Here is a 71,196-nt window from a genome sequence, read left to right on the forward strand (position 1 = left end):
GAGGAGAAGGGGACAACAGAGGATGAGATGAATGGATGGCATCACCGACTTGATGGACATGGGTTTGGGTGGACTCTGAGAGTTGGTGATGGACACGGAGGCGTGGCATGCTGCAGTTCATGGGGTCGCAAAGAGTCAAACAAGACTGAGTGACTGAACTGAACACATATGTGGAATCTGAAAAAATTGGTATAGATGATCTTATTTATGAAGCAGTAATAGAGACACAGATGTAGAGAACAAATCCATGGATACCAAGGAGGAAAGGGGAGATGGATGAACTGGGAAATTGGGATTGACAAATATACACTACTGATACTATGTATAAAACAGATAACTAGTGAGAACTTTCTGTACTGCACAGGGAGTTTTACTGAACATTCTATAGTGACCTACATGTGCAAGAAATAAAAACAAGAGGAGATACATGTATATGCATAACAGATTCATTTGCTGCACAATAGAGATCTACATAGCAGTGTAAAGCATCTCTACTCCAATAAAAATTTTAAAATAAAATTAAAAGTTGTATATGCATACAATGTAATATTATTTTGCCATTAAAAAGAAGGAAATTCTGCAATACATTACAACATGGATAAACCTTAAAGATATTAATTATGCTAAGTGAAATATCCAAGAAAGAAAATTTACTGCATGATTTCACCTATATGAGGTATCTAAAATAGTTAAATTTATAGAAATAAAGAATGGACTAAATAGTGGTGACTAAGGGCTGGAGGGAGGGAGAAATAGGGAGTTAATAATCAATAGACATAAGATTCATTTAAGCAAGATGAATGAGTTCTAGAGATCTGTACCTCGATTGCACACTTAAAATTCGTGTTTTTATATTGCTGCGACTGCATACTTTAAAACTTAAAAAAAAAAACTTACAAGGTAGGTCTCATGTTAAGTGTTCCTACCACAGTAAAATAAAAAATTTCAGCTCTGAGTGGAAGGAAGAAATGATGAGGCCAGTGACAGAAATAGTTGTTTTTGAGGTGAAGCAGTGAGAGGGAGGCTCTGGCAGGACAGCAAACTAAAAGTACCTTTATATCAGTTGAGCAAAACTGATTGGAGATGAAGATATAAATAAAACTTAGACAAAGAGAAATGTGAAGCCAAGGGCAATTCACCAAAGTAAAAAGTTTAAAGAATGATCAGCTCAGGGACCAAGAATCAAGTGTTTAGAAATACTTAAAGAGTGACAGGATAAAAGGAAGTAGTGAAATAAGGTGATCATCAGAGAAGAAGGAGGCTGAACAAGAAAGAACGGTGTCACTAAGTCACATGAGAAGCAAATTGCAAGATATGGTTCACTATGCCAAAGCCAACGGGAATTGAGAAAAGACCATTGGGAAGGAAACTGAGACATTCCAAAAAGATGAGAAGCCTAGCCTGACCCTTCCCTACCTGGGTAACAAACATTGTGAACCATGTTGATGGTCTCTCCTCGAGGTTAAGGTCAAGAGACCCGAGCAGGGCTGATTTTTCCATCTTCCTGTTGCTTTCTCTTCTATTCCTGGGAAAAGCATAGAAAACGGAGCTTATTTTGTTTGCCATGAAGCTCATGTCCGCTTAACTCCTACCTAAAGGGCAGGCAGGTCAGAAGTTACAGACTAAAAAATTAAAAATATTTGCAAAACTGTAGTTTAATCATTATTCATGAGCAACAGCAAAAACAAATGGAGGAGGACTGGCAGTGTACTTCAATCAGCTTCCAACTCAAATGATGTGAGCGGTGTAGTGTGACTGAAGATTGTGCAAGTGAGAATGAGGAACCGTCTGTTGTTTTCTGTCTTTACTGCAGTAGCAAGTTATTAAATATTAATAACTAACATTTAACGACATGGGATTTCCTGAGTCGGTCTTTTAATCTGTCCTTGAATTTGACTGGTTTGAGGTCTTTTGGGGTGGGTATGTCTATCTATCCATTTGGAAGAATAGGAAATGGACTTGAAGCATGAGGGATGAAGCTTGAGCTTTTATTAGTGGAAATAATATATGGAATCTATGGAATAATTTTTTTAATCTTAACTCCATAAAACTTTTATTAAAGATGAGACATGTATGTGGGGACAGATTTAGGAAGGTTAGATCATGTCGGACAAACCGCTTTCTTTAGAATGTTTTCTATTCCAGAATTATTTAAAAATAAAATTCCAAACCATTGAAGGAGTTTGAAACTAAGTGTATTAAAAAAAAAAAAAAATAGCGCATAAACTACACTTCCAGGAAGCCATACGGGCGAGTCGCTGCGCTCTGCAAGTAGCCTTCGCCGCAAGGTACGCTGGGAAGTGTAGTGCGCCAAGCGACGTTGCACGTGACACGCGGAGGCAGGCGAGGGGACCGCGCCACCTGAGGCGGTCCGGGGTCCGGAGGAGGCTAGGCGTACGCCTCTCTTTCCCCCCGAATTTGGTCTGTGCAGTTAGGGGGTGGCCTCCATCTCCTCCCCACCGTGAGGTGAAATAAGCTGGCTGTGTTCCGTCGCCCGCTGGAGCAGCTCCGGGGAAGTCTGGGCGGGTAAGGCATCGTGGTGCCTCGCCCCTTTTCTCGGCGGCCGGGCGGGCAGGGGAAGAAGGTAACAGCCGGGGGCTCAGAGCCTGCGCCCTGCGCTCCGCCCAGGCTGCGGCCGCGCGGGGAGGAAGCGCGTCTAGTTGAGCGCAAAGTTTCCTTTTTTTTTTTTTTTTTTGCTTTCTCTTCAGAGTCGCCCTAACGGGCTGTGGGGCGGGTATGCCACCCTTCAGTTTGAGCGGGGGTCCCGAGACCAAGAGGTGAAAATAAGCAAACCCCCCACTCCCCGCCTCCGTAAAGCGTCCATCCCGCTAGCCATGAGCAGCCGCGACCACCTGTTCAAAGTGCTGGTGGTGGGGGACGCCGCGGTCGGCAAGACGTCCCTGGTGCAGCGATATTCCCAGGACAGCTTCAGCAAACACTACAAGTCCACGGTGGGAGGTGAGACGCTGCGAGGGGCGGGCGGGGCAGCGGCCGGGGTCCTGCGACCAGCCGCGGACTGGAGTCGGCTGGGGGCCGGGGTTTTGCAGTCTTAAGGTCCTTCCCCGGGCCAGGAAGGAGCTGTCTGGGACCCTGGTGTTTGATGTGCATGCCTCTCCGGGGGGTTTCCAGTGAAGTTTACCCAGTCAGAGCTGACTGTGTCGAGAGAGAAAGGCAAAGGTGTGACGGTAGGAAATGGGGAAGGGTGGGTGAGAAAATGAGCAGTTGCTGCGTTTCGCTGGGGAGCTGTGAACTCAAGCCTCCAGCCTTCCTAGCGGTCACTGGCAAATCTCTGCGACAAGCGGACGCCGCTGAGACCTTCTGGAGAACCTGGTTAGGTACCAGCTGGAGCTGCTGTTCTACCTTTCACGAGAGTTACAGACAGTTGTTGAAGGAACAGAAGGGTGTTTAACCTGGCCTCAAGGAGCCTGGCTTTGTTATGGAGATGCCTGCCTGGGAGAGCCCCTTGGACACTCAGTCAGATGCTGATGAGCTGTGTGGTTTTTGTCCATTGATTGTTTAAAGACAACCTATTCCTAGTGTAAAATATACCACTTTTCTATTTTCCCACCCCTTTTTCTCTCAAACTGGGGAGGCAAAGGACAAAGGGGACACCAGGGGTTCACTTCTTTTCCAGGTGTGGCCTTTGGACTCAACTTTCCAGAAGTAGAAGAATGCCTTTTAATTAAAAGTTTAGCTGGGGAGAGCTGGTGAAGAGGGAAAGTAACAAACATTTATTTATCTCCATTAAAAGAACTTTTGTAATACAAATTTTGAAAATGTACACTAGTGTTCATTATGGAATTTTTAAAAATTAACATGCAATTACATTGCAATTAAGACATCTTCCTTAAGAACACCCATCAAAATGAAGGGTTTTAAGGTTCAAACAAACAAAAAAAAAATAAGTAACATGAGGGCCCCTAATTCACGGATTTGGTTTAAAAGTATCCCACTAATTTTTAGCAATTGCTCTAGTTTTCCTATAGTAAAGAATATAATTGACTGGCTATTTTTTTCAGTGTTTATTCTAAATTTCCCCTAGCTTTCATTTCTGTCATAGATGTGAAGAAATATATTTCCAAACACCAGAAATTATCCTGTTTCTGTCTTCATCAAAAGCTCTTCCCCCTTGTCCTTAACTCATGGAGTCTCAGCAACTACAGATGAGGCAGGAGCTTCCAGCACAGCTCTTAAGCATCACCCGTGGGGTGAATCCTCTGGGACCTTTTCACTTTATCTCATTCCTGCCCAGGATAATTCCTACAGCCTTATGAAGGATGTAGAATTCCCCCAAGGGTGTGATTTTCTCATAATACAATTGGATTAGAAACCAACAGTGAAATTGAATGTGGAAGATGCAAAGGCCAACACACTTACCTCATTTCCATCTTCTACCTTATCATTGCTTCCCTAAGAAAGCCCCCTAAATCTTCCAAAAACTGTTTAACCTGAGATAAGTTGTTTTTGTAATTACTCTCACCTAATATTCTCCAATTGAGTTTTCTCAGCCTGAGCCAACTGTCTGAAAAGAGATAAGGCAATATTAGTAGGATCAAATAATTGGTTTGACAAGAGAGTAAAAGCCAGAGATGCCTTCAGAAGATGCATGTGAATTATATGTCCCATATTCAGTACATGGGTGTGGTCCATTGAGGGCTTAAAATAACCAAATAAACAAACAATGAATGAATGAATTCGATTGGAGTTGTGTGTCCCTAGGGTTGTATCTGCGTATTTGATATGACTTTGTGGACTTTTTAAAGGTAAACTTTATTCAAGTATATTATACATATATTTTCAGTGGATTTTGCTCTGAAGGTTCTCCAGTGGTCTGACTCAGAGATGGTGCGCCTCCAGCTGTGGGATATTGCAGGTAGGATGGGAAGACGGGACAAGAATAAGGGGAGAGATTTTGGTTTAACCAACAAGCTTTCAGAGAAAAAGTGGAACCAAACTTTTTTTTCTGAAGCTGGAATGATCAGACTGCTCTGAGGATATATAAGCTGAATAGATGTAGAGCTTTTGTAGATCTGTAAATGTTTTACCCTGAATAAATGTAGAGCAGTCTCTGTGTGGGTGGAAGGGCTGGTGAGGTAGTGAACTATGAAGACCATAGGTGGATGCTCCCACAGCAGGCAGAGGGTGCTCTTTCTAAGGTTTCCAGCTGACCTTGGTGAGAAACAAGAGAAGACAATAATAATAGCTAGACAAAGTATTAAAAAGCAGAGACATCACTTTGCTGACAAAGATCTGTCTAGTCAAAGCTATGGTTTTTCCAGTAGTCATGTATGGATGTGAGAGTTGGACCATAAAGAAGGCTGAGCGCTGAAGAATTTATGCTTTCAAATTGTGGTGCTGGAGAAGACTCTTGAGAGTCCCTTAGACTGCAAGGAGATCAAACCAGTCAATTGTAAAGGAAATCAACCCTAAATATTCATTGGAAGGACTGATGCTGAAGCTGAAGCTCCAATACTTTTGGCCATCTGATGCAAAGAGTGGACTGATTGGAAAAGACCCTGATGCTGGGAAAGATTGAAATCAGAAGTAGAAGGGAACGACAGAGGATGAGATGGTTGAATGGCATCATAGAATCAATGGACATGAGTTTGAGCAAACTTCGGGAGATAGTTAAAGACAGGGAATCCTGGCATGCTGCAGTCCATGGAATCACAAAGTTGAACGCGACTGAGCGGCTGAACAACAACCCTTATTTATTATTTGCTAATCACTTTTCTAAGCATTTTAGATTCACTGACTCATTAATCTTTACAACTAGCCTGTAATAAAAAAAAAAAAAAACTACTGCTTTCCCCCACTTTACAGATGAGCAATCTGAAGCACTGAAATGTTGACTTATCCAAAGTCACATAGATGGTAAATGACAGAGCAGGAATTTGGAAGTGGATGATCTGGGTACAAAATCTGGACTCACCCGCTCCTCATACTGCCCTCTTTCCTTTAATGAAGATGGAAAGGGCAGGGTGTCAGAGAGGGTCCCCAAGCTGGTTCTGAGGATCACCTTCTCAAGAACTGTCTTACTTCCCAGGGCAGGAGCGCTTCACCTCTATGACCCGACTTTACTATCGGGATGCCTCTGCCTGTGTTATTATGTTTGATGTTACCAATGCCACTACCTTCAGCAACAGCCAGAAATGGAAACAAGACCTGGACAGCAAGCTCACACTGCCCAATGGAGAGCCGGTGCCCTGCCTGCTCTTAGCCAACAAGGTAAGTGGTCAGCTTGGAAAACGGCCCCTGGCTTCAGTCTGGTCAGAGAGTAAGTGAATCTAAAATGCACTCTGATTCTAGGTTTCCACTTGCCCTTCTCAAGCTGGCAAAATCTTCTCTACCTCTCTTCAAGAGATGTTGAAACTTTCTTTGAGAAGAACGTTGACCGTAGATTTCTGATGCTTCTGTTCTAGCCATTAGGGGAACTATTTTAAATCCACGTGTATCTGAGCAATGTTCCTATTCTCAGGAAGTTTATGGTGTTGCCTTTGATTTATTTTCTTTGCCAGTGTGATCTATCCCCTTGGGCAGTGAGCCGAGACCAGGTTGACCGGTTCAGTAAAGAGAATGGTTTCACAGGTTGGACAGAAACCTCGGTCAAGGAGAACAAAAATATTAATGAGGCCATGAGGTGAGTAGCTTATGCTGTTCTAGAGAAAAGCATACAGATGTACCCATCTTTCACGGCAGTATCTTGAACCTTCTTGTTTCTGAGCAAACAAGAACAGATTGAGCCAATAGAATGCTGACTTCTGAAGGCCAGGGATGCGGTCTTCTCTCCTGAGATAATTGGGGATAATGAGGCATTTAAACCTTGTGGCTTTACTGATTGCCATCTGGTGACAAAACACAATATCTGCTGTTTCTCCATTCAGTTTCTCAGGCTTATTTTTTATTTGATTTTTAGAGTCCTCATTGAAAAGATGATGAGCAATTCCAGAGAAGATATGTCTTTGTCCACCCAGGGGAACTACATCAACCTGCAAACCAAGCCGTCCTCCAGCTGGGCCTGCTGCTAGTAGCATTTGGCTTGTTTTCCCTCCCAGCTCCAGGAGGTCTTTCTCTTCCCTTTGGTTGCCCATCCAACAGTTTTACTAAGTACATTTGACCTGTCTGCTGGTAACTGTCTGGTAAGGAGAGCCATCATCACTAAGAAAAGACACATGGGACCCATGGGCATTTCTGCCTCTTGCTTGCTGCTGGCTTACAGAGACCAGTCAGTGTCTTCTGTCCAAACAAGATCATCTCATCCCTCAGTTTATGGTCTGGGATTGATTTTGTGGCAAGGATTAGAAATTAGCATCTGTGTTTCAAGAAGCATAATTCTCACCTGCTTTTGAGTGTATTTTTCCATTCAATGTATATTGATATCCCAGTCTGATAGGACTTCAGTTACAAGGAAAGTGAGATCAAAGCTCATTTCCCAAATTCCTTGTTGGCCATTGCTTTCATATTCTTTCTGTTTTGCCTTTGAATTAAACATCTGATTCTGAGATGCAGGAGGAGTGGGGCCAGATAATGTGGGTTTAGGGCTACTGGAGGCCCTAAACCAAAAGTCACTGTATTTTTTAAAGATTCTAAAGTTGTATTAGCTTTCTCCTGTCTTGGCTTTAAGAACAGCCAAGCTTTTAAATGAACTCTTTGGTGAGAGCATTTCTTTCTCCAAAGAAATTAATTCTCACGTTATTGTTTTCTAGTATCTTTTTCCCAGTGGGCTGGGGACCGGGTTTGCAGGTTTCTGGGTTGATGTCTTGCTGTATAATGCTGCAAGTGACATCAATTGGCCATGGTGCCCTAAAATAGGTCTGTTCCTCAAAGCTCTGGTAGTCTGAGTGGAAGAAGAGGGAGAGGTTAACAGAACAAAATCCTGTGGGACAACTTGCTTATGAGCACTTTTGTGGCTAGCACTTAACAGTCATAGGAAATAAATATTATATATAGACCTTTGCCTGGGGGTGGAAAGTAGATACACAGAAAATCATTAGGTAATTTAAGTGCTAAATTGGGTAGAGTTTTTAGTATCCAGTCACTTCTAGACAGTTTAATTTATTAAATTCTCACAGGATGGTGATTTATAACCTACCTAGAGTTATGAATATTCTTAGTGAGCTCAGACTTAAGAGCTCTGTGAGAGACACTTAGCTAAATAAGTGTTCTAAGTCTGTAGTTCCCACATACGATCAAAACCACCTAGAAAGTTTGTTTAAAGATTTTAAAATAAAATGTTTTAAGATTTGTGTTTCCCAGTCTAACCTACTAAATCAAAATGTCCAGGAGTGAAACCTGCGGATTCATTGTTGTTTTCAAAACTTCCCAGGCAATTCTAATCAGGCCAGTTTGGAAACCACAGCTGGAGAATGTGGTAAAAATGCAGACATCCAGGCCTTCCCAGTGAAATGTTCCTGGGCTTCTGTAGGCTCCGTTAGTTCTCTAGGTGATTTTGACACACACCAGACTGGGGCTTCCCAGGTGACACTAAGAGGTAAAGAACCCGCCTGCCAGTGCTCTAGACATAAGAGATGAGGGTTGGATCCCTGGGTCAGGAAGAACCCCTAGAGGAGAAAATGGCAACCCACTCCAGTATTCTTGCCTAGAGAATCTCATGGACAGAGGAGCCTGATGGGCTACAGTCCATAGGGTTGCACAGAGTCTGACATGACTGAAGTGACTTAGCACACACGCGTGCAGACTGAAAACCACCCTCCTAAGAGATCAGAAGCCAGATATCAGAGCCTTTGGTGGTTTGTTTTTAATGCCAGTTGTTATAAATTTTGCACAGTCTTTTTAGACCTTCAGGTTCTCTTTTGTATTACCCATTCCAGGTAGAGTTTTTATTACAATGATTCTGAAAATAATAGTGGAAGAACAAGTTCTCTGTGAAAAGAAAATTGATTTTTATTCACTGATTTGAACCCCGGCAAAATCACAAATAAATGGGAAATAAGTGTTGTATTCATGGTAGTTACTGACCTTCAATTTGTTTGTTAAAGTGTTATTTTATACTGATAAGAGTATTATGGAAATGGAGACTTTTTAAAATACCTTCTTTAAAATGAAGGTAAATGTTACTCTGTTTATCTGTTAATTTACTAGTACCAGTTGCCTTGTTCCAATTCAGTACTTGATGTAACTTCTCAAATACTGCTTGGAAATGTGACCATTTTTTAAAAAATTGAATATGCTTTCTTTTCCCACTGGCTGACTCAGGATATTTCTGCCTTTTCAAGCATTGCTAGAGGCTGGCCTGCCAGCCCTTCTGGATTTTCTCTCCCAACTGGTGAACATTATGGCCCTGAAACCAATTAAAGAAAGTGAAATATAATTCCTCTCCATATCCCTATCTGTAAAGAAAAGAGAAAGTAATTAAGATAAGGAAGAATAAAAAAATATTTACATGATTAGAAATGTGATTATATTAAAAATAATTAGATCTTATCATTTGGATGCTACTTCTTGGGTAAAACTGTTTGGAACATGGATATCGTTGTAGCCCTTCCCTAGAGAAATTTCCATATTTGAGACAAGATGCCCCTTCACTCATCCAGCTAGTCTGTGGCCAAGAAGAAAACATAGGCATTCCCTGCAGAGTGTTCTAAGAGATGCAAGGAAGGGCTGAGAACAGAGCTGTGGAATTGTGACTGCCTTGGCTTGCTACTTTGAACAGAATAGCTGAGTGATCAAACAAGCTGGGAAGGGAACCACAGGTCACGGAAGGCCCCTCAACAGTAAGTGATGGTTTGCTCTTCTGTGCTATAATGAGCCAGAATTGCTCTAAGATGATTTCTCTAACTCATTTAACAATAGCTGAGGATTATTTGGGTTCCTCATTTCCCCCCTTATCTCCAGATTTAACTCTTTTCCTTAGCTGGTTTGTATTCTGTCCCCAGAACACTGTCCCATCTAAAAGAAGGCTCTTCCTGCCTTTTATCCTTTTGTAGGCAGTGGCCAAGCTTAGCAGATGTAAAAATTTCCATGATAGATATTCTGTACAATCCAGTGATTAGATTGCTCAAGGAAATAAACTTCAGTGCCCTTTTCTCCTTCACCCCCTTGTTTCACTATGTATAGGAAGAGGCCCCAGCTGTGTACATGGCTCATTTATTAAAGGCAGATACCCCCCATGCTGCAAAGTGCAATAGGTAGAAAGCCACTCGAAAATGTGCACTGGAAAGAACTCTACATGTATTTTTGACTTGAGAATATATCTACGCATAATCTTTGTTGTTGTTAGAAAAACCCTGCCTTCTCTTTGGCCTTCAAGCATAATCTGAATTCTGTTCAGTTTTATCTGCAGAGTTTTAGTATAATAATGGTATTGCTCTGCTTTAGGTTTCTCCAGGGAAATAGAACTAATAAGATACAGATATGTATGCATATATGTATATGAATATGTGTGTTTATATATGTAAAGGGATATATTATAAGAATTTGTCTCGTGTGATTATGGAGGCTGGCAAGCTTGAAACCTGTGGAGCTGATGACACAGTTCAAGTCCCCAGACTGGCAGACTGGAAGAGCTGATGTTCCTGTTCAGAGGCCATCAGACAGAATTCTCTGCTACTCAGGATGGGGAGTCAGCCTTTTGTTCTGTTCAGGTCTTCAACTGATTGGATGAGGCCTACCTATATTAGAGAAAGCAAGCTGCCTTATGGCATCTACCAATGTAAGTGTTAATCTCATCCCAAAACACCCTCACAGAAACACCCAGAATAATGGTTAACCAAATATCTGGGTAAACCCACGTTCCAGTCAAACTGACACACAAACTTAACCATTACTTGCACTTAATAGTACTTTTCTATGTAATGGTGCTGTTTTGATAACTTTCTTCACACTCAACTTGATTTACACTTAACTGATTAGGAACTAACCTACATATAATGGGAGTAAAAAGGAAAAGCAGATACGAAAGGAAAAAAATAAGATAGACATTTTATTAGTTATCATGACATGAGAAGAGCAGTCCAGTAGTACTAGATACCAATATCTGACTTTGCATAAACTCTTCCCTCAGATATGTGAGTTGTGCATGTTTCTTATGCTACCCTGGAAATAAGAAAGTAAACAGTTCTTATTTTATATTTGAGGGAAAAACTATCTCAAAATTTGACTAATGGAAGACAGCCATTTGAATCTGTAATAAAGCCAAGACATAACTGCAAATCTTCAAATTCCCCATCTCCATTCTATCATTTAGGTTTCTGGGAAGCATTTGACCTGAAAAACCTATTTTATTAATAGAATATGAGCCCAGACATTTAGAGAAACAGAACTGGCCCTTTTTGGGTTGGAAATTTAGTTTGTATTAGATAGACTTTGAGATCGTGTTCAGAGACGTGTGTAATTAAACTTGGGGCCAAGTTTAGTGCTGTTTGAATAGCACGCAGCACAGATATGTCCTGAGGTGTTTGACAAGTTCCAGTGACTAAGATAATGTCACCCAAATGCAGTGACTGTCATTTAATTTTGAACATCGGCTTTATTGTTTGCAAATACAGAAATTTTAAAAAGTTATTCTTTTCCATTATAGTTTATCACAAGACACTGAATAGTTTCCTGTACTATACAGTAAGACCTTGTTGTTTATTTTATATATGCAAATACAGGGGTATTAACAGCCATTGCATTTTCAACTGTTGTTGCCAGTAGCTAACATCTGGATGTTTCTATAAGCCAAATACATATTTGACTAAGCAGGTCACATGGATTATTTTTATTTTCACAATGATCCCAAGATTCTATATATATATATACACTTAAGGCACAAAAATTAAGACTCTGCTCAAGGTTAGACAGCTAGAGAGTGGCAAACTCATTTTTAACCTTTAGCTGTGTTAACTTCAGGAGCTCCTTTAAATAAACTGCCTCCTGTTTTTTATGTGTCTGTTTTGGTGGTGGCATCCTTGATGTTTTCCCACATAAAGAGTAATTTATTAAATGGGTGTACAGGTTTTTGAGTACTTCTATAACAATTTTAAATCTGCTCCTTAAGGAAAATGTCCCACAACCTAAACAAAACCTCTGTTTACATTTTGACAAATTTATGTTCAGTCCATTTTTTTCATGTGCAGACTTTTTCATATACTTGTATTCACACTTAAGTCAGTTTTCATTGCATACTTTTTATGTATCCAGTATTACAGTAGGAGTTGTGGAGGATATAAAGATCTATGCCATAGAAGTTCATGGAAGGCAGTCAATAAAGATTTCTTAAAGGGAAGTAGGACACAAGATGGATACCAATCGAGAAAGAGGTGGGATGGGATTTCAGGCTGGGAAGAAAGGGGGCTTAGAGTTTTTATGCAGGTTTGAGTAGTAACCAGTAGACCAAAGGTGTCATGTTATAGAGCAGTGGGAAATAAGGTTAGAAAGACCATGGAGATTATATAGGTCACTAATTAAGTGGTACACCTACCGTTATAATTGTGGGATAAAACCTGGGGAAGAAATGCTTTCTGTCTAGGAAGGGCAGTCCAGAAGAGAGCCAGGCATGTAAAAGAATTGCATCTCACTGCAGGGAAACTACTTCTTGTAGTGATGCAGGACAAGGAAGGAGGTAAGGAAAAACCTCATGGAAGAGGCACTCCAACTGGAGGACTACAAGAAGAAATGCATTCTTAGACAGGATAAAGTGAATAAAGGCGTGGGGGCATTCACTAAACATCAGAGCTTGCTGTAAGGACAGTAGATGGATGTTAGACCTGGAGCTGTTGAGGGGGCTGGGGTAGAGAGAGGATGGATGGAGGAGAGCAGGGGACTGTGGGAAATGAGATTGGAGATAGTGTAAATCAGGAAGAGCTCTCTCTATAGGCTATGCTGAGGCATCTGAACTTCATTTTGTTGGAGAACTGTTAAAGGTTGTTTTTTTAATATTTTTTTCTAATTGAAAAATACATAAACATTATTAATTTTTTAAATGGCCAGAAATGTATTATTTTGTAATTCTGGAGGTCAGAGATCCAGAATAGGTTGCATTGGACTACAATCAAGTTGTTGGCAGGACTGCATTCCTTTCTAGAGACTCTGGGGAAGAATCATTTTCTTACCTTTTCTGGCTTCTGGAGGCCATGCACATTCCTGGGCTCATGGTCCCCTTCTTCCATCTTTGGAGCCAGCAAAGGTCCGTCAAGTCAGTTTATCACTCTGACATTTCTTGTCCCTCTCTTTGACTTTTAAGGACCCTTGTGATCACACTGGGCCCGCTCAGATAATCCAGGTTAATTTTATATTAAGATCAGCTGATTAGCAATCTAGTTCCCCTTCCCACATTCACAGGTTCCAGAGATTAGGTTATAGAACTGAGGAGTAGTGGGTTAAGGAACTTGTCTGGAGTCACACGACTAGCTGGTAGTAGGGCCAAGAACATTATTGTTATAATTCACATAATATATTTTTTAGAAGGAAATAGAATTCTTTGTAATTTGACCTCTGAAAGACAACTTAAGAGTATGAATATTCCTCCAGGATTTTCTCTGCATATGCAGTCCCAGCTGTACAACTTTTTCTCCTAAAAACAAAACAAATTATACACGGCTACCTGAAACTTGCTCTTTTTCTTTTTTAATGTATCTTGGATATCTCCCCTTGTAAGAATACACAGTTCTACCTCATTCCTTTTACTTGCTGCATAGGATTGTATGGATGTATTATAATTTACTTGAAGTGAAGTGAAGTTGCTCAGTCGTGTCCTACTCTTTGCGACCCCATGGAATGTAGCCCACCAGGCTCCTCCATCCATGAGATTCTCCAGCCAAGAATACTAGAGTGGGTTGCCATTACTTGACCAGTTATCTATTAATGGATGTTTGGATTATTTCTTTTTCCTCTCTACAAATAGTGCCACAGAATCTCTCTATAAATTTATAGACTTGTGTGAAACCTTCTTTATGAACTCCTAGAAGTAAGTCATGGAGAAGGCAATGGCACCGCACTCCAGTACTCTTGCCTGGAAAATCCCATGGATGGAAGAGTCTGGTAGGTTGCATCCATGGGGTCGCTAAGAGTCGGACACGACTGAGCAACTTCACTTTCACTTTTCACTTTCATGCATTGGAGAAGGAAATGGCAACCCACTCCAGTGTTCTTGCCTGGAGAATCCCAGGGACGGGAGAGCCTGGTGGGCTGACGTCTATGGGGTCCCACAGAGTCGGACACGACTGAAGCGACTTAGCAGCAGTAGCAGCAGAAGTAAGTCAAAGGGTATACATACTTTAAATATAGTGCCAAATTTCCCTCCAAAATGTTGGCCCCATTATATACTCCCACCAGTAGGATATGAGGGGCCAGTTTATCCATATCCTTAACAAGACCGTTTTCAATGTTTACCAGTTTAAGTAGTGAAATGTAAAAATGTCGAGAGCTGCGTTAGGCATTGCTGACAAAATGGAGGCACGGCGCCAACCCGCTCTCCTTGTCCCACAGGTGCGGTCCCAGGATGAAAGAGTTAGTTAGGTCTTGTGATTCTGACTTGTTCTTTCCTTTCTTCAGTTGAGTTGGCTGGAAAGAATGTTAAGGTGCTTATTGTTCTTGAGAGGAGCATGAGAAGGCACAAAACCTTCTGCAGTTGTGCCCAGAGAATAATCCGTAAAGTTAACCATTGACATTTATTCAAGGATCTTTACAAAGAACATTCCAGGATGAGCAGGTAGGCCACAACTTGAGGCCATGGGAAGGATTGTTATCTGAGACCTGTTTGTGAGGGATATGTTTGTGGCAAAGAAAGTTTGCTGAGTTTAGGGTTTAGGAATAGTTAAGAATAGTTAGAAGCTAAAAGCTTAAGGAATGTTGTAGTGTTAGCATATTTTACTATAGCTTGTAGGGATTAGGAATTTTAGAGATATTAATAGCTAGAAGCCTTTTTAGGAGGTGGTGAGCTTAGGATACTAGGGGCAAGCAGGATTTACAAAGATAAGAAATAAACTGAGGAATGTGGTATGCAGCCCAGACATAAGCATGAGTTACAATGTAATCACAAGTAAACACAATTCTGAGAGAATCGCTGAAGCAGGAACTCTGTTTGAAGGGCAACAATGAGACAATAAATCTGGATGAGGGGGAACTGAAAATGTCAAACCTCTGACCTAATGCTTTTGTCAAAGTATAAAAGAGAACCTGAAGCTTGAAATAAACATGCAGTCCTGCACCTTGAATCAGAGGCTGCATCATTCTCCACCGACACTGCTCATCTCTTCAGGCTGATTCCCTGGCTGCTGGCGCTGGACTCCAGCATTAAAAAAAAAAAAAAAAAATTTGGTTATGATTAAATGTAATTGTCATTTTTATTTCTTATGTTAGTCACCTATTTGTATCCGATGTCTCTTTTTACTTTGTTGTCTTTTTTAGTGCTTTTGTAAAAGCTCATTGTATATTAAGGATATTAACTTTATCTCATACATATTGTAAATATTTTCCCCAGTTCATGGAGAGATTTAAAGTAGAATAATATTAGACTTGTGCCTGAGAAACTCTGGCAACAGCTTAAATGTTAGTATAAAGCATTCAGACTTTATTATGAGAACCATAAGGACATACTGAAATTTTATTTATAGGAATGCCATGAGTGCTGTACTTCAGGAAGATAGTATTGTCTGTTGTATCTACCACACATTCCAAAAAGGGAAGAGAAGCTGTTGCAGTAATTTAAGCATGAATGGTGACAATGGACATGGCAAGTGAATAGTGAATTTGAGAAATGCAATGAAGAAAGAATCAAGAGGTTTCCGTGTTGAAGACAAACAGTGAAGGGTTGGGGTGGAGTCAGTAGCACCAAGGATTTGAGCTCAGACGATTAAGAAGATGCTGCTGAAAGAAATGAGGAGTCAGGAAAAGAAGGTGGGTAGGGGAGATAATTTGTTTGGCATAGATGAACTGCTGCTAAGTCACTTCAGTCGCGTCCGACTCTGTGTGACCCCATAGACAGCAGCCCATCAGGCTCCCCCGTCCCTGGGATTCTCCAGGCAAGAACACTGGAGTGGGTTGCCATTTCCTTCTCCAATGCATGAAAGTGAAAAGTGACAGTGAAATCGCTCTTAGCAACCCCATGGAATACAGCCTACCAGGCTCCTCCGTCCATGGGATCCTCCAGGCAAGAGTACTAGAGTGGGGTGCCATTGCCTTCTCCATAGATGAACTGAGCTTGTGGGTATTCAAGTGGAAATGTCTGTTAGGCAGTCAGGATACTGGACTGGAACTCCAATATCCTGGAATTCATTGGAAGCAGAGAGGCTGGCAGCAGTTGGTAGAATCATGTCTGTACTGGGTGTGGTCAGAATACAGTACTTCTCCTAGGAATGGTTAGGAGATAGTGGAGAATGAGTGATAGCACCTTGGACATGTTATTGTTGTTCAGTCACTAAGTCATGTCCAGCTCATTGCGACCTCATGGACTGCAGCACGCCAGGTTTCCCTGTCCTCCACTGTCTCCAGGAGTTTGCTCAAATTCATGTCCATTGAGTTGGTGATACTATCTAAGCGTCTCATCCTCTCCCGCCCTCTCCTCCTTTTGCTTTCAATCTTTTCCAGCATCAAGGTCTTTTCCAATGAGTTGGCTCTTCACATCAGGTGGTCAAAGTATGGACATACCTCTTTGGACATTCATGGAGGTAAAAGATGACTGTCATCACTTCTGTCACCTTTTATGCATGTGTAGCTGTGGGCACTCTTTCTTTACTCTCCTCCCAAGGATTGTTATGTTCCAGTGGAGGCATAAACCAGCTCTTGGATTTGGTTTTTTCTCTTCAGTGAAGACAGTGTAATCCATTCTACCTCCTACAGTGCTTCATAGTGTTCAACCTGCTTTCACAAGGGAGCTCCTTTTGTTGCTATTGTTATACCAATCTTGTGAAGGAGGGAAGGACCAACATAATTATCCCCATTTTACAGATGAAGAAGCAGAGGCACAAGAATTTAAAATTTGCTGAAGATCACCTAGGTAGTAGACCGCAGTGCTCAGGGCCAATATTCTTCATCACAAGTTCAGTGCTCTTTTTGTTATACCTTGGGGCTTCCCCGTTCAGCAATGTTCACTTAACAGTGTTTGCTGGTGGTTTAGATGGATAAGGCTGTGTTATCTTTCATGTTACAAGTGCAAGTTTTCTGTGGATTTTACTGCTGTTAAGCAAATCAGCAAGTGTTAGTGTTGGGGTTTTTTCCTTCAATCTGATGTCAAGTTGTACATCCTATTTGTCTTAGCAACGGAAACCCACCTAAACTTAGCTCTTAACATTCTTTTATTTATTTATTTTTGGCTATTCTGAGTCTTCCTTGCATTGTGGGCTTTTCTCTAGTTGCGGTGAGTGGGGGGTGCTCTTCCTTGTGGTGTGCGGGCTTTTCATTGCTCTTGTTGAGGCACGTGGCTCTAGAGCGCAAGGGTTTCAGTAGCTGCAGTGTGTGGTTCCCAGGCTCTAGCGCACAGGCTCAGTAGTAGTGGTGCACAGGCTTAGTTGTTCCATGGTATGTGGGGTTTTTCCAGACCAGGGATTGAATCCATGTCTCCTGCACTGGTAGGTGGATTCTTTACCATTTAGCCACCAAGGAAGCCCCAGCTCTTAACATTCTTAGGAATAGAAAGGAAGATGGAAGTCTGGAGCAGAAGAAATATACACTTGAGAAGATAAGAAATGTACACTTGAGAAAATGAATTAGAAAGTTTAAATTGACTTTGGCCCATTCTTTTTCTGGCTGTGACCTGAGGCAAGGAAGCATCCTTCTTAACCATGAACCTATCTCCAAGAAGGTTTTTGGCCACTGGGATTACAAAAAGACTTACTAAATACACAGCTCCTCTATCTCACCCTTTCTTATGAGTGTTGTGATGGGACAGAGAGTCAGCAGGTTGGAGGTAAAAGATTTTTAAAAAGAAGAAGAAGGAAAAAGAAAACACAACTCTGGAGAATCTTTCTTTAATTTCCTGGCAGGGTCTTCAAAGACAGGTCCCTTTCTGAGCTCCTGTAGACAGTAGAAGCAGTGTCTATCTTTATTTTTCTTTTAATGGACAATGTGGAATCTTTAATTGAGTATTTAAGAAAGAACATTTGTCATTCTGTTATGGTTGGTGTAGCATACAGCCTTACATAGGTTCTTTTTTAATTTTTTCTTTTAATTGGAGGCCAATTACTTTACAATACTGTGGTGGGTTTTGCCATACATTCACATGAATCAGCCATGGGTATACATGTGTTCCCCATCCTGGCCCTCCCTTCCCACCTCCCTCCCCATCCCATCCCTCAGGGTCATCCCAGTGCACCAGCCCTGAGCACCCTGTCTCGTGCATCGAATCTGGACTGGTGATCTGTTTCATATATGATAATATACATGTTTCAATGCTATTCTTTCAAATCATCCCACCCTCGCCTTCTCCCACAGAGTCCAAAAGTCTATTCTTTACATCTGTGTCTCTTTTGCTGTCTCGCATATAGGGTCATCATTACCATCTTTCTAAATTCCATATATATGTATTAATATACTGTACTGGTGTTTTTCTTTCCGACTTACTTCACTCTGTATAACAGGCTCCAGTTTCATCCACCTCATTAGAACTGATTCAAATGCATTCTTTTTAATAGCTGAGTGATATTCCATTGTGTAAATGTACCACAGCTTTCTTATCCATTCATCTGCAGATGGACATCTAGGTTGCTTCCATGTCCTAGCTATTGTAAACAGTGCTGTGATGAACATTGGGGTACACGTGTCTCTTTCAATTCTGGTTTCCTCGGTGTATATGCCCAGCAGTGGGATTGCTGGGTCATACGGCAGTTCTATTTCCAGTTTTTTAAGGAATTTCCACACTGTTCTCCATAGTGGCTGTACTAGTTTGTATTCTCACCAACAGTGTAAAAGCGTTCCTTTTTCTCTGCATCCTCTCCAGCATTTATTGTTTGTAGACTTTTTGATAGCAGCCATTCTGACCGGTGTGAAATGGTACCTCATTGTGGTTTTGATTTGCATTTCTCTGATAATGAGTGATGTTGAGCATCTTTTCATGTGTTTGTTAGCCATCTGTATGTCTTCTTTGGAGAAATGTCTGTTTAGTTCTTTGGCCCATTTTTTGATTGGGTCGCTTTTATTTCTGGAATTGAACTGCAGGAGTTGCTTGTATATTTTTGAGATTAACTGTCAGTTGCTTCATTTGCTGTTATTTTCTCCCATTCTGAAGGCTGTTTTTTCACCTTGCTTATAGTTTCCTTTGTTGTGCAAAAGCTTTTAAGTTTAATTAGGTCCCATTAGTTTATTTTTCAGAGAAGGCAATGGCACCCTACTCCAGTGCTCTTGCCTGGAAAATCCCATGGACGGAGGAGCCTGGTGGGCTGCAGTCCATGGGGTCACTAAGAATTGGACACGACTGAGTGACTTCACTTTCACTTTCATGCATTGGAGGAGGAAATGGCAACCCACTCCAATATTCTTGCCTGGAGAATCCCAGGGACAGGGGAGCCTGGTGGGCTGCCGTCTATGGGGTCGTACAGAGTTGGACATGACTGAAGCGACTTAGCAGCAGCAGCAGCAGTGTATTTTTGCTTTTATTTCCATAACTCTGGGAGGTGGGTCATAGAGGATCTTGCTATGATTTACGTCAGAGAGTGTTTTGCCTATGTTTTCCTCTAGGAGTTTTATAGTTTCTGGTCTTACATTTAGATCTTTAATCCATTTTGAGTTTATTTTTGTGTATGGTGTTAGAAGGTGTTCTAGTTTCATTCTTTTACAAGTAGTTGAGCAGTTTTCCCAGCATCACTTGTTAAAGAGATTGTCTTTTCTCCATTGTATATTCTTGCCTTCTTTGTCAAAGATAAAGTGGTATAGGTGTGTGGATTTATCTCTGGGCTTCCTATTTTGTTTCATTGATCTATGTTTCTATCTTTGTGCCAGTACCATACTGTCTTGATGACTGTTGCTTTGTAGTATAGCCTGAAGTCAGGCAGGTTGATTCCTCCAGGTCCATTCTTCTTTCTCAAGATTGATTTGGCTATTCAAGTTTTTTTTTTTTTTTTTGTATTTCCATAGAAATTGTGAAATTATTTGTTCTAATTCTCTGAAAAACACCATTGGTAGCTTGATAGGGATTGCATTGAATCTATAGGTTGCTTTGGGTAGTATACTCATTTTCACTATATTGATTCTTCCAATCCATGAACACGGTATATTTCTCCATCTATTTGTGTCATCTTTGATTTCTTTCATCAGTGTTTTATAGTTTTCTATATATAGGTCTTTTGTTTCTTTAGGTAGATTTATTCCTAAGTATTTTATTCTTTTCATTGCAATGGTGAATGGAATTATTTCCTTAATTTCTCTATTTTCTCATTGTTAGTGTGTAGGAATGCAACGGATTTCTGTGTGTTAATTTTATATCCTGAAACTTTACTATATTCACTGATTAGCTCTAGTAATTTTCTGGTAGAGTCTTTAGGGTTTTCTATGTAGAGGATCATGTCATCTGCAAACAGTGAGAGTTTTATTTCTTTTCCAACCTGGATTCCTTTTGTTTCTTTTTCTTCTCTGATTGCTGTGGCTAAAACTTCCAAAACTATGTTGAAGCAGTATCTATCTTTAAACCTGGCTGGCTGATTTTCACGCAGCCACAGAACTGGAAGTGCCCGGCATGGAGTAAGTGCTCAAAAATTTTTACAAAGTTCCCAGAAACTATAGCATAGCCTTGAAGGAACTGGGTCTTTGTTAGGGGTAGGAAAGAATCATCAGACTCACTGCCCCCACACTGTCACTCTTATTGTCTTTAACCTATGCAGGGGAGAAGGAAAAGGCTAATTCTCAAAATGTAACTAAAATCATAGGGGAAATTAAGCACTGGGTTCCCAAAGCCATTAAATCTCATTTCCTGGGAGAAAGAGTAACTGTCTTTTCTGTCTCCTGTGCCTGTTTCATTTTCACAGTTTCAGTGCATCTAAGATCTAACGTGTCAGATGATCATTGTCTTTCTTCAGTTTCCTACAGAGTGGCTGTGCTTGAGACAGGTGTCCAGGGGAGATTGTGTGGGGATGCACTGGAGGGATCTGACCTTGGAGGTTGCATTTCAGATTCTCCTGACAGCTAGGGAGACAGTTCTAGGGGTCTTGTAGGCATAACTCTGTACTTACTCACTAAAAAGTTAACTAGAAGTTTAAGTCTTCCTTCCTTCCTGAGAGACAGTGTTTGTTGAAATACTGAGTGAAGGGACTTCCTGCTGATCCAGTGGTGAAGACTCCCCACTTCCACTGCAGGGGGAACAGGTTTGATTCCTGGTTGGATAACTAAGATCCCATGTGCCACACAGTGCAGCCAAAAGAACAAAAAGAACAGTACCTGGAACAAATGAAAAGGGTATCCAGTGTTTTAAAAAAGAGGAAAAAAAGAAATACTGAGTGAATAAACAAGCAAACAGAAGCTATTTGCTGAAGCTAAGGAGAGAGATAGGATATGACCCTCACTTTGGAAGAGGAATAGCCGTCAGTGGCCATCTGTACATAGGCCTGGAAGTAAACTACAGTGCCAAGGCCCAGAAGACCTGTTCTGAACTTTCCAGTTGCCTGGATATGTAGACTGGTCAGTTCCTTTCATTGCCTAATAAATGAATAACAAGAATTCCTCTGCCTCATCTCACAATAACAAATAATGGTATTTGCTAAATAACAGCAATCTGACCTAATAAAAGAGCTTCCAAGAAAGTCACCTGTGACTGCACCACGCCAGCCTCTGCACTGGTATTGTGACAATAATGGATGACAATACTTAGTCAAAACACATTTGGACATCCACTAAGACCACCACCAGAAAAAAAAAAAGATGACTACTATCAAAAAACACCAAAACAAGTGTTTCCCTGGTGTCTCAGTGGTAAATAATCCACCTGTCAATGCAGGAGACATGAATTCAATTCCTGATCCAGGAAGAGCCCACATGCTGCGAAGCAACTAGCCTGTGTGCCACAACTATTAAGCCTGTACTGTAGAGCCAGGGAACAACAGCTAATAAGCCCATGTGCTGCAACCACTGAAACCACATACCCTAGAACCCGTGCTCTGCAACAAGAGAAGCCATCACAATGAGAAGCCCTTGCTCTGCAACTAGAGAAAAGCCTGTGCAGCAATGAAGACCCAGCGCAGCCATAAGTAAATAAATTATAAAACCAAAAAAAGTGTTGGCAAGATACGGAGAAACTGGAACCCTTGTGCACTGTTGGTGGGAACGTTAAATAGTGCACCTGCTATGGAAAATAGAATGGAGATTCCTCAAAAAAATCACAAATAGAATTACTGTATGAGCTAGGATTTCCATTTCTGGGTATATACTCCCAAAAATTGAAAGCAGGTACTGGAAGAGCTATTTATATATTACATTCATAGCAGTAATTATTCACCATAGCCAAAATCTGGAAGTGACCCAAGTGTCCACTGACAGAGGAATGGATAAACAAAATGTGGTATATACATACAATGACATAGTATTCAGTCTTTAAAAGGCAGAAAATTTTTATACATGCTTCATGATTGAACCTGGAGGGACATTATGCTAAGTGAAATAAACCAATCACAAAAGGATAAATACTATATGATTCCACTTATGTGAGGTTCCTTGCAGTAGTCAAATTCATGAAGACCGGAAGAAGAATGGTGGGTACCAGGGCTGAGGAGAGAGGGAATGGGGATTAGTGTTTAAGTATAATGTTTAGTTGAAAATATTCTGGAGATGTGAATGTACTTAATGGTATGCTTTCTTTTTTAACTACCAACAACATTCAGGGGGGAAAGGGTGGCGTGACATGGAAGAGAAAATACAACTTGTTTAACACTTTACTGGTGGACTGTGCTATTCTTTTCCCTTAGGGAAGCCAGAGTTTACAAGGGGAGACATTCAGGAGGCAATAGTAAAGGTTTGGTTTGTTTGTTTATGGACTGTGGCTTCAGTTGGTTATTAACAGGCTGCCTGTGACAGGGATTGAAGTCTGTTTTACAATGGTCTTGGCCTTTCCCATAGGGATCCTGAGCTCTACTTCTGAGAGTTCTATGCTTCCAACAAATGTTCATAGATTTAAATGGAACGATCTGAGTCACCCTCAGTTATTTGACTTGAGTCTTGAGCCCGCCCCCTCCCCCATCCCCACCAAGGAATTAGGAATATGAATTTACTAATAACAAATACTTACATTCCGCTTACTGTTCCAGAGACTGTCCTAAAGCCTTTTAATATATCAACTCGTTTAACCCTAAGAATTCTATGAATTCAGTACTACTGTTGCCCATTTTACATATGAGAAAACTGAGGCACAGAGCGGTAAAGCTATACACCTATTAAATGGTGGACCTGAGGTTCAAACAGAAAAACCTTCTGGCCCAGCACTCTTGCTCCTAATTTTTAGGCCCCTAAGGTCCACGACTGGGACGTTAATGACCCTGAAGTGATCTTAAGGTCCTGAATGGAGAATGGAAATTGGTGGTGAAGTTATTCCTTGACTGAGAGCCTGCCTCCCTGCTCCAGCAATTGCTGGGCTCCTGAGGTCTAACGGTGAAGCAAGGCGAAGGGGCTTGTGGGTTTAAGGTCAAATTTTTTGAAGCTGTGAAGTTTCCCTCCAATTCAGAAGCAGCCCCTTGCTGACGAATCAGCTGCCTAGCCCACAGGTTTTGCTGTCAGTGGAGTTTATAGATGACCAAGACAGGCGAAATGATGTATCATTAAGCTAACATTAAATAACACAGAGCCCTTCATAAATCTTTTTTCTCAGTCGTCCTAAGGCGCGACCCAAGACGAATCTGCAACTACGGAGTGGCAACCAGGGGGCGGGACGAGCAGCGACCATTTTTGTTTTGCGGCCGTGCGCTCTCAGAGAATCTTGACAAACAGGACCTCACGGAGGAGGTGGGGCCTCTCCGCGGGCGGGGCGGAGCCTGGGGGGACGTGATGATTCAAACGAACCAATGAGCTCCGCGCATCTGGCAGGAGCTGCCAATGACCGGTCGTGCTGGGGCGGAGCCCACAGGCCCTAGTGGGCTCGGTTGTCCGGCGGCTTTGGCGCATTTTCGGCTGGTTTGATTCATCCATTTTGAAGAGACTGGGGAGCGGGGGGCTCGTCTGGTTAAGGGGCCCTGAACCAGGGAGCGGCGGAGTTTGAGAAGCCAGCAGCTCGGGGCTCGGCGGCAGCGGCCTCCTCGGCCGAAGTTGGGGGGGGTGGGGCGCCAAGCGCGCGGGGTGGGGGGGGTCCTGGTCTTTGGCTCCTCGACTCGGTCCTGTTTCGACAGCGAACATGTCTCGGCCTGTCAGGTCAGTGCGGAGTCCGAGGCCTGGAACGGGCTGGAGGGGGCTGGGGTGAGTGGTGAGGGAGCGGGGTGGGGGGGGGCCGAGGCTCAGCGCCGGCCTTCTCCGCGCCGCGCGCGGCCTCCTCCCTTTCGGGCCCCGCGCGCGCCCCTGAGCGCGGGGGCCCTGGCTGGCGCGCGGGGCTGCGCGGGGGCGGCGGCCGCGCGCCCGAGCGCGGGCTCCTCCCCGCCCCGCGCCGCTGCAGGGCCCGGGGCCGCGTTGCCGCCTCCCCCACTCGCCGCACTGGGGCGGGCCGGAGGGGGAGGGGTGTGAAGTCGGCGCCCCCGTGCAGGCCCCACCTCCTCGGGGCCGGCCTCGCGGGCTTGGTGGCTTGGCCCGGCCTCATTGGGGGTTGGGGCAGAGACGCCGTGGAGCGCCTGCCCCGCGCGGCCCGCGTGGGGGTGGGGGGAGGCGGCCTGTTCTCTCTGGCTGACGGGGGTGCTCCCTGCCGGGCGGGAGGGGCCGCGCTACCGCGGGGCCCCGCCTCCGTCCTCCGGGGTCTCTGCAGGGCCCCGCCTCCCGGATCGGGGCCGGGCGTGGGCGGGACGCGTTCTTTTCCCCTCCGGCCGGAGGAAGAGTTCTGGGCTGGGCCCTGGCGCGGACTGCGGCCTCTGCCCCGCCTGGGGGGTTTCTGAACGGGGTAACCCCCCGCACCTCGCATCCCGAGTTCGCTCCCGGCCCCCGTCTAGAAATGCCCTTCCCTTGGAATCGTCCCTGCTCAGGGAGGTGCGGGTCAACTTGCACAGCCCAAATCCCGAGTGCTCGTCCTTCCCGCTACCCGGCTCTCCTCTCACGTGGCCGAACACGTTCGGGTGTGTTTGTAATATTTTTACCCCCCGAGTAACTTTAATAATAAACGGGCTAGGGTCGTGCAGTCGTTGGACTTCCTTCTGAGACTGGCAACAAGTTTGCCGTTCCCCAGCGCCCGGTGGAATCGCCCTCTGCCGTCCTGGCTATTGTATGGAATGTGCCATTTATGGAGGGGTGTGGCTTAATCCAGTCTGGTGCGGCCTTAAGAAGGAACGCTGTTGCTAATAAATGTTATTTTTAACATAATGTCCTTGAGGCTGTCAATGTAAGGATTGGCTACTTGGCGTAGTGTTTTCTGGATAAATAGGTTTCGTTTTTAGGTATTTTAACAGTTTCTTCCCCCTTCTCCATTCCAAGTTTTGTGAGAAACGGAAGTATTTTGACCTAAAGCTGTAAAGGGGGGTTTGGAACCCCGGAAAAGGTTTTTAAATGTTGCACACCGTTCTGTCTCCAGACTAGACTATCCGCTCCAACTGGTGGTGGGCTGGGACTGCATACTCCTGCGCTCCGGGTGGGCGTGAGGAGAGTGCTCACTACCTACCTGACAGCCTTTCTGCTTAATTTCAACCCACATCTCTGATACCTTACCATCGCCGCCGGGAAGAGTTCTGCCTGCATTTTGGCACGGAGTCTGAATCGATATTTCAAATTATAGTATGCATACTTTTTTGCATAATAATTAACCGGTGTATCCGGTCAATTTTCGTAGAGTATTTTCTTTAGGATCAGAACAAACAAGACAATTATCATAATAAAGATTTGTTTCACCTGGATTGGATCTTCTGCCTTCTGGAAGTAAATTACTGCGTGATGAAAATGGATTTGTTTTTCTCTACCTTCTAACCGCAGTTCACTAGGTTTTGATGAGTTTTCACTGTTGTAACTTAACTCCTCTGCCCGATTTTGTGCCCCCCAGATTTACATGTTGGGACAGGAACATTTTTTACCTCTTGAAAACTTTGATTTTTTTTTAATATCACCAGGTGGGAATAAATACATTAAGCACGTTCTAATGCGTTTTTTTGTAGGCATTGGGATTTGTGCACAACTTTTTTCTTAGTATGTTAAAAGTAATTTTTTTAAGTGTTTATTTGCCCCTAATTGAAGAATGAAGTTAAATATATTGTAGACTTTTTTGAGTCACTTTCAAATTATTAATTTCAAGCAACTTGGTTTCTGATTATATAGTGATGAAGTCTCTTTGTAACTGTCTTTTAAGTCTTTTACATACTCTTGATTAATAATAAAGCAGAAATAATTAAACTTGAGTTTGGTGGTTTGTTAAATTTGCAATAAAAAAAGTTCTGTCTTAGGGAAGTGCTTTTATTTCAAGGTGTAATTGAATCTGTTTACTCGAGGGAATGTAACCAAAAATTACAGATGTTGACCTGGTATCAGAATGATCAACCTTGTTTAAAAACAAACCAAAAACCAAAAAAAGCACGTGTTGGATAAGTGTCTCTGCAGCTTCTTTGGGGATATGTTTCTGTCCTTAGGCCTGTATATAATTTTGAGGGTTTTCTGGTTTACGTTTTTACTCTATTTTAATGTTAACCTAAGCATTTAAAGAAGATTTAGAAATGTACTAATGGCTGCTTGACACCAGTTTCCAAATGAGTGGAATTGATCAGCTACTGCAGGATTTTCCATAGATGTGTGCACTACACATATCTAAGTAGTTTTGTTCAGGCTGTATTGCTCTCTCCACCTTTTATAGTATATGATTCACATATAAATGACAGCTCAAATATTTTAGGCCTTGGATTCGAGTTTATAGCATAAAATTACAGTCTTAGAGCCAGAAAGAAATTTAGGCAAATTCATCTTGCAAGTGACTTTATGTGGGGACCTGAACAAGTGAAGTGCCTTGCGTCATCCGCTAATACATGCCAATATTGGGCCTAGAACCTAGATTTCTCAATTTCCAGCCCTGCTTACCCTCATCCTCCCCCTTTCCACATAAATGCGCTCTACCTTCTACCAGATAAGAATTGATGTTACTTGACTGTATGACACTTTGAACTTTTGTTTTTATGACTCTTATCCTTTGGAATAGGGACTAAAAATGCTACTACTTGTAAAAGATGAAAGCTCAGAGATGTAGTGACTTGCCCAGACTAGAAAGTGGGTTTTTTGAAATTCAGCTTGGTGCATTTGCCAGAGATCCTCTCTTATTGAAAATACTCCCAAGTCACTCAGATCAATCTATTTCTCCTTTCTTCATCTTGTAAGTGTTATCATGCCTCTTTTTGTTAAGTACTTGAGATTGCAAACAACCTTTAACATTGAAAGTTTAGATGTGAAAGCATAGGCTCTTACAGATAGATAAAAATATTTTTGGTTTTGTTTATACTTTTGTTGAGAATTAACAGCTTTTCCAAGATTTCAAATTGCTTTATTTTTAAAGAGAATTTTGTTTGTAATGTGTCTGGATTTCTTATTTAAAAAAAAAAAAAGACATTCTCTCTTACAGGGAAATTAGTTTCAAAACGGCCTGTTAAAGGGAAAAACTTAGAAACCTGAAACTTTTAGGTAGTTTGGATTTTGATACCAAGTATACACTGTGCTAAGTCGACTGTGACTCTAGCTGGCCAAGCTCCTCTGTCCAAGGGATTCTCCAGGCAAGAATACAGGAGTAGGCAGCCATTCCCTTCTCCAGGGGATCTTCCCTACCCAGGGATCAAACCAGAATCTCTAACGTCTCCTGCTGCATTGGTGAGCCGGTTCTTTACCACTAGCGTCACCTGGAAAGCCCCCAGGTAGACACAGGAAGATACTTAAAAGTGTCATATACTAATAAATGTGGTTTTAGATGAGCCTGGTTCCTTGTATCTCATCTTATTGTCTGTGTCCAGGGTGTGTGTGTGTGCATGTGAAAGAAGTGTGACTTTTATTAACCTTGAATCTGTACATTGTTACTTACATGTCACTTTCCTCTAAAAAGAAACTTTGTAGACTTTACCTTTCAAAATATCTCACATAACTTGCAAAGCCTGAATAATGGAGGAGTTAATTTTGTAACAACACTTAAATACTCAACATTTCCCAACATATATATATTTAATGTGAAAACTATAATGAGACAATGCTGGGAATTCCCTGGTGGTCTAGTGCTTAGGACTTGATGCTTTAACTGCGATGGCCCAGGTTTGATCCCTGTTTGGGGGACTTAAGATCCTCCTGCAAGCTGTGTGGCACAGCCAAAAAAAAGTGTTTTAAGTTTGATTTTAGAGAAATTACCAAATAAACATTTACTAAGTATAAATACAGAATCAGGTACTCCACTAGAGGATTTCACTTTATCTTGTGTTATCCTTATCACCCTGTAATAGAACATTTTTTAAAATAACGGATGACAAAATAAGTTACAATAGTATGTTACTCAATGTCACAGAACTATCAAACAGCCAGTATTTGAACTGAGATTTTCTGAGTACAATACTGGCATTCTGTGGTACCATCTTTCCTTCCTAGTGTTTGGCATGAAGATGGGCAAATGCTCCTTTATCTAGTCATCTCTAATGGTGAGTGCATTCTGTATGCACTGGTGGTTAAGATTTATATAGAAAATAGTTGAGGGGAAATATATGGCCAAAATGTTTTAAATAGCGATCTGTGTTTTTTCCCAACTCAATCTTTAACTTGCAGAGATAAGTTTTAATTAAAAGCATTTTTAAAAAAAACAACTAGAAAGAACTTCGGCTTAGTCCAATACCATCTGTTGGAAGTGATAACTTTGAAGTCAAGGAGCTAAGGTGTAGAAATAATAATAAAGGTGGATTTAGGCTTCATGAGTCTTATTTAAGTCTCTTCCAGATTTGTATTGTATTTGATTACACACCGAATGTATTACAGGTCCACAATCCTTAGTTTGAAACCATTGGAGGACTATATGTGTTTGAGAGTTCAGTATTTTCAAAAGTTTTAAGCAGGTAACAAGATTTAAAAAAAAGAAGTAACAGGGTTCCTATACTGTATATATAATGTACCATCATCAGTTTGGGTTAGTGCTCCTATAACGAAACACATTAATCGCTGTTAAAACCTAGGAATTTTCACACTAAAATTCTAAAAATCCTCCCGTTTGCCCCTCATATGTTTACCACCATATACATTATGAAAAAACTTGGTTTTCAGAACTTTTTGAATTTCCAAATCATAGATGAGAGAATGGACCTTTTAACAGTGCAGTCCCTTTCTCAACCTTTAATTTTAGAAAAAATAAAAATCTTGAAACAACTCCTTAAGCAAAGTATATATATTATCCCTATTTTGTATGTGAGATAGCTGAAACTTAGATAATTACATAATTGGCCCAGTTGACCTAACCATTAAGAGGAAGCAGGAATTCCAATAGAAACTGGCCAGTCCAAAGCCAGTGTGGTCTTTTCTGTGAGTCACTGCCTCGGGGTATTACTGGTAGTAACACACTTTGCCGTCTTTGGAGGGGTTTAGTTCATAGCAGGACTTTGGTGGACAAGACCAACTTTAGAGTGAGCTGGGGAGGGTGTGAATGGAGAAAAGGAGAGTTTGGGGGGAAGAATAAGAGAACATGCGAAGAGGTTCATTAAAGGAAAAGAACACTTGAATGTACAGGAAAACGCACTGAAGTGTGAGGCTTTTGTGGGAAGAAAATAACATGGCTTTAAGTGAATACGGTTCCTAAGTCGGGCATTTTTCCCCTGACCAAAATAAGTGAATGGATTCCAAAGCCACCTATAGGACACCACAGGAAATTAATGGGCTCATTTTACGTATGCAAATAGATGCAAGACTGCCAAACATAGCTAACTGAATCTAGTATGTATTAAAAATATCAAGTAGAATATGTCCCAGAAACAAGGGAGAAAGACCATAGCATTTGAAAAGGTTCAGCACCAATTATAAAACTCATTAGTATACTACAATTAGTAGGAAATTAAGATTAATAAATTGGAGTTGATTTAACTTGACAAAAGTTATAAATTAAGGTAAGTGGTTGAGTTTTAGTGATTGAAATCATTTAGCAATACAACTCATTAATAAGGAGAAAGTAATTTGGAATAAAGAGAGATTGGTTTTACTTATGTTTTTGGTCTGTTTTCCCCAGAAATATAAAAAACAAGGCCACTGTTCTGTGTAGCTCTGGGATACCGACCCAATTAACATCCACATTACAGTCCATGTGAATGGTGCCTCTCTCAAGTTGAGAGTTAATGATACACAGTCACATAGAGTTTGCAAACTTGAGTCACTTGAACTTAATGAAGTTGTTGAGTATCCTGTGAAGTGTTACTTCTGTTTGCCTTTTTAAATTCTTAGCTGCAAAGGGAAATAAACATATCATTCTGGATTATGAAGTGGCTTCTTGGATTGTTGAGTCTAGAAATAGAGACTGCAGTGTTGTAGACAGTAAAAGAAAACATTTTATCTAGCACATGACAACTTGATCAAACTGGGGCATCCCTTTGTTTTGCCTCAAAAAAATGTATTCCTATCTAGGTTCTAGGAAGAACTGATTGTTACAGAATTGCATTGCCATATTTTAAAATAACTAGTATCTAAATAGAGGTGTTTGAAAAACTTTAGGTTGCCAAGAGTGTCTCAACTGGCTATATTTTCAGGTGCTTCTTAGTATCTTTTGAACTGTGCACCTGTACAGTTACCTGCAAAGCAAGGTGATCTTCAGGAAGATTTCATCTGTCAAGATAAAATGACCCAGAACATGAATTTCTTTAAGAAACTAAAACTTAGCTCCACTGAGAAGTAAAAATCCAGCCATCTATTCATTGGACTGGGATAACGGACTATCTTCCGCAGAAGCTACAACTGGAAAGATTTATAATAATTTATAATAAGTATAAATAATTTATGATAATATTTTGACTACTGCTTTCCCACTGAGTTCTCTAAATCAGACTGTCAAACTCTGCTGCTTGATATTGCATCATTTAGAGTGAAACATCACACTTGTCAGGAAAAGCTGTCCTTTTGATGCAGAGAACTGTCCTTGATTTACAACTTTAGAGCCTCAAACAAGGGCTTCCTGGGCACAAAATTCACATCTACCTTAACTTCTTTGCCAAAAAATAGGACCCAAGGTCCACTTCACAGTCTAAACCTGATGAAGACCCCTTTTCACACAGTCCTACTGTGCTTTGAACCCATCAAGACACTGATTCATTTAAATTTCACCTAAATTGTACCCTTCCCCAAATCCTTTTCAGTTTTCCTGTTTGGTTAGATGCTCCACACTTCTGATGTTCCATCATCTTTATTATAATGAGTCGGTAAATCTGACTTTCTTAGGCTACAGATTTGTCCCTGATAGTTGTGTTGAGACAACTGGAAGAGTCCACTGAAGTTTCTAAGACTTTGCTGCAGACAGGACTCTACTTGGTAATGTGCTCATCTGAGACCCCTGTAATCTCACCTGCTTGAGGTTTACTCTTCCTAATTGCATAGTTTTTGCACTAAACTTAGGTTGGGAATGTTTTCCTATATGGAGGAACTGAATATATTTTGGGAATAAGGAGTGCCATATAACAGTTCATATTTATTCACCTGGACTGAAATAGTAGCAAGTTGATAAAAGATTTAGAAGGGAATTGTAATAACTAACTAATATGTATCTGGCTCATCATTCAGAATGCCTTTATTCTCGTACAGAAGTTAGAAATTTACTTTTCCCATTTGAAGAACTGAGAGCTCTTTCCTGTAACGTTCTTGATTTTTTAATTTTTATTTAAAATTGTTTGCTTTCTTGTTTCTTGTGACTGGTTTTGAATTCTATTTAATTGTAAAAAGCAGAATGATATACAGTTAAAGCAACATTTCTTAGCCAAAAGGAACATGAAGCTCAAAGATAAGCAATTGTGAGAAATTACCCTGAATTGAATTTACATATCTCAGCTTCTATGAACTAATTTTCTTACATCCTGAGAAAATTTGGCACATGAATAATCTTGAGAGTTACAAAAATAGAGGTAAAATGTCCTAAGTTTTAAGGGGTGAGTGGATAGTGATTGTTGATAAGCAGAAACTTTCATATTTAGCCTTGAAGGAAAGAGTGGAAACTGTCACATCAATTTTAAGGGCTGCTCTGTGGAAGAAAGTTTAGATTTAGACCATGGTAATACCAGGAGCTAGACAAGACAATTGGTGAGTGGACTTTAGAGGCAGATCTCACCGCAATGGAAACTTCCAATATGGAGTTTTCTTCGAATTAGTAGCCATGGGAGATCATGAAGGTTCTCAGTCAAGCCCTTACAGTACGTCTGTTAATAGGATAACGTGTTTTGGGTAAGATTGGGTTAGCTGTTAGGTCCAGTAATTCCAGTACCTGGTGGTACATCACCCTTCCCCCTGACCCCCACAGGCCACTAACCTTGGATAGGCTTTATGAGTGCTTAAGGAAATGGCAACCCACTCCAGTGTTCTTGGCTGGAGAATCCCAGGGACGGGGGAGCCTGGTGGGCTGCTGTCTATGGGGTTGCACAGAGTCGGACACGACTGAAGCGACTTAGTAGTAGTAGTAAGCTTAAAAAAGTGATTTTCTTGAAAAGATGAGTTAAAACTAGGAAGAAATGTTACACTTTCGTGGCCACAGATTATAACTGTTGCTTGTAAAAGTGAAACTACTTGGTAAATCAGTATATTCTAAAGTGGCTCTCCAGACATTTTTGATGAGGTTCCTGTAAGAAATAGGTTTGACATTGCAATTTTGTTACACGTAAGAATACAAACACGGAAACAAGCTTCAGGCACTTGCCAGTTATTTAGGCACAATTTTCTCTGATCTTTTCTATTTGCTGCTTTTTCTTTTAAAGAGCTAGTTATAGGGAATTCCCTGGCGGTCCAGTAGTTAAGGCTCAGCGCTCTCACCCCCTAGTGGGGGAGACTAAGATCCCCCACCTGTGTGGCAAAAAAAATAAAATGCTAGTTACACATCAGTAAGGGCTTCACTTTGGAACAACGGACTGGTTCCAAATTGGGAAAGGAGTACATCATGCAAAGTGCCGGACTGGATGAAGCACAAGCTGGAATCAAGATTGTTGGGAGAAATAGCAATAATCTCAGATATGCAGATGACACCAGCCTTATGGCAGAAAGCAAGGAGGAACTAAAGAGCCTCTTGATGAAAGAGGAGAGTGAAAAAGTTGGCTTAAAATTCAACATTCAGAAAACTAAGATCATGGCATCCTGTCCCATCACTTCATGGCAAATAGATGGGGAAACAATGAAAACAGTGACAGACTTTATTTTCTTGGGCTCCAAAATCACTGCAGATGGTGACTGCAGCCATGAAATTAAGACATTTGTTCCTTGGGAGAAAAGCTATGACAAGCCTAGATAGCGTATTAAAAAGCAGAGACATTACTTTGCCAACAGAGGTCCGTTTAGTCAAAGCTATGGTTTTTCCGATAGTCATGTGTGGATGTGAGTTGGACTATAAAGAAAGCTGAGCACAAAAGAATTAATGCTTTTGAACTGTGGTATTGGAGAAGACTCTTGAGAGTCCCTTGGACTGCAAGGAGATCCAACCAGTCAATCTTAAAGGAAATCAGTCCTGAATGTTCATTGGAAGGACTGATGCTGAAGCTCCAATACTTTGGCCACCTGATGTGAAGAACTGACTCATTGGAAAAGATCCTGATGCTGGGAGAGACTGAAGGTGGAAGGAGAAGGGGACGACAGGATGAGTTGGTTGGATGACATCACCAACTCAATGAACATAAATTTGAGCAAGCTCCAGGAATTGGTGATGGACAGGGAGGCCTGGCATGCTACAGTGCTTGGGGTTGCAAAGAGACACGACTGAGCTACTGAACTGACTAACTGAATGGCTTCCCAGGTGGCTCAATGGGTAAAGAACCTGCGTACAAAGCAGGAGGCACGGGAGTTGTGGGTTTGATCCTTGGGTCAGAGAGATCCCCTGGAGGAGGGCATGGCAACCCTAGTATTACTAATACTAATACTAATACTCTAGTATTCTTGTCTGGAGACTCCCATGGACACAGGAGTCTGGCAGGCTACAGTCAACAGAGTTGCAAAAAGTTGGACCCGACTGAAGTGACTGAGCATACTCGCAGGCATCCTTCAGTAAATTGACTTCAGGACCCAATAACGGGTTGTGGCTGACAGGCTGAGAAACATTGTTCTAGATATTTACCTCTTACATGATTAGTGAAAAGAGCTGTGTTAGCTGTTTGGGGTTTCTCAAAACTCAGATAAACTAGATTCTAGAAAATTAGCTAGGTGTTTCTTCTTCCCTGCATTGACCAGAGCAGTGTGATTTCTTCAGGGTTACAAATGGAAGGATAGTCCGCTTGAATGAGCTAAACAATGTAAGTTGTTTATAAGTTCCCTCTGGTTTTCCTTGAGAAAATGATTTTGTGCTCTTTAAGTAGTGTAGAGCTTAGGTGTCAACAATTAAATGTGTGTTTCTGTTTTAAAGTTCTGCTTCCTTGCCTGGAATTTGGTGTGAACGTTGGTGACAGATTAGCATCAGATTTTGTGGTTTTAGTTGTTTTCTCATCTGTAAGGTTAAGAGGGTTAGTTGAGATCATCTCAAAGCTGTGGTAATTTTCATCTCTGAAGTACTGTTCATTCCCTGATAGCTCAGTTGGTAAACAGTCCGCCTGCAATGTGGGAGACCTGGGTTCAACCCCTGGGTTTGGAAGATTCCCTGGAGAAGGAAACAGCTACTCACTCCAGTATTCTGGCCTGAAGAATTCCGTGGGGTCGCAAAGAGTCGGGCACGGCTGAGTGACTTTCACTTCACTTGATCTTTAGAATGTTATTCAAAAATTTTGACTTGGTCTTAGATGGTTGCTGCTATAAGAAAGAAATTTGGGAGGTAGACTTACCATTATTTAGTAGAAGGAAGTTGATGATCAAGAGAGAGGAAGAAAAAAAATCTTATTGCTTGAGTTAGCCATATTTGGTGCCAAAAATGGATCTTTTCTTGTTCTTTGTCTAGCTTCCAACTTTACCTTTCATTTTTGCACTTTATAGCAATGCAAAAGTGAGGACTTATCACAAAGCCCTCTGGTGGTCATCCAGGAATTGGTTCATGTGTAACCAAGTTACCTTTAGAATCTAAATATAGTGATTATATCAGCTTTTAAAATAAGAGCAGGCACATAATTGAAGTTTTTGTGTTCCTATAGTTTCTATTTTAAACATTGGTTTTCCTTACTGGGTTACAGTTCTGTTTTCTAGTGTAAATTTTTACACTTGTTTAGATGGAACTCCATTTGATTTGAGTGACAGAAATTGATCGAACTTGAATGGTGGATTTAAAATAGCTAGTATTGCTACTTTCTCTGCCCTAATTGGTAACTGGAAACTTTATCATAGAGTTGGAAATAATGTTAAAATACATATTTTGACGTTGCATTTTAGTGAAATGAACAACAAACTCTTGAACACAATCTTCCTAAATAATACTAGAACCAGACACCATGTTTTTAAGAGGAGTGATTTAATCATGCTGTTCAGATAAATAGTTCAAGAGTGTTGTGTAATCAGGTGGGTTCAAGATTGCAGTGGTATTCTGGATGGAACAGGTTAGTGCTTACAAGAAATAATGGCTGCTATTTATTGGATAATTGTGTGCCTGGCACTCATGGCAACCTTGAGAGACAGGTGTTGTTATTTCTGTCTTACAGGTGAGAAAACTGAAGTTCAAAGAGGGGAAATAACTGGGAGACCCAGGATTTAAACCCAATTTTAAAATCCATGTTTTTAACTTTTATGCTGTCTTGAAATTCTTAAATTTAATTTATTTTAATTGGAGGATCATTGCTTTACAATGTCTGTATTAGAAATTTTGTATTGTCCTCCCAGTTTGAGTTTTTGATGTTCATTTTACACTAAAAAGTTGGTTTTGGCATTTGAAAGTTGCTCCAGCGGTTACGACTCCGTTCTTTCAGTGGTATCATAACATGTTTGTAGTTTTCCTGTGTTGAAAACTAGGATAGAAAAAAATATATTGATACAAAATATGGGACTTCCTTGGTGGTCCAAGGACCTTGGTGGTCTTCCTTGCCAAAGCAGGAGGCTAGATCAAGGAACTAAGTAAGATCCCACATGCCATGCAGCATGGCCAAAAAGAGAAGAATGTACTAAATAATTTTTTGGCTGTGCCAGGCGACTCGCAAGGTCTTAGTTCCTTGACCAAGTATTGAGCCCTGGACCACTGCAGTGAAAGTACTGAGTCCTAAGCACTGGGCTGCCAGGAAATTCCCCTTTCAAATCTCTTAAATCTAAAATAAAGTTGTTTAGTTTGGAGAAAACTGAATTTTCTTTTGTTGTTAAGGGCAGTGGGATTAAAAGTCTGATAGGTTAAAACCTCCAGTGGCACATACATCCTCCCTTCTGTTGCCCTTTCTCACCCTAATCCTTTGCAGAGGCCAAATCCATTCACTCATCAAACCTTCCTTGAATCTGATGTTCTAAGTGAAGGAGAGACAGCCTCTGTCCTCAAGAAGTTCACGTTTAAAAGGGGAGACAGACATTAGTGGTTTATGTAGTATCAGTAAGGGATTAAAGGTGTTGAGAGGTGATGTTGTAGCTGATATGAATGAGACTGATACGAATAGCATTCTAAGCAAGGAAGCTGCAGGACCAAGTGGTAAAAAAAAACAAACAAAAACAAAACCTGATTCTTGGTTGCTACCTGGTGTTGATTGTTAAGTGGCAAGAAATGAGATCCAAAAAGACTTTTAAGGAGCTACTGCTGCTAAGTTGCTTCAGTCGTGTCCGACTCTGTGCGACCCCATAGATTGCAGCCCACCAGGCTCCCCCGTCCCTGGGATTCTCCAGGCAAGAACACTGGAGTGGGTTGCCATTTCCTTCTCCAATGCATGAAAGTGAAAAGTGAAAGTGAAGCCACTCAGTCGTGTCCAACTCTTAGCGACCCCATGGACTGCAGCCTACCAGGCTCCTCCCATGGGATTTTCCAGGCAAGAGTACTGGAGTGGGTTGCCATTACCTTCTCCAGACTTTAAGGAGATTGGATGATTAACCTCTAGAGTATTTTCTAGAATTAGATTTCTAACAGAGCTCTTAAAATTTGGCCCTAAGAGCAAAAAGTTCAGAAAATATTTGAGTGCCTACCTTTTACCTGTTCTGTAACACCAGTGGGGACATAAGACATAACTGTTACCTTCAGAGAGCTCAAATTAGTGAAAAGCAAATGCTACAGCAGTATGTTTTAAGCTGTGTGGTCCCCAAAAGGATCATTGACTGTTTGAATTTGACAAAGTCATGTTTTTCATTAAGCTTCGATAATTGTGTTTAATTTTATAGAGCAACTTTTTAGATCTGTGTGGCAACTTAGGTCATCAGTTCCAACAGCTGAGGGACTGGGGCCCAGAGAAGTGATTGGCCTGAAGTTCTAGAACCAGAACCTGGAATTCCTCTTGGCAGATTCTGTATTTATCACTACATAATTCCTTTCTAAGGAGTGTTTGTAGGGATACACTAGAGAAGTGTATCTGTCATTAGCAAGCTGTTAGAAGGTTCTTTATATTGAACCCATACTTAATCTGACCACCAAATGTAACGTGTTTTCTCTTTTGCAAGTTAGAAAAATCCCAATTTATTCAGTTGTTCTTCATATGAAGAAGGAAGAAGGAGGAGAAGAAAATGTCTACCCACTGCAGTATTCTTGCCTGGAGAATCCCCATGGACAGAGGAGCCTGGCGGGCTACAGTCCATGGGGTTGCAGAGAGTCAGACACAACTTAATGATTTAAGAACAACAGTGATCCTTTTCCATTATGATTACTTGCCTTTATACAGTATCATAGGATATGTCTATCGATCCCTGGAAATTGTACCGCATTTTAGCTGCAATTCCACCAGCATGGATAACCTAAAATTATTATACCTGCAGTTTTAGAATCTGTACATAATTATTAGAAGCTGAGGTTTAAAACTCCCTCTCTTAGATCCTTTCCCCCTGCTTCAGTGTCCCATTTTCCTTGATACCAAGTAATGCATAAAATGGTCATCTTTGCATAGGGTTCATAATGTTGTTTTTCATGGTGTCTGTCAGTAAAAATCACTATTTTGCTAGAACATGAATATTTACTAGCTCCCCAATAGTTTTTTGTTTTTTGGTTTGTTTTTTTTTGTTTGTTTGTTTTTGTGAGTTTTTTTTTTTTTTCAAGAAAAATTTTTGTTTTTTTTTAATTGTGGTAAAGTAGCATATGTCCCCACTGCAGTACTCTTGCCTGGAAAATCCCATGGAGGAGCCTGGTGGGCTGCAGTCCATGGGGTCACTGAGGGTCGGACACGACTGAGCGACTTCACTTTCACTTTTCACTTTCATGCATTGGAGAAGGAAATGGCAACCCACTCCAGTGTTCTTGCCTGGAGAATCCCAGGGACGGCGGAGCCTGGTGGGCTGCCGTCTATGGGGTCGCACAGAGTCGGACACGACTGAAGTGACTTAGCAGCAGCAGCAGCATATTTACCATCTTAACTTTTTTTTCCCCCGATTCTTTTATATAATTTTATTTATTTGCTTTTGGCTGTGCTGCTTCTTCATTGCTGCGAGCGGGAGCTACTCCCTAGCTGGGATGCTCAGGCTTCTCACTGCAGTGGCTTCTCTGGTTGCAGATCACAGGCTCGAGAGCTCACGGGCTTCAGAAGCTGTGTACATGGGCCCGATGATTGTGGCGCGCAGACTTAGTCGCTTTGCCACATGTAGGATTTTCCTGCATCAGGGATTGAACCCAGCCTCCTGTATTTAAAGGCAGATTCTGTACCACTGAGCCACCAAGAAAGCCGCATCTTAACCATTTTAAAACGTACGGTTCAGTAGTTAAATACATTCACATTTTTGTGCATTCAGTCTCTGCTGCTGCTGCTGCTGAGTTGCTTCAGTCGTGTCCAACTCTGTGCAACCCCATAGACGGCAGCCCACCAGACTTCCCCGTCCCTGGGATTCTCCAGGCAAGAACACTGGAGTGGGTTGCCATTTCCTTCTCCAATGCATGAAAGTGAAAAGTGAAAGTCAAGTCGCTCAGTCATGTCCGACTCTAGCGACCCCATGGACTGCAGCCCACCAGGCTCATCCGTCCATGGGATTTTCCAGGCAAGAGTACTGGAGTGGGGTGCCACTGCCTTCTCCGATTCAGTCTCTAGAACTCTTGTAAAACTGAAACGATACATACCATTGACTTCTCCATCTTCCTCTACCCCACCCCTGGCAACCACCATTCTACTTTTTTGTCTCTCTGCATTTGACTAGGTAACTCATGTAAGTGGAATTAATAGTCACATTTTTTAAATTAACTTTCCTAATAGAATGGTATCTTTAATATATAAACTCAGTTTCTTAAAACATAGTTACAATATATTTTATGGTTTTGCATCTTGACTCATTGAGGCAATAAAGTCAGAAGATAATTCATTATTAGTAGACTAAAGAAAAACAATGCAAAATTCCTTATGAGTTCTTTTTCTCTCTTAAATCAAGAGTGTGTCCATAGGGCTTCCCTGCTGGCTCAGTGGTAAAAATCCTGCCTGCCAACACAGGAGGCACGGGTTTGATTGCTGATCTGGGAAGGTCCCACTTGCCACAGAGTAACTACGTGCAGGGGGCCGCAACTCCTGAGCCTGTAGCTCTGGAGCCCGTGAGCCTCGACTACCGAAGCCCGAAGGTCCTAGCGCCTGCACCACAACATGAAGCCCCCACTTACCACAGGTGGAGGAAAACCTGTGCGCCACGGAGACACAGCACAGCTTGAAAAAATGCGGCCATACCTTCTTGCACATCTAAGCCCCAAGCATGTGTTCAGAATTCACTCCTCCTCTATCATTTTTGCATATTATATAGACGTCGCACCTGTACTCGAATTCTGACTGCCCTGTTTTTGCTTTTAAATGGTTCCTTAATCTATTGTTGTGCTGATATTTAGTCACTAAGTTGTGTCCGACTCTAGAGCCCACCAAGCTCCTCTGTCCATGGGATTTCCTAGGCGAGAATACTGGCGTGGGTTGTCATTTCCTTCTCCAGGGGATCTTCCCCACCCAGGGATCGGACCCCTGTCTCCTGCATTAGCAGGTGGATTCTTTACCACCGAGCAACCTGGGAAGCGTCTTAATCTATAAAACCAGGAATAGTGCTCAGCTTAGGTTTAAGTGTAGTTGGTGGTATGTTTCTCTTAGTTCTTTCAATTCATTTGTTCAATTTCCCCTTAGTTACAGTGCATCTAAGGTTCTTCTAAATGCCAGGCTGTTTGGATACTAACATGGAAGCTCTTATATCTCTCTTAAGGCAGAAATTTTAAACTTCTGGGTTTAGAATATGAAGTAGAATAATGGGAATTAAATTTGTTTGAGATATTAAAGATGCTTTACCTAGGAAGAAATACTTTTAAAAGTACTTTTAAGTACTTTAAGCTGAGCGCCGAAGAATTGATGCTTTTGAACTGTGGTGTTGGAGAAGACTCTTGAGAGCCCCTTGGACTGCAGTCAATCCTAAAGGAAATCAGTCCTGAATATTCATTGGAAGGACTGATGCTGAAGCTGAAACTCCAGTACTTTGGCAACCTGATGCAAAGAACTGACTTGTTGGAAAAGACCCTGATGCTGGGAAAGACTGAAGGCAGGAGTAGAAGGGGATGACAGAGGATGAGATGGTTGGATGGCATCACTGACTCAATGGACATGAGTTTGAGCAAGCTCCGAGAGTTGGTGATGGACAGGGAAGACTGGAGTGCTGCAGTCCATGGGGTCGCAAAGAGTCAGACACGACTGAGCGACTGAACTGAAAGGACTTAAAAATCACTGAGCCAAGTAGATGCATAAATTTGTTTCTTTAATAAATGCTCTTTAGGGGAGTTTCCTGGTGGTATAGTGGGTAGGATTCCATCCAGGCTTTCACTGCTGTGGGAAGGGAGCTGAGATCTGCATGCTGTGAGGTGCGGCCCCCAAAAATGCTCTTTAATAAAGAACATTTGGCTGTTTATTATTTATTATATTTGGCTGTGCCAGATCTTAACTGCAGCATATGGAATCTAGTTCCCTAACCAGGAATCAAACCTGAGTTCCCTGCATTGGGAGCACTGAGTCTTAACTACTGGACCACCAGGTAAGTCCCGAAGAACAGCTTTTGAATGAATCAGTTTCTTCCATTCCCTTCTGTGTAAAGCTTAACTTACAGTCACCATAGTTTGTTTATTATAATTAACTGTATTATATTTAAAAGCTAAGACACTTTGCCGTGAAAAAAAAATTAGTAGTAACCTTATTTATCAGGAATATGTGTGAATAAAATAACATTTACAGTTTTGGTTTGTGTGCTTATGGTATCAGACTGTATATAAAGAATATATGGTACTATGGCTCATTTCTCCATTTTATGTACTCCTGGGAGGTTGTTTTGTTGGAAAGGATAATATTTGAGCTATCCCTGAGATGAGCATTATAAGAATTGTCGTTTGACATAGTTTTGTTTTAAGCTATGCTTTCCTATAACACAATATGACATTCTTTTGGCTGAGATGACAGCTTTTTGAAAAATAAATTTCAGAGAGCTAGTTCTGGTTCTGTTTATGAAATAGAAATGTGTGTTCTAATATCTTAGAAAAGTCCTATATTTTTATGATCTTGATTAGAGTCTTTTCTTTTTACAGAAATAGGAAGGTCGTTGATTATTCACAATTTCAGGAATCCGATGATGCTGGTAAGTTTTATGATTTCAGTAAGTAGTAAATTGAACTGATTAGTGGAAGAATACCCAGCTTATTTACACTTTTTTTTATTCTTTTGAAATAATTTTTAATTTTTAGACTATTTTGACGTATATAAATTATATCAATCTGTGTTACTCAAAACAAATGTTGAATCTGCATGGATTTTAATTTTTCCTTTGTAAATCATTGATAATAAACACTTCAATAATTTTTTTTCTTACCTAGTTTTAGACTCTAAAGTTTAAATGTGCAATAATTCTTATACATTGTTTATTAATATATCTCCTGCTATAATCACAATAAAACTCATACCTTGTAATAGGGAGCATGTATGTATTTTGCATGATGAAGTAAGATGAGAGTATTTTGTGAAACACCTTTGATTTGTGAACTAACTATAGAGAGGCTAGTGTATTGTAAATCTTAGCCATAAAAGGTTTCTTTAAAATATGTCCTTACTCTCATTTTCAAGATGTGTTTACTGTTCTTTTTTCTTTAATCTAATTTTACTTTATAAAGATAATATTATATGCTTTGGGGAAATGTAGGAAATACAGCAATGTATAAAGAAGAATAAAAAAAGAACATAACCCAACTTCCCAGAGGCAATACTTGCTAAATGTATTTGTTTACTCATTTAATCCTTAGCTCAGTCCTGTTAAAATGGGGTTATAAGTATTGTTATTTCCATTTTACAGATAAGGAAACTGAGACAGAAATATTGTTCAAGGTCCCTTAGCCCTCAAGTAACCTTTTTGTTTAAAAAGGCTTTGGTCTTTTTTTTTTTTCCTTTTAAAAATATAGTTGACATCTTTCTGTAGAATTTTGGATTCTGTGCCTCTCCCAGCTGCCCCTACTTAGCTTTCTTGTGTTATGAAAAGTTTATGCTTGTTAGTGGTTGTGTGGTATTCCATAATTTATAATTATTCAACCATTTAATAATTGCTGAAGCTTCACACTGTTCTCAGTCCTCACGAGTGTATATAATGGTCTAGTGAACAGTTTTGGAAATAGTCACTTTTTAAGGTTTTATGGCACTTTTTAAATTGAGGGTGTTTTCTTCAAGTGTCAGAGTGTGCTATATATAATACTTTAGCTTAAAAGTAATTTGCTTGATAACAGTAATTGTGTTAGGATTGTAGGATTGTGGGTTCTTTACATTCTAAAATGCTTATAATATAACCATGTTACCATAATAGTTTCCAAATAAATACAAAGATGTGGAAACATGTAAAAGGCTTTAACAAATTAAAAGGGTAAAATATAAAATAAGAGATATTTGGCTGTGAGTATATTAAAGTATACACATGAGGACTAGAAAGCAATAGGCAAAAATAAAAATGATTGAGTCAAGGTGGAACTAGAGTGGAAAAGAATTTTGTTTTTGTAATGAAAGAAAATTATTTAGGATATTCTGCCTTCTTAGCTTTTAAACAGCTTGAGAGAATTATCTCAGTAAATACTGTGGCATTTTTGATATGTAAAAATCATAATATAGTTCATTGAATTTGAAAATTTTTATCTTCATAAATAAATTTTATCTTCATAATCTGTTTAGATGAAGATTATGGAAGAGATTCAGGCCCTCCAGCTAAGAAAATTCGATCATCTCCCCGAGAAGCTAAAAATAAGAGGCGATCTGGAAAGAATTCACAGGAAGATAGGTAAGAGGCATTGCTAATCTGTTTCTACTTACAGATGAGGGTAGTCTCTGATCTCTAAACTGGTAGAATCTTCAGTTACTTTGGGACAGTGCTCTTGGTGGTGTTTTTGTGTATTTCATATTATCAAAGCATGCAGTGCTTTGATTCTAGAGGTAGGCTTGCTTAGACTCAACCTGGAGTCTCAAGTGAGCTCTGGGAATGATAGAAGGATTTTGTTGCTACTGCAAACCTCTGAACAAAGGCAGAAAGATTGTTTAAGTATGTACTGATAATTTGTTGCCCAAAGATACTATTGGCATTTTCACTGTAGAAGGGGCAGAGAATAAGTGACCTTTCCTATTCAGAAAATCACTGGCACAAATCACTGACAGAATTATAACTAAAGCTTATAGAATCTTACGTTGCATTGCCTGCTGAGTTTTATATAATCAATCCTACTTTGTTTAAATAATTTAATCATTTTGAGCTGTTCCCTTTCCCTTTGTGTCATAAATGAGTTCAGATAAGTTATATTGTCAACTGTGATTGGCTCACAAGACCAGGGTACAGTAGCTTTCATCTCTGCTCTTACAGGTATACGTGTAAGCTCTCAAATTCAGTGTAGTATAACTATGCCACGACCTTCTTGGTGGTGTGGTGATGATAGTTACCATTTAGGATTATTATATGCCCGTATCTATTATGTGCTAATTTATAATCATTATCATTTAATTCTCACAAAACCTTTATTAGGGTAAGTAATATTAAGTCAGAGGAGTCAGTGATTTATCTAAGGACTGGCAAATGAACCAACAGGTTTTGAAACCATGTCTATTGGACTCCAAAATCCATTTTTTTAGCCATTAGACTACACCACTTCCAAACAGTACTATTAAGTATGAGCATTTCAAAGAAATGAAATGATAATTCTCATTAGTTCTTCTAAGATAGTTACTTTTGAGCACTAAAATCAGTATAATAAAGCCTTGAGTAGAAGTCTTTCGTTCTGAATTCACAGAAAGCTAAATTTAATATATTCACCTAGCATTTTCTGTTTGCTTGAATCACTAACCTCTAATATTTTCTTTCCTGGAGAATTTCAGAAATGTGGAAAATTTTTGAGGAAAAGTAAGATAAAATTTTACTGTAGGAAGATAACTCTTGCATAATTTCATTAATATATCTCTCTAATCCAGTTTTTTAAAATAATTTTTTTTTGATGTGAACTATTTTTAAAGTCTTTATTGAATATGTTACAGTATTGCTTCTGTTACATGTTTTTGTTTTTGTTTTTGTTTTTTTTGGTCACAAGGCTTGTGGGATCGTAGCTCCCTGGCTAGGGATCAGTTCCACACCCCATGCATTGGAATGCGAGGTCCTAACCATTGGGCCATCAGGGAAGTCGGCACTCCAGTTTCATACAGCAGTCCAACTTAGAACTGTCTTTTATTGTATTTATTTTATTATATTTTCCCTAGGAATGAGCATCTTCATTGCCTGTTATCATGTCTCATCATTATAATTGATATCTAGACTACGTTTTCATTGTTGCAATCATTTGGTTTTATTGCTCTCTCCTATGGGTCCAAGAATGGTTGAAATAGTTTTTGTTGCCATTTGTATTGTCTCATATGTTTATTCCCTCAGACCAGTATTATGTTGATTTTTCTGTTGGTCTCTACTTCAAAGTTTAGCTATTATTTGACTTCATTTTAAAGGGGCTCAAGGATTAATGGTCTCTATAAACTAAAAATAATAAGATAAACAGAGAAAATGATTTCATTCTTCATCATTGTAATAGACTTGTGAATTAAATGCTTATTTTGCATAAAATATTTAGATAGAACAGTCACAATTTTCAAAATTACAGTATATTTAGATCAGATTGCTTAGTAAAGAAATGTGTTTGGTTTTTTTCTTTGCTTAGGAATCTTGGGCTCAATAGTTTGTCATTTGAGTGTGATCTAGATTATGGGAATACCAAAAGATTTACAGGATCTGCTGTTGAAAAAAAGAAAGCTATGAAGACAATTTTATGTATGGTTTTTTGGTGGTTGTTTGTCAGAATTTATCATGGAATCATAAAATTTTAGCACTGAAGAGTACCAAGTGAATTGCCTAAGATCATACAGCTAATTAATTTATGACAAAGACAGAACACTACACACCAGATTTCTAAGTTAAAATTTGTGAGGATATAAAATGTGCATCTTTGTGACATAAAAAATTATTTTATAAAATTTTCCATTTAACTTTGAAACTCTTTAACTTTTACCCTGCAGTGATCTTTAGCTTGCTTTTATTTTCTCCATGATGTAAGGCAGGCCTATATGTTGAGATTTCTGATGTACAGCATACTAGACTCCTAAATATTAATATTAGGAGATAATTAATTTATTTTCATTTTGCTTTAGATAAATTTCTGGCATATTGTAATTTATATAACTCCAGTTTCCTTTAATAATTATAAAGGTACTTGCTGCATTTATATTTGGTGCTATCCACTAATTTGCCTTCTTTACCACCGTTGATACATTACATGGTTTATTTTCATTATATTCATACTCTGTCTCTGACAATGAAGTTTTTTTCTTAGTAAATGTTCTTGTGAACCAGGGCTTATGCCTAGGTGAAAACTTTTAGCCTGTGTTGAGATACCTTGGTTTTTTCCTTTGGGTCTTCAAAGGAAGCAATATTTTCCAAAAGTGGATAAAATTGTTCTTAATCACCAGTATCTCTATGTATTAGGGAAATAATGGAAGCAATTTCACTTCTCAGCATCTGAATTATTTTATGTATAACAGGTTTTCTTTAGCATTCTTCTCCGGTCAGATTTCTAGAGATTTATGTTCACTTGGATTTTGGTCTAAGACTTTTAAACTTTTCCCTCTTCTTATAGTGAGGACTCAGAAGAAAAAGATGTGAAGACTAAGAAGGATGATTCTCATTCAGCAGGTACTAACAATTTTTAATGTAGTAGCTGTAATTCTATTTATCTATTTATTTATTGGACATTTTAATAAGTGGTTTCATAGTAATGCCAGGCTCTGTGGTAAATACCACATTACAAACAGTAAGTGTCTCCATCTGCAAAGAGCTCACGATGATTCTTAGTCCAGCTGGCTTATTACCGTTTCCTATGAAAGCTTTTTTTTTTTTAGCATACTTATGTCCATCCCATCCCAGGACTTCTGATTCAGTAGGTCTAGGTGGGATGTTGGGGCTTTGTTTTTTTAAAGTATTTACAGATTATTCTCATGCATAATTGAAATTGTGCATAATCGAAATTGAAAACCACTTACATGAACAAATAAAGATATCAAGCTATATAGAATATATATAATACTAAGTGAAATCAAGGTATAAAATACAGGAAGTGATGACTGTTGAAAAGCAAACAATGATTAGTTTTAGTTTGACTTTTTAGCTGGGAAGTAGCCACAGAGAAAGCTTTTTTGTAAGAGTTTTAACTTAAAAGAATCAATTGAAGAGACTCTGACTAGATTAAATGTTAAATCCTGATTATTTGTTGTTGGTATTTATTTTTTAAAGTTTAACTCGTTCAAGAATTGAGAGTTCCACCTTGCTCCCAAACATTTTAGTTTTGGTCTACGTTCCCATGCTATTTAGGTAATGTGTAAAGCGTAGACAAAGTTCCACTGAATTCACCCTGCTGAGCTATTTTTTCCTAATCATTTAATTAATTTGTTTATCTTGGGCTGTGCTGGCTCTTGGCTGCTGCGCAGGCTTTTCTCTCGTTGCGGCGAGCGGGCGCTACTCTTTGTCGTAGTGCTCGGGCTTCCATTGCGGCGGGCGGGCTCTAGGGCACACGGGCCTCCGCAGTACGGCTCCCGGGCTCTGGAGCTCAGGCTCAAGAGTTGTGGTGCAGGGGCTCAGCTGCTCTTCAGCACGTGGGATCTTCCCGGATCAGGGATCAAACCCGTGTCCCCTGTACTGGCAGATGGATTCTTATCCACTGAGTCACCAGGAGAGCACTCCACTGAGCTGTTTTGCTTTCACTTGTTCAAGTCTGCTAAATAATCTAGTAATGTTGTGATAATGTAAACATACTCTTTTATTCATTTACCTTGTAAACCCTAATTTGAATCTCTTGTGTTTGTAAACATTTGAGCACTTCAAGATGAATAACTCTGTATTAATGTTAAGCATACCTCCTACCAAGTGGGTTTAGTTTTGAGTCTGCCAAAATCAGCTGTCTTCTTGCGTCTGTTGTCTTCAGGTGAAGTTTTTGGTAGTGAAAGTGATGGCTTGAACACTGACCATAACAAGGCTTATAAGACTCTAGTGTTTCCAAAAGAGTAACAGCTAAACCTTGAGGGAATAAGGGAGCCTCAGAGTCCAGGAGCAGGGCTGTAGGTGAAACTATACAAATATAACTTGGCCTAGAGACAGTAGGCTGGCATCCTGCCCTTTCAGTCAGATTTATGCATGGCCACAACTATGTGCTGAGGAGCTTCTAATTAATAAACGATAGTATATGGGAGTAATTTTTTATTATAAAATTGTGTTAAGATCTGATTGATCTAAATGTGTGTTTTGAAGATTTCCCTCCGTCTCCTAAACTGAAATGGCCACACCTCATTCATTGAAAAGGGTAGTAGTTTGGCATTATTTTGAGTTCTGTATGTTTTGTATTGTAGAATGAAATATTGGAAAACTGTCTTCCCCTGTTCTACTATTTAAAATATTTTTCTAACTTTAGTTTCTAAAAACTGTGTAGATAGGTTTGAATGTAATTGAGAATTTTAGGGTACAACAATAATGTAAGTTTAAAGCATGTTATGGGAAGCATGTGTTCATACCTAAATTCAGCTTTATTATTTCTTAAAACTACATGCCTAGGTTATTTTATATGTAATAGTGGGTGAAAGTGAAAGTCACTCAGTTGTGTCTGACTGTTTGCAACTCTTTGACTCAGTCCATGGAATTCTCCAGTCAAGAATACTGGATGTGGGTAGCCTATTCCTTCTCCAGCGGATCTTCTCAACTCAGGAATCGAACTGGGGTCTCCTGCATTTCAGGCAGATTCTTTACCAACTGAGCTATCAGGGAAGCCCATAATAATGGGTACATAGCCTTATTCAAGTTCATTCTTTGAATTTTACCTCTCTTTTTGCATATTTTGTAGACATTTTTAGGAATAGAATTTTCCCTTTCTGAATGAAATAAAGCTGCAGTTTATATCTTACATTGCCTTTTCCAGTCATCTGTCAAACCCATAACTCTTTGATCATTGCATTATAACTTTGATATTGCAGAGGACAGTGAAGATGAAAAAGAAGATCATAAAAACGTGCGCCAGCAACGGCAGGCAGCCTCTAAAGCAGCCTCTAAACAGAGGGAGATGCTCATGGAAGATGTGGGCAGTGAGGAGGAGCAAGAAGAGGAGGACGAGGCGCCATTCCAGGAGAGTGCGTAACGTGCCTTGTATCTTGGTCGTGGCTGTGGTTTGTGACCTCAGTTTTACTTCAGCAGTTTTTTGGATGCTCAGTGTTCAAATCAGCCCCTTAAATTAGATACTCAGTGTTATTAGAGATGATTGTTTGATATCTATTTATATTTTAAGACTCAGAGATTCTCATGATTATTATTTGATTAAGTATATCAAATAGTACTCAAGTACTGATTAAATACTCAAATAGTGATTAAGTACATCATTCATTCTCATATACTGAATGAACCATTGTTAGAATAACAGTTACCTGGTGGGTACTGTGATTAAAGATCTGTATTTTGTCCTAGTGGAGAAAGGTGTAGACATCTCCTTGCAAAAAAGGTGTTAACAGAATTTAGATGTTTCACAGGTTACTCAGATTAATTAATTATGTGTATATTTGCTTTGTATGTAGGTTTCTTACTTTGTTTATAGTGGAGCCAAACACACCAAATCAGTTCACTTTCATTTTCCTGGTCTTATCAGGACTATATGGAAAATGTAGAACTACCAAGAGTTATTTGGTGACTTCAGTTTTTGTCCACATTAAGCCTAATCTCTTCCTGTTTCCTGCCTACTCTTCAAACAAGTCAGTCCTGTAACCCTCATGTGCATGTTAAACCGTCTTACAGGTGGGGCCAATGACAGCTCCAACCGAACTGGTAGGACAGCTGCAGACAGAACCCAAGAGTGCCTGCTTCCAAACCCCATCCTCCATTCTTAGCACTCTCTCCCTTTGTTCACTTGGAAGGATGTATACATTAAGTTGGACGTTGAAATTCTTCTTTCCTCTCAGAAGATTCCGGCAGTGATGAGGATTTCCTAGTAGAAGACGATGATGATAGTGACTATGGCAGTTCAAAAAAGAAAAACAAAAAGATGGTTAAGAAGTCGAAGCCTGAGAGAAAAGAAAAGAAAATGCCGAAGCCCAGGCTAAAGGCCACAGGTGAGCTCTGCAGAAGTCAGGTTAAGTCACCAATGAACGTTCTCTACAGAAATGCTTCGGTAGGGCTTGATAGTGACCACATAACAAAAATAAAAGGACCCTGTCTTCTGTGCCTGGGAGTGTCACTCACCTATTATTAAGGGCTCCAGCCCCTCTAGGAGTCTGGCGGCTTGCCCTGCTCTTCAGCCAGTGCTGCTCCGAAGGCCAGATTTGGGAATAACCCATTCACACCGCACCAGCTTAGCTATTGCTGCCTTTTTTTCCCACTGATATCACAATCCTGAAAATTGTGAAAATACATACCTACAGTAATACATTTAAGTGTTCTGATTTGTACAGAGAATGAAATCGCACTTGACAGCATAGGTTCATTTTCTTTGGGCCCTTGTGGTTTCTGTCAGATGTTCTGCTGGGTGAAGCTAGTTTATCATTAAATCAGAAAGCTGGATTTGCTTTTTTTTTTGTTCTGGCAAATAGAAGTTTTATTCATCATGTCTTACTGTTTGGTAATGATGGAAGTATTAAAAGTTGCTTGATGGGGACTTCCCTGACCCTCCAGTGGTTAAGACTCTGAGCTTCCAGGATAGTGCGCACGAGTTCGATCCCTGGTGAGGGAACGAAGAGTCCACATGCAGCATGGCCAAAAAATTTAAAAACAACAGGTATTTGACGGCTTTCTGTTCCGGTTAAGTTGCATCCCCCCTTCTTCACTCAAGTTTTAAACATAAGCAACTGACAGTTTTGCAAGCCACTAAGGATGTTACGTAGTTTCTATAGCATCTTGTTTCTTTATTACAAACATTACTGTTATCATAGTCGTGTTGGCTAAAAGTGTTTGAAAACCAGTACCCACCTTCATTTTCAGTAAGTCAGGGTGTCGTCTTTATGATTTTTTTGTCTTACAGATTGTTCTGTAGCTGATTTTTGTTAAAAACGTTAGACGTTTCTTCCCTTCCCCAAGTTGGTATTTTTCTTCTTTCAGTGACGCCAAGTCCTGTGAAAGGCAAGGGGAAAGTGGGTCGCCCCACAGCTTCAAAGGCATCAAAGGAAAAGACTCCTTCTCCCAAAGAAGAAGATGAGGAACCAGAAAGCCCTCTGGAAAAGAAAACGTCTTCAAGCCCTCCGCCTGAGAAATCTGGGGATGAAGGGTCTGAAGATGAAGCCCAGTCTGGGGAAGATTAAAAGTGATGATGGTCTGGGGAGAGATTTTATTTAAAAAACAAAAAAAAAAAAAGAGAAAAAAAGAAAAAAAAGAGGGAAAAAAAAGAAAAGCTACTTAAGATAGAATATGGTTTTGGCTATGGCTTGACTCATGGGCTTTCAATGCTTTTTTCCCCTTTTGTTGAAAATAACATTTTCTTCTTTTCTTCTTCTTTTTCTTCTTTTTTTTTTTTTAAAGAAAAGCATTGTATGTTTAATTTACCTTTTTTGTCTATTGGTCTCTTCGTCATGACCCCCTCTTCCCCCTCCTCCCCCTTTCCCAATGAAAGCCATGTTAAATTAATCACTGGATTGACTGCTTCATCTTTTTTATTTTTAATGGAGGGTATGCCACAGTTGTAAAGCAATAAGATTTGAGGTAAACACTATGAAAATTTTGCTTTTTGCTAAATGGTAGCAAGTTGAACAGAAATCAAAAAATGTAGAAGGTTTTAGTTAAAAGTTATTGCTTCTTTCTCTACCTGAATTTAAAAAAAAAAAACAGTTGTCATCTAATACAAGTTTATATTCTGTATACAAAAATACGGATGTCTAAAAAATCCAGATGTTAAACTTCACTGATGGGGCAGGTAGGAGATAAAGATGAGTTCTGAACTGCTACTAAAGGCATTCATGTTTTTTACTGTGGGGCAGGGCAGGGAACTGAGGTTACCTGACCCTGTTTGGGGATATAGGTTTGCTTGTTTTTAGTTTCATCACCTGTTATCTCTAGGAGACTCGGAGCCAGTGATCCTTTTATTCAGCTATAGTCTTTAAAGAACGTAAAAGCAAGGGCCGCCAAAACTTATATCTTTCTTGATTTCCTATCTCATTCTCTAATGGTTCATGTTTTTAAATATATATATGTATCCTGTTTCTTGGATAAAAAATTTTACCAAGGATCAAAAGAAGAAACCCTAGAATTAAAATGGGGCGATCTATATATCACAGTGAATTTCTTCTCAAACTGACAATGTTTAGGTTTTAAGCAAAATAAAGTGCCAGTTAATGTGAAACTCAATCACAAAGACTTGAGATTTTTGCTTTATGGAAACAGAGAATTGAAATTCTTCTATGCTATAAATATGCACTCAGAGTCCATGAACCATGCTCTGCTTTTGCTGAGGGATAGAGTGTTCTGCTGTCAGGCCTGTTCTTCCCGCCTCTTGGTAGAAACGTGGTGTGGGGCGCCTCTCGGCCTCCTGCTGGTGCACAGGGCACTCCTGCACAGCCCACTCGCAGCGCCCGCCAGCCCTGCTCCAGTCCATGGTTTCTCCTGGTTCCGTTCTTCGCTTCATATCCTGCACTTGGTGGGAGTATGTGACATGCTGCTCCGACGCTGTTCAGTTAGCGTCTGTCTTTATACCGGTGCCCTTGCTGGCTGCACGGCGCTTACAGCAGCAGGTGCGGGGCTCTGCAGAGCTGGGGAGACCATGCATCGATGGGAGGCCTGTGTGCAGCGGTAACAGACCAGTCACACGCCCTATGAAGGTAGTCAGGAGACAGATCTGTGCGTTTGCTTCTCCACATTCTGATACCATGAGCTAATGGGAGCAAGGTTTAGGGGGTCTTAGTGTGCTGATGGGCTTCCCAGGTGGCTAAGTGGGTAAAGAAACTGCCTACAATGCAGGAGACGCTGGAGATACGGGTTCGATTCCTGGGTTGGGAAGATCCCCTGGAGAAGGGCGTGGCAACCCACTCCAGTATTTCTTGCCTGGAGAATCCCGTGGACGGAGGAGCCTGGCTGGCTACAGTCCATAGGGTCACGAAGAGTCGGACGCGACTGAAGCAACTTAGCACAGGGCACAGTGTGCTAATAAATTGAAAAATTAGTGAAATTTAACATTTCCTTTATATCTATATTTGCTTCCTCAGTATTACTAATGCAGTTTTCTTTGTATCTGCTGTTACAGCATATTTTTCTCTCAAACAACCTGGCTTTCCTACAGATGTTCATAGAAAAGTTATTTAAGGAATATTTTTAAGACACTGTAAGGAATATCCTTACTCTGATTTTTTTCTTTTTTTTAAAGAAAGTTCCAGTGGCAGAGAGTCGTTTCACTGTTCACTGTGGGGGTTAAAGAATGAATTTGGAGATTTTAGTACTCGGCCAAATATGTGAAGCTTGAACATAAGTAGCAATTGGACTATTCTCTTTCATGATGGTTGACTTCACAGTTGTGAACCTTGTAATGAGGTGTTAAAGATTATTCTGTTTGCTTTATTGGTTTGTTCAGGTATTTTAACAAGAAGGTTTGTGTTCACATGTTTTAAAAAACCTATCAGTGTTTCCACCATGCAATTCTGTTTTTAGGGGTTTATAACTTTAAGTCTTAACATTCCTAGTAACGTGTGCTTTCCTCGCGAAGACTAGGGGGAAGGGTCTTTTAAAACTTTAGCCTTAGTATTTTATGTAATAGTCCCTTTAATATATTAATCTGCACTAACGTTTCTGTGATATATGCACATCCTTTAGAGTAATCACATCCTCTAGGTTATTTGTGTGCATTTGGTTGGGCTTTTTGTCTGGGATCCCTTTTTTAAAGGTTAATTCATGAGATTAAAAAATGTATATTTCTGATAGACTGGACAAAAGGATCTGTGTCCCCAAGAGAGACAGGCTCTGAATGACCTTTGTTTTCTCCAGTTTTTGCTGATGATTTAAAACACGCTGGTCTTCCCCTCAAATCACGCAGGCAAATAGGACAGCTGTGGCGTCTCAGCTGGGAACAGGCGCTCAGCAGCCAGGCTGACAGTGTCGGGGGGGGGGGGGGGGGGGGGGGGGGCTGCTGGGACTGCCCGTTGGCACCGCCCCCACACGCCCCCTTTCTCTAGAGCGCCTACCAGGAGGCGGCGGCAGTGCTCGCTGTCTTGTTTTGCAGCTGCTCAGGAAGTGGGACGTTGACTTTGAAAGTGCTTGTTTGTGTTATCTCAGTTCTCTGTTAGCTCTGTTAGGTTTACCTCTGGAGCGTGGATTTCGGCAGCTACGCTGACTGACACTACATTCTAGTTCTTCAGATTGTTTTCTCAGACTTCCCTCCCCAACACACACACACACAGAGCTAGGTAGCCTGCACCTTTTGTATCTGTTGTAGCCTGCTGCGGCTCTTCGCCTTTCCCACCTCAGACTGGAATCAGTGGAGTGGGCTCGAAGGATACGTGTTAGTTTTCGTAAGGGTAGCTTTGTCCTGCGTTGTAAAACATTTCTGCCTCTCATATCTCTGCTCCCTAATGAGTCCAGGTAGGGAAATTAATGGGTGTTTTCCTCCTTTAGGGAAGTAGTGAGTGGAAATCTTTGCATCTGGAATAGTAGTTGATTTTCCATTATGGAGCTTTTGGTAACCTTTTTTGTTTTTTCTCATAATAACTGGTTTGTTCCAGGCTCAACCCTCAGTTCAGTACTTACTCTTGGTACTGGTTCAAACAGCATTTTCTTACAGGTAACTAATCAAGAGTGGAATTCGAGGTTAACAGTCCAGTGAAGTGTTTGACATTCTTACGGATATGATCAGCTAAACTGAAGTTCACACTTTTGGGGGGGTTTGTTTGCTGTAAACATTGAAGTGAGTGGGTTTTAGAGTCCTTACTGGGGGAAGGGAATAGTGCCTGTTTTTCCTTTTCCTTTTCTGTAGGAGATGCTTTGAGGGTGTCAGAAAGGCAGGAGCAGAAATTAATCCCAGGAGCTACAGGGAAAGCTTTATAAAAGGTCATGTGACCATCGTGGCTTTTATGGAGAAAGGGAGTTTTGATTTGAACACTTCTTTCTGTGCCTGCATCACCAGTAGCTGTGCCTAGAAGAAGCTGTCACCTTAGCAGTTTGGAAGGGCAGAAGCCTGGCCTCCGGTTTTTATGACATTCAGAACAAGCAATACTCATTTTCTGTCAAGGGATAGCTCTTGAGGTTAGAGAGTTGTCCTTTTCTCTGTGCATGGAGCTGGGTTTATTTGAAAAGGGAGTTAGTTTATTTGAGTATTGGGACGTCAAACTACTTAAAGCCAAATTTCAATCTGCAACCCATTTTCCCTTTTTCTTGAGATAAGCTTGATACAAAATGAGTTTTCCTGACTCCCAAATCCCTAAGTTACACTTTTTTCTCAAAGCCTAATTCAGAATTCACAGTGGTGCTTTCTGTGTATTAACCACTATTGGAAAAAAAACCCTGTAAACCTGCCTGTTGCCATGCCATGGAGCGACTGGACTGGTGACATCTGTACGGCGTGCTTTGTGTGGCTGGTGGGACGCCACCATTGCGCATACACTTTGTACATCGGGGTGAAGGGAGGGTTTTCTAGATTATGGGGGGAGGGCAAAATTGGGATTTTTTTTGTTGTTCCTTTTTTGATGGGATGTAGGGGTATAGTACTCAGTTTATGCCCTAAATAACTTGTATAAAAATCCCTGAAGTATTGTGTGGGTGTGTGTGTGAGTGTGTGTTTGTTATATGTCTGGCAGTTAAAACTTTGTCTTCTGGAAATTAGCGAATTCTCTTTTTTTCTCCAGAAGTGTTTGTTACAAGATTTGTAAATAAGAGCTCTACTTAGTTTGTTTACCAAGAACATGTTGCAGCAAACCTTTTACACCTAATTCCCACTAGGTTGAAGTAACGACTTTTAAGATTTGCCAGGTTAAGCAGCAGCCAGGTTCTCAGTCATTGTTGGCCTTGACTCATCTTTCAGACTTCATTTTCCCAGCTCTAAAATTCCCAGTCTTCCTTAATTGTAGTCCTTAACCTTTTATGTTCTAGAAGCAGGAAGGGGGAAAGAGAAGACCCTGCTTAAATGTATTTAATGTCCATGGGCTGAGGCCCGGGCATCCCTCAAGACTGTGATGTTGCTGGGTATACGTGATCAGACACCAGAGGGCTGGGCATTCTTGCAGCACCTTAACAGTGCTGATACCTGCAGCATGGTACTAAGGAAGTTAAAAGTTTGAATGTAACCACTTTATTTAAAAGTTTTTTTCTTTTAATTTAAATGAAATGGGGGTTGAAGTGAACATGATTTTGTTGACCATGTCCGTGAATTCTAGATGCAACATGCATTGGTAGACTTGTGCGATGGTCTTTTGTGATACTTAATTTTTACATATCCCAGTCTCTGTATGTATCTGCATAAACAAAGATAAAACAAACTCCTGCTTTCTTTTATTGAAGGGTTTCCAGGACTGCGTGTCTGTTCCTGAGCTCTGTTTTAAGTATGTGTATCCTTTGCTTGTATTTTGTATTAAAAAATAAGAAAAAAGAACACTTTATTGTTGAGCATGTTGGCATTGTCCCTTTTATTTTTTTTCTCTTTTTGGGACATATGAAGCAAGTTATTCTTTTTCTGTATCTTTTTTTCTTTTGTAAACTTTTTTTTGTTTTGTTTAAAAATGGCTTTATAAAAGGGCTTTTGTAACCCAGATGCGTGCTCTGTGTACTTCTTGTGATACTCAAGCGAATACACTGATTTACTATACAACTGGGCACCTTGGCCTGGCACCTCCCAGTCTAATTTGACTTTAGGGGGAAACTGCTAGATGAATGAATTCTTTAGAAATTAGCGGTGACCGTCACTGTTGTTGGTAACAGGAAAGGTATGTTTTGTCTTAACTAGGACTAGAGTTAGGAATCAAGAAACAGACTCATTAACCTTTGATTAATCAAGGGAGCACAAAGCTGGGTGCAGGGGGAGTCCTAGTGAGTGCTTTCCTCACGTTCATGTCCAGGTTATGAAGTCTCACGAGGGCAAAAATCCTTTCAACAATCATATGTAATGAAGAATAATGTTTATATGTGTAAAATAGACATTTGCATTCAATTTCAAATACCTGTAAAAATTACACTCTTGGAGTTTACAGTTAAATATTACCTCTTTGATGGAGAATATGGTACAAGATATTGTAGGTATTAGGGATTTTATAGGGATTTTATCCTTTTCAACCTTTCCCCTGATTTATATTCTGGCCTTGTCATCCAAATGTAATTCATGTACAAACCCACCTTGGCTTTGAAATTAAGTGCTTTTTGCATGCTGTTACCCTTTAGTGACTAGCTAACTTGGCATTTATTTTTTATAGAGTTGTTTGTTTCAAGCCAAAGTTTACTTTATAAGAATGTTGACCAGCCACTTTTCCTTCTGTCGCTGTTTTATGATTAACATCAGATTTCTGCTTGAGCACAGTGCTGAAGAAATAGTCTGGTTTACAGGACTTCAAAGGCCATCAGGCCAGCAAACACCAGAGGCGTAGTTTATGTTTGGTGAGACACATTTGGAACTCCCTCCCTCCCTCGACTCCTATCTGTGAGCATTACTCTACAGTAATTTAACATTGCAGCTCATTTAAAAAACTGAGCATTTTTAAAAATTTATTTTTGATAGAAGGATAATCACTTAACAGTACCATATTGGTTTCTGCCTATGAAGCATTTCTATTTACGTAGTACCTCTTTCAGTTTTCCCAACAACTGAGATTGCTCAGATGTTCCTCCAATTTTGTAGAAAATAAATTGGCTCAGGTAGAATGTGATTTAATGTGGCTAGTATGTGACGAGGCTTCGGATCAGGTCATTCTTTAAACTGTCACAGCTGTTGGTTCTAAAACCAGCTCCTTCGTACTGATGATAAACTTTTTAACATATTCCTCAGCATCAGTGGAGAAGGCAATGGCACCCCACTCCAGTACTCTTGCCTGGAGAATCCCATGGACGGAGGAGCCTGGTGGGCTGCAGTCCATGGGGTCGCTAAGAGTCGGACACGACTGCGCGACTTCACTTTCACTTGTCACTTTCATGCGTTGGAGAAGGAAATGGCAACTCACTCCGGTGTTCTTGCCTGGAGAATCCCAGGGACGGGGGAGCCTGGTGGGCTGCCGTCTATGGGGTCGCACGGAGTCGGACACGACTGAAGCGACTTAGCAGCAGCAGCATCACCAAGTAAAGGTGATAACTTGAACAGTGTTACATCAGAGATTTAATGGGAAATTTTCTTTTCAATGAAATATGAAAATTTCTCATTAAATGCTTAAATTTACTTGAAAATCCCTGTGGCCCCTAGATAGGAAGCTTCAGCTTCTGTGAAAAACTCCTTCTTTGATTATGTTTTAAGGTAGTGACTGCTGCTGCTGCTGCTAAGTCGCTTCAGTCGTGTCCGACTACATAGAGAAAAATGGTATCGTGACTGGCACTCTCACCCTTTGCCAGTAGAGGGCAGTGTCCTCCATATGCTTAGCCCATTCCTTGACCGTCTCTTTCCATACTGCCCTGGGCTCAACATCCACAGGATGAGACACTACCATCTGCTTGTGGGAGCGATGTTCCGTGATCAGTGTGCCTGCTTAAGATCCTAGTGTATGCAGCAGTAATATTTTATGATTTTCAGTGCAAAATAGGATCTCTTGATTCACACACATCTGTCAGCTTATATTCCCTTAACAATTCCCTAAACCTTTGTACATAACGGTCCCAAGATGAAAGTGTATGTTGAGATTTCAGAAAAGTAGCTGTGAACTCTTGGCCCCATTTTGAAACAAGTATTGTCTTTTAAAATTGCCCTCCAGCTCAAAAGCCTCATCTTTTTGCACAAGCAGCACTGGTGACATGCTTGTGGACAAAATTACTGAGACTTCAAAGCAACATGGGCATGTGTTCCTTTACCTTGATGACACGCTTCTCTTTCCCTCCATTATTTTACTAGAATGGACAGGTACCCATCTGACATGTTTTGGCTGGGGCACCACCATGAGCAATCAGCGTTGCTCATGGGTGTACCTCCTGTTTCAGTGTTAAAGTCCTGAACAAATATTGTGAAATAAATGCGTGTTGATTCTGGGCTCAGGGAATGAGCACAGCCAGAGTTTACACCCTAGTAAAGAAAATAATTACTTTAAAATATGATAGCGTAAAATGTTAAAAGCAATAGTTTGCCTTGATCGAGCTCCAAACTGGCACCCAGAAGTGATTTGTTTAAAAATCTAACTTGAAGGAATGAATGGAAGATCACATAATATTACAATTGTTGGGAATGTTTTAGCCATTCAGTTGAACAAATATAGAAGGAGAGGCACACACATCCTTTTCTTAGAATGTGTAAGACCACTTCCTTGGCTGAGATGTAACATGTCTAGTAGATAACACTTTGCCCACCTTGGGCAGGAACATGAATGCATAAGGCTCTCCTGATTACAAGAGATGGGGAGAAATGGGTTAGGTTAGGCTCTGAAGGAGGTAGCAAGTCACTGGCACAAGGAAATCAGTGACCTAAATTTTAGGATGACTACCAATTTGGTAACTAGATTAGTTATGTGGTAAAAATTGATTCTCATCAATGAACTCAATGGGTACAGTGATATAATAAATAAAAAGTTGTCAATGAAACACTTGTCTTTAGCCAAAAACTTTAGAGGCAGTCACATACACTGAATCCTCACTTTGTGACTATAAATTGATTCTCTAGTTTGACATAATGGAATAACATACTGGTCATTTTAAAAATACAGTTTTACCTCTAATGTAGTTAAGAAAAATGAAATAGCAAAGCGCTTTTCTAAGACACTGGATGTCTTTAGGATTCATAGAGGACTCAGTTGACATTCTGGATAGATCCTTAAACATAATCTGGGGTAACCTGACTTCATATCTAATGCATGCCGCATCTCGGTTACAGACTCCAGGCTCCCTGATTCGGTCTTCTGCCTCTGACCTAATTTACCACCATGTCTCTTCTTTTTTGGTGAATAAACAGTGTCAATGGGGTTAGTGTGTTTGAGGCAAACATATTGTTTATACATGAATCAGGTAGCCCTAGAAGTCGTTGGGGAACCACCTGTCCTGTACAGTCACACAGTTGGCCCAAGTACAAGATAAATAACGTTTCCTGGTAAACCTGGAACAATGCAGAGCTTAGGCTCCAAAGCTCCATTGTAGGGAGCTGCTGCTGTGACTTCAGGTATGCAGGATGTACACACACACAGTGCCCAGTCAAAGGCAGAGCTTGTTGCCCTAGACCTTGCACAACGGGCTAGTCGTGGGTCATCACAAAGCAAGTCGTTCCTTTTCTAATCTTGCTTTCCCTCGTCTCTTCCCACTCCCTCGAGTGAAGCAATAAGACGGAAACGTTGGCTCATGGGCCACTAACAGAAGAAGTCAATAGACTGAGCAGCCACTGAGAAGCAGATGCCTTGCTCTGGGAGATTCAAGTCTAGGAGGGGACATGCTCCTACTGCCAGACGGTGGCAATGAAACTTTCTAGCTCATCTGTTGCTTCTGGAGTTTACCTCTGAGTTAGCCAGCACTTTTCAACAACGAAAATTATGGTGACTATATTCCCAGCCCAAAATTGGGACCTGTGGTATCATGAAGTTTTGTCCTACTCCTCATTGGAAACAACAGTCTAAGATACAGTCTGGATCTCAGAGTATTAGCATTTCTGTGATATTTTTATAGTGTAAGGAACTAACGTGTGAAATACTTAAAACCGATTGTGCCAGGAAATGCACATGCCTTGTATAAAAAGTGTAACAGATGTGAACAGCAGAGTTGAGAATAGTATATAGCGCCCACTAAAGCATGAGTTCCCTTTTATTGAAGCCTCATGTCATCTTTCCTCATCTTTCCTACCTGCTTTAAGAAATGCTTTGTGGCTGGTTGTGGATCAAGCAGATCAGCTCAGAGAGTGATCTTAGGCTAGTCACTTACCTACCCAGCCCCTCATCTCTCCGCACCCCATGCGCGATTCTCGATTTTATATAATGGGACTGACTGACTTTCCTTGCTTCGAAGGGATGTTATGAGCCTGAATGAGGCTGCTTGTCCCTAATGCCTTGAACCTAAGTTGCTGCTGACTGTAGACTAACCGGCCTCAAACAAAAGCAGTAGTGTACCTCTAGGCAAGGTACAGGGGCAGTGAAAAGCTCATTTATGCAAAACTGAAATCCTTTTAGCTTTGTCTCTGAAGTACAAATGAGTTATTTATTAGTAAGAACACTTTTGCAAAAGGGTAAATTTTAACCAGCCCACAATGTAGAGTGGCTTTAGAGGGGAAGGAAGAGTGACAATAATTCCCAAGTCCTTGGAAGGAAAGTTATGACCAAGCTAGATAGCATATTGAAAAGCAGAGACATTACTTTGCCAACAAAGGTCCGTCTAGTCAAGGATATGGTTTTTCCAGTGGTCACGAATGGATGTGATAGTTGGACTGTGAAGAAAGCTGAGCGCCAAAGAATTGATGCTTTTGAACTGTGGTGTTGGAGAAGACTCTTGAGAGTCCTTTGGACTGCAAGGAGATCCAACCAGTCCATTCTGAAGGAGATCAGTCCTGGGTGTTCACTGGAGGGAATGATGCTAAAGCTGAAACTCCAGTACTTTGGCCACCTCATGTGAAGAGTTGACTCATTGGAAAAGACTCTGATGCTGGGAGGGATTGGGGGCAGGAGGAGAAGGGGACGACAGAGGATGAGATGGCTGGATGGCATCCGTGACTCGATGGACGTGAGTCTGAGTGAACTCCAGGAGATGGTGATGGACAGGGAGGCCTGGCGTGCTGCGATTCATGGGGTTGCAAAGAGTTGGACACAATTGAGTGACTGAACTGAACTGAGCTGATCTCTAGTGAAAGGTTTTGTTTTGTTTTTTGTTTGTTTGTTTTTAATTTTTGGCTGTGCTGGGTCTTCACTGCTGCACAGGTTTTTCTCTATTTGCAGCAAGTGGGGCTACTCTCTGGTTGTGGTCCTCGGGCTCCTCACTGTAGTGGCTTCTCTTGTTGACTGCGCCAAAGCCTTGACTGTGGATCACAATAAACAGTGGGAAATCCTGAAAGAGATGGGAATACCAGACCACCTGACCTGCCTCTTGAGAAACCTATATGCAGGTCAGGAAGCAACAGTTAGAACTGGACATGGAACAACAGACTGGTTCCAAATAGGAAAAGGAGTACGTCAAGGCTGTATATTGTCACAGTGCTTATTTAACTTCTGTGCAAAGTACATCATGAGAAACACTGGGCTGGAAGAAGCACAAGCTGGAATCAAGATTGCTGGGAGAAATATCAATAACCTCAGATATTCAGATGACACCACCTTTATGGCAGAAAGTGAAGAAGAACTAAAGAGTCTCTTAATGAAACTCAAAGAGGAGAGTGAAAAAGTTGGCTTAAGGCTCAACGTTCAGAAAACTAAGATCATGGCATCTGGGCCCATCACTTCATAGCAAATAGATGGGGAAACAGTGGCTGACTTTATTTTTTGGGGCTCCAAAATCACTGTGGATGGTGATTGCAGCCATGAAATTAAAAGATGCTTGCTCTTTGGAAGGAAAGTTATGACCAACCTAGACAGCATATTGAAAAGCAGAGACATTACTTTGCCAACAAAGGTCCGTCTAGTCAAGGCTATGGTTTTTCCAGTGGTCATGTGTGGATGTGAGAGTTGGACTATAAAGAAAGCTGAGCACCAAAGAATTGATGCTTTTGAACTGTGGTGTTGGAGAATACTCTTGAGAGTCCCTTGGACTACAAGGAGATCCAACCAGTCCATCCTAAAGGAGATCAGTCCTGGGTGTTCATTGGAAGGACTGATGCTAAAGCTGAAACTCCAATACTTTGGCCACTTGATGCGGAGAGCTGACTCATTCAAAAGGACTCTGATGCTGGGAAAGATTGAAGGCAGGAGGAGAAGGGGACGACAGAGGATGAGATGGCTGGGTGGCATAACTGACTCGATGGACATGAGTCTGGGTGAACTCCAGGAGTTGGTGATGGACAGGGAGGCCTGGCATGCTGCAGTTCATGGGATCGCAAGGAGTCGGACACGACTGCGTGACTGGACTGCACTGAAGTCTTGTTGCCGAGCACAGGCTTTCTGGTGTGTGGGCTTTAGTAGTTGCAGCAAGTGAGCTCAGTAGTTGCAGCTTTTGGGTTCTAGAACATGGGCTCATTAGGTGCGACACATGGGCTTGGTTGCTCCACTTCATGTGGGATCTTCCCCGTTGAGAAATCCAACATGTGTCTCCGGATTCTTTATCACTGAGCCACTAAGGAAGCCCGAAAAGGTTTTTTAATAGTGGGGGTGCACAGAACTGATTGGTATGTGAATATTTCTTCAGCTTCTCACACGAAAAAAAATTCCACCCAGTAGTTACAAACTGTATTTCTAGTTACGGGACATACATTTTAAAAGAGGGAATGCTCATTTTCACTGGAAAGCTGATTAGAAACACTTGTCAGGAGCATATTTCTGGTATAGCTCCACTATATTTTTGTATCTTTGGTTTTTCAAGTTTAATACCAGAAAGGAAGCCACAAGACTATCTACTGGAGCCATTATCAGGGACAGACCCCCGGGGGTCAGCTGTTTTACTGTTGCAATGTGACATCCTGTGTTCTCATGACACTGGGGCCTCGCTAGAGTGCTTTCTGTAGGAGGCCCCTATCAGGAAACCCTTCTGCAGATGAAGAGCGTCTTGCCAACCAGACCGCAGGGATGAGCTAGAAGATGGATGCTCCCTCCTCCCCCACAAATTCTCTTCAGTCTGAGGGGAAGGAAGATGCAATTTGAACAGATATGGAAGAGGCTTTTTTTTTTTTTTTAACTTTGATTTATGTGAGTTGAGTAACAGTCAGACTAAAAATACGGAAATTCTGGTCAGAAGCCTGTTATCTTGAACACTCTCTTCCTTCAGATTTTTAAGATCATTTGTGCTTCTCATGTAGATAAAATAACTCCCAGAAGTTGCAAGTTCCTCTTTTCATGCTATCTCGCCTAAAGAGATAGAACTGGTCATCTGGGCTTTAGTAAAAGTTTCACTTTTTGCAACCCAGTTAGCATCTCTGAGCTCTGTTGATGTGCATGACACATGCTTCCTCCTCATTAGGCACTTTGGAAAAGTGTCAGCATTTAAGGTCGTGAGAACTGGAATTTTGTTCCCTCTTAAGAGTGTGGTATTAAGGAAACTGAGCTATGCACCAGGATGGCCCTCTTCTCCTCAGGCTTAGCTTTCGCAGCATTCTTGCAGAGTCAGAATGTGGGCTTGGGGGCAGACAGACGAATAAGGCAGGTTCTCAATAGAAAAGCAGCCAGTGGTGAGGCGGTGTGAGGGGTCCGGGACCTGCCTTCCTCAGCCCTGCTCCTCTCCTCACCCCACAGGCCACGTCAGTTCTCGCTTGTGTCAGTCAGACTTTCCAAAGAGATTTCTTTGTTATGGGGTATTTCTTTCTTTCTGTGTTTTCCACATTCTTAAAATTCTTAATTGAGAATACACATATTCATTTTCTAATCAATGTGATGGAGTTAGATGACTAGTAAGTAAATGCAACTGTTCTATGTGTTGGAAAGGACGATATTAAGGATTCTGCAATTTGATACACTTTGGCTGCCCCTGGAAAAGGGCTTTAAACCAGTGGTTCTCAAAATGTGATCTTTGGACCAACAGCCTCAGCATCAGCTGGAAACTTGTTCAAAATGCAAAATCTTCAGCTCCATCTCAGGCCTATTGAATCAGAAACGGAGTAGGGCCCAACTGTTGGGGTTTAACAAGCCTTCCGGTTGATTCCAACGCACACTGAAGCTTGAGAACCTCTGCTAGTTTAAATCATGACAAAGGATCAGCTGGACCAGATCCTTGCCCTTTTCTTCTTATTGGGAAAGGCGACTTAGCCTAGATGGTGCTATTGTGACAGACCAGTTATTGCACCCATCTCAGTTTGGCTCAGTTATTGCACCCATCTCAGTTTGGCTCAGTTATTGCACCCGTCTCAGTTTGGCTCAGTTATTGCACCCATCTCAGTTTGGCTCAGTTATTGCACCCATCTCAGTTTGGCTCAGTTATTGCACCCGTCTCAGTTTGGCTCAGTTGCACCAATCAAACCCCATAACTGCACCTTTATTTTCCTTTCCTGGAAATGACTTTCTTCACCCCTAGATGCTTCATTCCTCTCTAAGCGTCTCTAAAGATGGAAATAGACCTTTTCTCTGGAATGAATCCCGCTGTCATCTCACTGGTACCTCTGATTTTTTTTATCTTGTGCCTTAAGAATCCTGCCTGCTTTTGGACTTCCTACAGATCCAGGCCTTGGTCTTAAGGTTTTATTTATTTATTTATTTTTTCAAATTCTTTCTGGGAAGACCACTGGACCTTGAAAATGTCTTTGACAAACCACAGATGTTCATGTTCAAAAGTGAAAATACATAGTAACATCCTTTAATAGTCTACATCTCACCCTGGAGAACTCATTTGGGCTGTTAACCCTATATTTCTTCCAACATTAGTCTTAATAAGAATACCTCTTGTTTTTGAGTGTTTATGTTCAAGGAATCGTCTTGAACATTTATCATGGCTTCTATCATTGAATCCTTACAACAGTCCCATGAGATCCAGGTGATGTCACGATCCCCAATTTACAGAGGAAGAAACCGAGATCTAGAGGGGGTGCCCCGGAGCACATGACCTGACAAGCACAACATTCTGCTCCTCTTTTTTTTTTTTTTTCAGCTACTTTTTTATTGACTAAGGCCAAGCTTGATAGGTTGCATTTGGCTATTCCCCAGAATATCCAGCCTCTAGCCGAAATATCAGAGAGCAGTGAATTGACCAAAAAAAATAGATTAAAAGATATATAATGAAGAAAAACAACAACTTTAGACAGAAAGTTGAGGATCTGGGTTTAAGTTCTGGTTCTCCGCCAACAGGACGCTGACTTTCCCAAAGCGTCTGTTTTCTCAGACTGTTAACTGTGTCGGTGACATCCACTTCTCAGGGTTGTTGTGAGCGTCCTAAGTGAGCCCACCGAGCTAGAGGCCTCGTGGTGCTATTTCCAGGGGCCGCGAAGCTAATCATGCATCATTAATATGAAAGAGGAGCAGCCTCCGCTCTGGAACCAGAGTGCCCTTCATTCGTGCTGCAGAGGCATGCAACGGTTTCTCTGGCTGTGCCTTCTGCGGGGGATGGTATGAGGGGGCAATCCAGGTAAGTGAGGGGATGGGAACCACCCAGCCAACTTGTCTCAAGGCTCCTGGCTGCCCACCCTCTGTGCCTCCCGAGCGCTTTATTTATACTTGTCCTATGAAATAGCGGGCAAACAACAGGCTTCTTATGTACATTTTGGTACTGGGGGCTAGAACCAGATGGGGGTCTCTGATAAGAATGTCGCAGCGCCCCGAAGGGCACAGGCTAGGCCTGCCTGGAAGCAACATTCTCTTGACTGCTCAGACCTCTCTGGTTAGGGGTGGGAGTGGTGCATGGCGGAAACACAGAGAAACATCTAACAGAGAGGCTCTGACTGGGAAATAGGACTGTAGCGATGTGGGCTGCGGTGGGGGAGGGTTGGGAGCGGTATGGACGCCCACTCAGCCCCCCAAGCCCCCTCAGAGTCAATGCTGCAGCTCCTATAGAGCAGAGAGGCGGGGGTGGGGCGGCCCCGGAGTGTCAGCCGCACCTCCGTGAACAGGCTGCAACTGCCCGCCAGTGCAGGCCTGCGAGGTCTGAGTCCTGGGGGAATAGCTGGCGGTGAGTGGAAAGTGACATGAAACAGGAAGCTGGGAGGGAAGGATCCCAGGGGACCACCTTCCTCTAGCAAGTCGTTTGTAGCCGCGGTGGCCCTGCGTCTGCCTGCCTCCTGAATCCACCACAGCGTGCTCGCAACCCAACAAGATCCCAAAGGTCTTCCATTTATTCCAGCACACCTAGGATTTCTTTTCTGAGTGCGGCCTGTGTGTGTGTATACGAGAGAAACAGGCAGAGCATCAAGGGTTCGTGTGTTGCAGAGGCCGGGAGGCTGGGAGGGGGGCTTCCCATCCCCCTGGGGCCCGTCCTCTCTCGCCAGTGTAGCCAAAGGACACATTGACTGTGGGGTCCTCCCGTTTCCCCAGGCTAATTACATGCCTCTTTATGAAAGGAAATAGTTTCCCGGCCGAGCTGGGAAACCCAAGTCCCCGGTGCCCCCTCGTCGCGGGTATCATGGGAAGGACAAGAAAGGAGGCAGCTGCTCACAGTTCCCCCTGCCTTCCCCGGCCTCGCCCGGGGCGCCCAACCCGGCCTGGAGACGCGGAGCGCCTCCTCCTCCACGCAGACGCCTCGGAATCCACCTCTGGGCCGCGCTGAGAGACGCGGATGCTGGGAGGAAACCCTGGCGAAGGATGCGAGGAGGTGGGGGACACGGGCTGGGCGTCCGAAGAGACCCTGAGGAAGCGGAGTTGTTTCCTCACAGCCCCTCAGCTGCTGCCCGGGTGGGAGGGCGGTGTGGCTGCCCCACCCCTGCTGCGCGCAGCTGCCGGGGATGGAGCCGCCGCCGGGAATGGAGCCGCGGCTCAAGCTTGGCCGCGGGAGGGCTGGGAGAGGGAAGGGAGGAACGGCCCGGGGTCGGAGGGGACGTTGGCGAAGGCCCGGGACGGGGCTGCAAGAGCCTCCTCTCTCGTAGGGCCTGCCTCCTTCGCCCGCCCAGTCCCCGGGGGCTGGGTTCAGAAGAGCGCCCCTCGTGGGATCCTAGGTGAGGACGTGGAGAGGCGGGTATGGGAGCAGGAAGCAGCTGGGCTGCCGCTTCCCGGGAAAGGTCGCTAGTGCGGCATAGGCCAGGATGTGAGGGTTACGGGCACCTCTCCTCTTTCCTCTGTCGGTGACACAGACAGATGGACGCAAAGAGACGCAGAGAGGAGATCCCACGATCCACAGTCGCTGCGAGACCCACAGCGAGAGGGAGGACGCCGCTGAGCGGGGAGGGAGCCGGCCGTGGAGCCCAGGGGAGGCTGACCCTGACCCTGACCTCGGGGCTGCCTACCCGAACTTCAACGCCTGTCTTCCAATTCTTTGTTTTAAAAAAAATGCCACAACTGGGGAGGCTGGGACTGGGGAAACCATGCAGAGGAGTGAGGGGTAAGCTGCATTTGTGGTCTTTTGATGACGATTCAGCAACCTCTTTCCTGAGGAAAATCTGCCACTTGTTTATTATCCCTCAGTCAGTCCAGAAGCTCAGTGGTGTCCGATGCTTTGTGATCCCATGGACTGCAGCACACCAGGCCTCCCTGTCCATCACCAACTCCCAAAGTTTTACTCAGACTCATGTCCATCAAGTCAGTGATGCCATCCAACCATCTCATCCTCTGTCGTCCCCTTCTCCTCCAAGGAAGTCCCTCAATTATTATACTTCAACTGCAGTCAACGCAGAGCTGGATAAAGAAGCAGAGGACTGGAGACTGTGAACCCCTTGAAGGCAGATAGATCTCTCTCTCCTATTTGAAATCTTTATTGAGATCATTGCAAATTCACACACAAAAAGCTACTAACAATAATACAAAGACATTCCTTGTACACTTTGCCCATTTTTTCCCAAAGGTAACATTTGCAAAGCTATAGTATAGTATCACAACCAGGATATTGACCCTGATACAGTCCACAGATCTTACTCAGCGTTTCCATTTTACGTGTGCCTGTGTGAGTGTTTAGTCTTATACAGTTTTATCACCTGTGTATGTTTGAACTGTCACAATCCAGATTCTGAAGTTACGACAGGGAACAAGGATCCCTGTGTTGCCCTTTTATAACCATCCCTGCCCGCTGTTCCTGGCAGGCACTATTCTGTGAGTCATTTCTAAGGTTTTATTTCAAAAATACTATATAAAATAAATCACATCACATGTGTCTTTTGGGAATTGGCTTTTCTCTCTGCATAATTCCCTGAAGATCCATCCAAGTTGTTGTGTGCATCAATAATTCATCCCTTTTTTTCGTTTTTATTTGTGAGTAGTAATTTGTGGTATGTTGGTACCAGAGTTTATTTAACCATTCACCTTTTGAAGGACATATGGGTTGTTTCCAGTTTGGGGCTTTTACAAATAAGGCTGCTATGGATGTTCAGTTTATGTGACTATCAAGTGATTTTCTATCCAATGACCGCATTGCATGGGCACACAGTGGGTCCTCAGTCAATACTCCTTGGAGACTGAAGACAATTGACTTTGGCACTTTCATCCAAGAGGGAGGATGGGAGGATTACAGTAATGACAAGAGTTACCCTCAACAAGGAACCAAAAATCAAGGCTCCATCTGAAGAAAGAACTGATCAAAAGACACAGAGTCATCAGCATTAAGCAGTGGGGACAATGAGGGCAAGATGCTATATAGAGACAAAAGGTAAGGTTCAGCACACCACCTAGAGTAATGGAAATAAAAGCAAAATTAAACAAGTGGGACCTAGTCAAACTTAAAAGCTTTTGCAGAGCAAAGAAAACTATAAACAAAGTGAAAAGACAACCCTCAGGATAGAAGAAAATAATAGGAAATAAACAACTGACAAAGGATTAATCTCCAAAATATACGAGCAGCTCGTGCAGCTCAGGACCAGAAAAGCAAACAACCCAATCAAAAAGTAGGCAGACAACCTAAACAGACACTTCTCCAAAGAAAACATACAGATGGCTAATAAGCACATGAAAAGATGCTCAACATTGCTCACTATTAGAGAAAGGCAAATCAAAACTACAATAAGGTACCACTTCACACTGGTCAGGATGGCCATCATCAAAAAAATCTACAAACAATAAATGCTGCAGAGGGTATGGAGAAAAGGGAACCCTCTTGCACTGTTGGTGGGAATATAAATTGATACAGCCACTATGGAAGATGGTATGGAGATTCCCTTAAAAACTAGGAATAAAACCACCATATGACCCAGCAATCCCACTACTGGGCATCTACTCTGAGGAAATCATAATTGAAAAAGACACGCATACCCCAGTGTTCATTGCAGCGCTATTTACAACAGCTAGGACATGGAATCAACCTAGATGTCCATCAACAGATGAATGGATAAAGAAGCTATGGTACACATATGCAATGGACTATTCAGTTCAGTTCAGTTCAGTTCAGTCACCCAGTCATGTCTGACTCCTTGCAACCCCATGAATCGCAACACGCCAGCCCTCCCTGTCCATCACCAACTCCTGGAGTTCACTCAAACTCATGTCCATCGAGTCGGTGATGCCATCCTGCCATCTCATCCTCTGTTGTCCCCTTCTCCTCCTGCCCCCAATCCCTCCCAGCATCAGAGTCTTTTCCAATGAGTCAACTCTTCGCATGAGATGGTCAAAGTATTGGAGTTTCAGCTTTAGCATCATTCCTTCCAAAGAACACCCAGGGCTGATCTCCTTTAGAATGGACTGGTTGGATCTCCTTGCAGTCCAAGGGACTCTCAAGAGTCTTCTCCAACACCACAATTCAAAAGCATCAATTCTTCAGTGCTCAGCTTTCTTCACAGTCCAACTCTCACATCCACACATGACCACTGGAAAAACCATAGCCTTAACTAGACGGACCTTTGTTGGCAAAGTAATGTCTCTGCTTTTCAATATGCTATCTAGGTTGGTCATAACTTTCCTTCCAAAGAGCAAGTGTCTTTTAATTTCATGGCTGCAATCACCATCCGCAGTGATTTTGGAACTCCCAAAATAAAGTCTGACACTGTTTCCACTGTTTCCCCATCTATTTCCCATGAAGTGATGGGACCAGATGCCATTGATCTTCGTTTTCTGAATGTTGAACTTTAAGCCAACTTTTTCAGTCTCCACTTTCACTTTCCTCAGGAGGCTTTTTAGTTCCTCTTCACTTTCTGCCATAAGGGTGGTATCATCTGCATATCTGAGGTTATTGATATTTCTCCCGGCAATCTTGATTCCAGCTTGTGCTTCTTCCAGCCCAGCATTTCTCATGATGTACTCTGCATATAAGTTAAATAAGCAGGGTGACAATATACAGCCTTGACAAACCCCTTTTCCTATTTGGAACCAGTCTGTTGTACCATGCCCGGTTCTAACTGTTGGTTCCTTGACCTTCTCAAGAGGCAGGTCAGGTGGTCTGGTATTCCCATCTCTTTCAGAATTTTCCACAGTTTATTGTGATCCACACAGGCAAAGGCTTTGGCATAGTCAATATTACTCAGCCATAAAAAGGAACGCATATGAGTCAGTTCTAATGAGGTGGATGAACCTACAGCATATTATACAGAGTGAAGTAAGTCAGACAAAGACAAATATCATATATTAACACATAAATCACATAGATATGAAATCTACAAAGATGATGCTGACTTACAGGGAAGCAGTGGAGACAGAGAGGAGCCTGATGGCTTCAGTCCCTGAGGTCGAAGAGTTAGGCACCACTGACTAACACCTTCTTTCTTCAACAGAGACGTAGGACAGA

At 41.5% G+C, this 71,196-nt stretch overlaps 2 protein-coding genes and 1 long non-coding RNA gene across 6 annotated transcripts; all 3 read left to right on the plus strand.

Annotated features, from left to right (window-relative positions):
* Positions 1-2,308: 2,308 nt before the first annotated feature.
* On the plus strand, positions 2,309-9,444 carry RAB29 (RAB29, member RAS oncogene family). Of its 2 annotated transcripts, XM_006052905.4 has the most exons (6): positions 2,312-2,526; positions 2,709-2,958; positions 4,802-4,873; positions 6,047-6,228; positions 6,519-6,640; positions 6,917-9,444. In XM_006052905.4, the coding sequence occupies exons 2-6, from the start codon at positions 2,835-2,837 to the stop codon at positions 7,026-7,028; spliced, it is 612 nt and encodes a 203-aa protein (XP_006052967.1). In that variant the 5' UTR covers positions 2,312-2,526; positions 2,709-2,834; the 3' UTR covers positions 7,029-9,444. The 2 variants fall into 2 exon arrangements, with proteins under 2 accessions (XP_006052968.1, XP_006052967.1); XM_006052906.4 differs by lacking the exon at positions 4,802-4,873 and having other exon boundaries at positions 2,309-2,526.
* Positions 9,445-24,041: 14,597 nt separating this feature from the next.
* NUCKS1 (nuclear casein kinase and cyclin dependent kinase substrate 1) lies at positions 24,042-52,059 on the plus strand. Of its 2 annotated transcripts, none has more exons than XM_025277685.3 (7): positions 24,042-24,258; positions 41,735-41,784; positions 43,353-43,458; positions 46,337-46,392; positions 48,717-48,869; positions 49,692-49,838; positions 50,821-52,059. In XM_025277685.3, exons 1-7 carry the CDS (start codon positions 24,242-24,244, stop codon positions 51,018-51,020), a joined length of 729 nt encoding a protein of 242 aa, XP_025133470.1. In that variant the 5' UTR covers positions 24,042-24,241; the 3' UTR covers positions 51,021-52,059. The 2 variants fall into 2 exon arrangements, with proteins under 2 accessions (XP_025133470.1, XP_025133469.1); XM_025277684.3 differs by having other exon boundaries at positions 24,047-24,258; positions 49,689-49,838.
* Positions 52,060-64,807: 12,748 nt separating this feature from the next.
* On the plus strand, positions 64,808-69,259 carry LOC112582769. Of its 2 annotated transcripts, XR_003107111.2 has the most exons (3): positions 64,808-65,973; positions 66,902-67,152; positions 67,628-69,259. It is a non-coding gene; the product is annotated as an uncharacterized LOC112582769 (long non-coding RNA). The 2 variants fall into 2 exon arrangements; XR_006551247.1 differs by having other exon boundaries at positions 64,808-67,152.
* Positions 69,260-71,196: the final 1,937 nt, after the last annotated feature.

Source organism: Bubalus bubalis, chromosome 5 (genome assembly GCF_019923935.1).
Source record: "Bubalus bubalis isolate 160015118507 breed Murrah chromosome 5, NDDB_SH_1, whole genome shotgun sequence".
Taxonomy (NCBI): domain Eukaryota; kingdom Metazoa; phylum Chordata; class Mammalia; order Artiodactyla; family Bovidae; genus Bubalus; species Bubalus bubalis.

What these genes read in the sequence shown, in the direction of transcription:
- NUCKS1 (XM_025277684.3), top strand. An exon ending in TCAGGAATCCGATGATGCTG is followed by an intron (nt 41,785 to 43,352) that starts GTAAGTTTTATG and finishes TAATCTGTTTAG; the next exon opens with ATGAAGATTATGGAAGAGAT. An exon ending in AAGAATTCACAGGAAGATAG is followed by an intron (nt 43,459 to 46,336) that starts GTAAGAGGCATT and finishes CTCTTCTTATAG; the next exon opens with TGAGGACTCAGAAGAAAAAG.
- RAB29 (XM_006052905.4), top strand. Translation starts at nt 2,835, where the DNA reads ATGAGCAGCCGCGACCACCTGTTCAAAGTGCTGGTGGTGGGGGACGCC. An exon ending in CCAGCTGTGGGATATTGCAG is followed by an intron (nt 4,874 to 6,046) that starts GTAGGATGGGAA and finishes CTTACTTCCCAG; the next exon opens with GGCAGGAGCGCTTCACCTCT. An exon ending in AATATTAATGAGGCCATGAG is followed by an intron (nt 6,641 to 6,916) that starts GTGAGTAGCTTA and finishes TTTGATTTTTAG; the next exon opens with AGTCCTCATTGAAAAGATGA.